A 72,089-nucleotide genomic window follows, 5' to 3' on the forward strand; every position below is an offset into this window, starting at 1 on the left:
GACACATCCAAATTTTTGGAAGAAAACAGAGGTGTTTTTTGCGAAGTGCCTACCTGTAGATTTTGGCCTCTAGCTCAGCCGGCACCTAGGGAAACCTACCAAACCTGTGCATTTCTGAAAACTAGAGACCTAGGGGAATCCAAGGAGGGGTGACTTGCGGGGCTCGGACCAGGTTCTGTTACCCAGAAACCTTTCCAAACCTCAAAATGTGGCTAAGAAAACACATGTTCCTCACATTTCGGTGACAGAAAGTTCTGGAATCTGAGAGGAGCCATAAATTTCCTTCCACCCAGCGTTCCCCCAAGTCTCCCGATAAAAATGGTACCTCACTTGTGTGGGTAGGCCTAGCGCCCGCAACAGAATATGCCCCAAAACACAACGTGGACACATCACAGAAAACAGAGCTGTTTTTTGCAAAGTGACTACCTGTAGATTTTGGCCTCTAGCTTAGTCAGCACCTAGGGAAACCTACCAAACCTGTGCATTTTTGAAAACTAGAGACCTAGGGGAATCCAAGATGGGGTGACTTGTGGGGCTCTGACTAGGTTCTGTTACCCAGAATCCTTTGCAAACCTCAAAATTTGGCTAAAAAAAACACATTTTCCTCACATTTCTGTGGCAGAAAGTTCTGGAATCTGAGAGGAGCCACAAATTTCCTTCCACCCAGCGTTCCCCCAAGTCTCCCGATAAAAATTATACCTCACTTGTGTGGGTAGGCCTAGCGCCCGCAACAGAATATGCCCCAAAACACAACGTGGACACATCACAGAAAACAGAGCTGTTTTTTGCAAAGTGATTACCTGTAGATTTTGGCCTCTAGCTCAGTCAGCACCTAGGGAAACCTTCCAAACCTGTGCATTTTTTAAACTAGAGACCTAGGGGAATCCAAGATGGGGTGACTTGTGGGGCTCTGACCAGGTTCTGTTACCCAGAATCCTTTGCAAACCTCAAAATGTGGCTAAAAAAACACATGTTCCTCACATTTCTGTGGCAGAAAGTTCTGGAATCTGAGAGGAGCCACAAATTTCCTTCCACCCAGCGTTCCCCCAAGTCTCCCGATAAAAATGATACCTCACTTGTGTGGGTAGGCCTAGCGCCCGCGACAGGGAACGCCCCAAAGCGCAATGTGGACACATCCAAATTTTTGGAAGAAAACAGAGGTGTTTTTTGCGAAGTGCCTACCTGTAGATTTTGGCCTCTAGCTCAGCCGGCACCTAGGGAAACCTACCAAACCTGTGCATTTCTGAAAACTAGAGACCTAGGGGAATCCAAGGAGGGGTGACTTGCGGGGCTCGGACCAGGTTCTGTTACCCAGAAACCTTTCCAAACCTCAAAATGTGGCTAAGAAAACACATGTTCCTCACATTTCGGTGACAGAAAGTTCTGGAATCTGAGAGGAGCCATAAATTTCCTTCCACCCAGCGTTCCCCCAAGTCTCCCGATAAAAATGGTACCTCACTTGTGTGGGTAGGCCTAGCGCCCGCAACAGAATATGCCCCAAAACACAACGTGGACACATCACAGAAAACAGAGCTGTTTTTTGCAAAGTGACTACCTGTAGATTTTGGCCTCTAGCTTAGTCAGCACCTAGGGAAACCTACCAAACCTGTGCATTTTTGAAAACTAGAGACCTAGGGGAATCCAAGATGGGGTGACTTGTGGGGCTCTGACTAGGTTCTGTTACCCAGAATCCTTTGCAAACCTCAAAATTTGGCTAAAAAAAACACATTTTCCTCACATTTCTGTGGCAGAAAGTTCTGGAATCTGAGAGGAGCCACAAATTTCCTTCCACCCAGCGTTCCCCCAAGTCTCCCGATAAAAATTATACCTCACTTGTGTGGGTAGGCCTAGCGCCCGCGACAGGGAACGCCCCAAAGCGCAACGTGGACACATCCAAATTTTTGGAAGAAAACAGAGGTGTTTTTTGCGAAGTGCCTACCTGTAGATTTTGGCCTCTAGCTCAGCCGGCACCTAGGGAAACCTACCAAACCTGTGCATTTCTGAAAACTAGAGAACTAGGGGAATCCAAGGAGGGGTGACTTGCGGGGCTCGGACCAGGTTCTGTTACCTAGAAACCTTTGCAAACCTCAAAATTTGGCTAAGAAAACACATGTTCCTCACATTTCGGTGACAGAAAGTTCTGGAATCTGAGAGGAGCCATAAATTTCCTTCCACCCAGCGTTCCCCCAAGTCTCCCAATAAAAATTGTACCTCACTTGTGTGGGTAGGCCTAGCGCCCGCAACAGAATATGCCCCAAAACACAACGTGGACACATCACAGAAAACAGAGCTGTTTTTTGCAAAGTGACTACCTGTAGATTTTGGCCTCTAGCTTAGTCAGCACCTAGGGAAACCTACCAAACCTGTGCATTTTTGAAAACTAGAGACCTAGGGGAATCCAAGATGGGGTGACTTGTGGGGCTCTGACTAGGTTCTGTTACCCAGAATCCTTTGCAAACCTCAAAATTTGGCTAAAAAAAACACATGTTCCTCACATTTCGGTGACAGAAAGTTCTGGAATCTGAGAGGAGCCATAAATTTCCTTCCACCCAGCGTTCCCCCAAGTCTCCCGATAAAAATTGTACCTCACTTGTGTGGGTAGGCCTAGCGCCCGCAACAGAATATGCCCCAAAACACAACGTGGACACATCACAGAAAACAGAGCTGTTTTTTGCAAAGTGACTACCTGTAGATTTTGGCCTCTAGCTTAGTCAGCACCTAGGGAAACCTACCAAACCTGTGCATTTTTGAAAACTAGAGACCTAGGGGAATCCAAGATGGGGTGACTTGTGGGGCTCTGACTAGGTTCTGTTACCCAGAATCCTTTGCAAACCTCAAAATTTGGCTAAAAAAAACACATTTTCCTCACATTTCGGTGACAGAAAGTTCTGGAACATGAGAGGAGCCACAAATTTCCTTCCACCCAGCGTTTCCCCAAGTCTCCCAATAAAAATGATACCTCACTTGTGTGGGTAGGCCTAGCGGCCGCGACAGGAGACGCCCCAAAACACAACGTTGACATATCCCATTTTTTTAAAGAAAACAGAGCTGTTTTTTGCAAAGTGCCTACCTGTAGATTTTGGCCTCTAGCTCAGCCGGCACCTAGGGAAACCTTCCAAACCTGTGCATTTTTTAAACTAGAGACCTAGGGGAATCCAAGATGGGGTGACTTGTGGGGCTCTGACCAGGTTCTGTTACCCAGAATCCTTTGCAAACCTCAAAATGTGGCTAAAAAAACACATGTTCCTCACATTTCTGTGGCAGAAAGTTCTGGAATCTGAGAGGAGCCACAAATTTCCTTCCACCCAGCGTTCCCCCAAGTCTCCCGATAAAAATGATACCTCACTTGTGTGGGTAGGCCTAGCGCCCGCGACAGGGAACGCCCCAAAGCGCAACGTGGACACATCCAAATTTTTGGAAGAAAACAGAGGTGTTTTTTGCGAAGTGCCTACCTGTAGATTTTGGCCTCTAGCTCAGCCGGCACCTAGGGAAACCTACCAAACCTGTGCATTTCTGAAAACTAGAGACCTAGGGGAATTCAAGGAGGGGTGACTTGCGGGGCTCGGACCAGGTTCTGTTACCCAGAAACCTTTCCAAACCTCAAAATGTGGCTAAGAAAACACATGTTCCTCACATTTCGGTGACAGAAAGTTCTGGAATCTGAGAGGAGCCATAAATTTCCTTCCACCCAGCGTTCCCCCAAGTCTCCCGATAAAAATGGTACCTCACTTGTGTGGGTAGGCCTAGCGCCCGCAACAGAATATGCCACAAAACACAACGTGGACACATCACAGAAAACAGAGCTGTTTTTTGCAAAGTGACTACCTGTAGATTTTGGCCTCTAGCTTAGTCAGCACCTAGGGAAACCTACCAAACCTGTGCATTTTTGAAAACTAGAGACCTAGGGGAATCCAAGATGGGGTGACTTGTGGGGCTCTGACTAGGTTCTGTTACCCAGAATCCTTTGCAAACCTCAAAATTTGGCTAAAAAAAACACATTTTCCTCACATTTCTGTGGCAGAAAGTTCTGGAATCTGAGAGGAGCCACAAATTTCCTTCCACCCAGCGTTCCCCCAAGTCTCCCGATAAAAATTATACCTCACTTGTGTGGGTAGGCCTAGCGCCCGCGACAGGGAACGCCCCAAAGCGCAACGTGGACACATCCAAATTTTTGGAAGAAAACAGAGGTGTTTTTTGCGAAGTGCCTACCTGTAGATTTTGGCCTCTAGCTCAGCCGGCACCTAGGGAAACCTACCAAACCTGTGCATTTCTGAAAACTAGAGAACTAGGGGAATCCAAGGAGGGGTGACTTGCGGGGCTCGGACCAGGTTCTGTTACCTAGAAACCTTTGCAAACCTCAAAATTTGGCTAAGAAAACACATGTTCCTCACATTTCGGTGACAGAAAGTTCTGGAATCTGAGAGGAGCCATAAATTTCCTTCCACCCAGCGTTCCCCCAAGTCTCCCGATAAAAATTGTACCTCACTTGTGTGGGTAGGCCTAGCGCCCGCAACAGAATATGCCCCAAAACACAACGTGGACACATCACAGAAAACAGAGCTGTTTTTTGCAAAGTGACTACCTGTAGATTTTGGCCTCTAGCTTAGTCAGCACCTAGGGAAACCTACCAAACCTGTGCAGTTTTGAAAACTAGAGACCTAGGGGAATCCAAGATGGGGTGACTTGTGGGGCTCTGACTAGGTTCTGTTACCCAGAATCCTTTGCAAACCTCAAAATGTGGCTAAAAAAAACACATTTTCCTCACATTTCGGTGACAGAAAGTTCTGGAATATGAGAGGAGCCACAAATTTCCTTCCACCCAGCGTTTCCCCAAGTCTCCCAATAAAAATGATACCTCACTTGTGTGGGTAGGCCTAGCGGCCGCGACAGGACACGCCCCAAAACACAACGTTGACATATCCCATTTTTTTAAAGAAAACAGAGCTGTTTTTTGCAAAGTGCCTACCTGTAGATTTTGGCCTCTAGCTCAGCCGGCACCTAGGGAAACCTTCCAAACCTGTGCATTTTTTAAACTAGAGACCTAGGGGAATCCAAGATGGGGTGACTTGTGGGGCTCTGACCAGGTTCTGTTACCCAGAATCCTTTGCAAACCTCAAAATTTGGCTAAAAAAACACATGTTCCTCACATTTCTGTGGCAGAAAGTTCTGGAATCTGAGAGGAGCCACAAATTTCCTTCCACCCAGCGTTCCCCCAAGTCTCCCGATAAAAATGATACCTCACTTGTGTGGGTAGGGCTAGCGCCCGCGACAGGGAACTCCCCAAAGCGCAACGTGGACACATCCAAATTTTTGGAAGAAAACAGAGGTGTTTTTTGCGAAGTGCCTACCTGTAGATTTTGGCCTCTAGCTCAGCCGGCACCTAGGGAAACCTACCAAACCTGTGCATTTCTGAAAACTAGAGACCTAGGGGAATCCAAGGAGGGGTGACTTGCGGGGCTCGGACCAGGTTCTGTTACCCAGAATCCTTTGCAAACCTCAAAATTTGGCTAAGAAAACACATGTTCCTCACATTTCGGTGACAGAAAGTTCTGGAATCTGAGAGGAGCCATAAATTTCCTTCCACCCAGCGTTCCCCCAAGTCTCCCGATAAAAATGGTACCTCACTTGTGTGGGTAGGCCTAGCGCCCGCAACAGAATATGCCCCAAAACACAACGTGGACACATCACAGAAAACAGAGCTGTTTTTTGCAAAGTGACTACCTGTAGATTTTGGCCTCTAGCTTAGTCAGCACCTAGGGAAACCTACCAAACCTGTGCATTTTTGAAAACTAGAGACCTAGGGGAATCCAAGATGGGGTGACTTGTGGGGCTCTGACTAGGTTCTGTTACCCAGAATCCTTTGCAAACCTCAAAATTTGGCTAAAAAAAACACATTTTCCTCACATTTCGGTGACAGAAAGTTCTGGAATATGAGAGGAGCCACAAATTTCCTTCCACCCAGCGTTTCCCCAAGTCTCCCGATAAAAATTATACCTCACTAGTGTGGGTGGGCCTAGCGGCCGCGACATGGAACGCCCCAAAACACAACGTTGACATATCCCATTTTTTGAAAGAAAACAGAGCTGTTTTTTGCAAAGTGCCTACCTGTAGATTTTGGCCTCTAGCTCAGCCGGCACCTAGGGAAACCTTCCAAACCTGTGCATTTTCTAAACTAGAGACCTAGGGGAATCCAAGATGGGGTGACTTGTGGGGCTCTGACCAGGTTCTGTTACCCAGAATCCTTTGCAAACCTCAAAATTTGCCTAAAAAAACACATGTTCCTCACATTTCTGTGGCAGAAAGTTCTGGAATCTGAGAGGAGCCACAAATTTCCTTCCACCCAGCGTTCCCCCAAGTCTCCCGATAAAAATGATACCTCACTTGTGTGGGTAGGCCTAGCGCCCGCGACAGGGAACGCCCCAAAGCGCAACGTGGACACATCCAAATTTTTGGAAGAAAACAGAGGTGTTTTTAGCGAAGTGCCTACCTGTAGATTTTGGCCTCTAGCTCAGCCGGCACCTAGGGAAACCTACCAAACCTGTGCATTTCTGAAAACTAGAGAACTAGGGGAATCCAAGGAGGGGTGACTTGCGGGGCTCGGACCAGGTTCTGTTACCCAGAAACCTTTGCAAACCTCAAAATTTGGCTAAGAAAACACATGTTCCTCACATTTCGGTGACAGAAAGTTCTGGAATCTGAGAGGAGCCATAAATTTCCTTCCACCCAGCGTTCCCCCAAGTCTCCCGATAAAAATGGTACCTCACTTGTGTGGGTAGGCCTAGCGCCCGCAACAGAATATGCCCCAAAACACAACGTGGACACATCACAGAAAACAGAGCTGTTTTTTGCAAAGTGACTACCTGTAGATTTTGGCCTCTAGCTTACTCAGCACCTAGGGAAACCTACCAAACCTGTGCATTTTTGAAAACTAGAGACTTAGGGGAATCCAAGATGGGGTGACTTTTGGGGCTCTGACTAGGTTCTGTTACCCAGAATCCTTTGCAAACCTCAAAATTTGGCTAAAAAAAACACATTTTCCTCACATTTCGGTGACAGAAAGTTCTGGAATATGAGAGGAGCCACAAATTTCCTTCCACCCAGCGTTTCCCCAAGTCTCCCAATAAAAATGATACCTCACTTGTGTGGGTAGGCCTAGCGCCCGCAACAGAATATGCCCCAAAACACAACGTGGACACATCACAGAAAACAGAGCTGTTTTTCGCAAAGTGACTACCTGTAGATTTTGGCCTCTAGCTCAGTCAGCACCTAGGGAAACCTACCAAACCTGTGCATTTCTGAAAACTAGAGACCTAGGGGAATCCAAGATGGGGTGACTTGTGGGGCTCTGACTAGGTTCTGTTACCCAGAATCCTTTGCAAACCTCAAAATTTGGCCACAAAAAATACATTTTCCTCACATTTCGGTGACAGAAAGTTCTGGAATATGAGAGGAGCCACAAATTTCCTTCCACCCAGCGTTTCCCCAAGTCTCCCAATAAAAATGATACCTCAATTGTGTGGGTAGGCCTAGCGGCCGCAACAGGAGACGCCCCAAAACACAACGTTGACATATCCAATTTTTTGAAAGAAAACATAGCTGTTTTTTGCAAAGTGCCTACCTGTAGATTTTGGCCTCTAGCTCAGCCGGCACCTAGGGAAACCTTCCAAACCTGTGCATTTTTTAAACTAGAGACCTAGGGGAATCCAAGATGGGGTGACTTGTGGGGCTCTGACCAGGTTCTGTTACCCAGAATCCTTTGCAAACCTCAAAATTTGGCTAAAAAAACACATGTTCCTCACATTTCTGTGGCAGAAAGTTCTGGAATCTGAGAGGAGCCACAAATTTCCTTCCACCCAGCGTTCCCCCAAGTCTCCCGATAAAAATGATACCTAACTTGTGTGGGTAGGCCTAGCGCCCGCGACAGGGAACGCCCCAAAGCGCAACGTGGACACATCCAAATTTTTGGAAGAAAACAGAGGTGTTTTTTGCGAAGTGCCTACCTGTAGATTTTGGCCTCTAGCTCAGCCGGCACCTAGGGAAACCTACCAAACCTGTGCATTTCTGAAAACTAGAGACCTAGGGGAATCCAAGGAGGGGTGACTTGCGGGGCTCGGACCAGGTTCTGTTACCCAGAAACCTTTGCAAACCTCAAAATTTGGCTAAAAAAACACATGTTCCTCACATTTCTGTGGCAGAAAGTTCTGGAATCTGAGAGGAGCCACAAATTTCCTTCCACCCAGCGTTCCCCCAAGTCTCCCGATAAAAATGGTACCTCACTTGTGTGGGTAGGCCTAGCGCCCGCAACAGAATATGCCCCAAAACACAACGTGGACACATCACAGAAAACAGAGCTGTTTTTTGCAAAGTGACTACCTGTAGATTTTGGCCTCTAGCTTAGTCAGCACCTAGGGAAACCTACCAAACCTGTGCATTTTTGAAAACTAGAGACCTAGGGGAATCCAAGATGGGGTGACTTGTGGGGCTCTGACTAGGTTCTGTTACCCAGAATCCTTTGCAAACCTCAAAATTTGGCTAAAAAAAACACATTTTCCTCACATTTCGGTGACAGAAAGTTCTGGAATATGAGAGGAGCCACAAATTTCCTTCCACCCAGCGTTTCCCCAAGTCTCCCAATAAAAATGATACCTCACTTGTGTGGGTAGGCCTAGCGGCCGCGACAGGAGACGCCCCGAAACACAACGTTGACATATCCCATTTTTTTAAAGAAAACAGAGCTGTTTTTTGCAAAGTGCCTACCTGTAGATTTTGGCCTCTAGCTCAGCCGGCACCTAGGGAAACCTTCCAAACCTGTGCATTTTTTAAACTAGAGACCTAGGGGAATCCAAGATGGGGTGACTTGTGGGGCTCTGACCAGGTTCTGTTACCCAGAATCCTTTGCAAACCTCAAAATTTGGCTAAAAAAACACATGTTCCTCACATTTCTGTGGCAGAAAGTTCTGGAATCTGAGAGGAGCCACAAATTTCCTTCCACCCAGCGTTCCCCCAAGTCTCCCGATAAAAATGATACCTCACTTGTGTGGGTAGGCCTAGCGCCCGCGACAGGGAACGCCCCAAAGCGCAACGTGGACACATCCAAATTTTTGGAAGAAAACAGAGGTGTTTTTTGCGAAGTGCCTACCTGTAGATTTTGGCCTCTAGCGCAGCCGGCACCTAGGGAAACCTACCAAACCTGTGCATTTCTGAAAACTAGAGACCTAGGGGAATCCAAGGAGTGGTGACTTGCGGGGCTCCGACCAGGTTCTGTTACCCAGAAACCTTTGCAAACCTCAAAATGTGGCTAAGAAAACACATGTTCCTCACATTTCGGTGACAGAAAGTTCTGGAATCTGAGAGGAGCCATAAATTTCCTTCCACCCAGCGTTCCCCCAAGTCTCCCGATAAAAATGGTACCTCACTTGTGTGGGTAGGCCTAGCGCCCGCAACAGAATATGCCCCAAAACACAACGTGGACACATCACAGAAAACAGAGCTGTTTTTTGCAAAGTGACTACCTGTAGATTTTGGCCTCTAGCTTAGTCAGCACCTAGGGAAATCTACCAAACCTGTGCATTTTTGAAAACTAGAGACCTAGGGGAATCCAAGATGGGGTGACTTGTGGGGCTCTGACTAGGTTCTGTTACCCAGAATCCTTTGCAAACCTCAAAATTTGGCTAAAAAAAACACATTTTCCTCACATTTCGGTGACAGAAAGTTCTGGAACATGAGAGGAGCCACAAATTTCCTTCCACCCAGCGTTTCCCCAAGTCTCCCAATAAAAATGATACCTCACTTGTGTGGGTAGGCCTAGCGGCCGCGACAAGAGATGCCCCAAAACACAACGTTGACATATCCCATTTTTTAAAAGAAAACAGAGCTGTTTTTTGCAAAGTGCCTACCTGTAGATTTTGGCCTCTAGCTCAGCCGGCACCTAGGGAAACCTTCCAAACCTGTGCATTTTTTAAACTAGAGACCTAGGGGAATCCAAGATGGGGTGACTTGTGGGGCTCTGACCAGGTTCTGTTACCCAGAATCCTTTGCAAACCTCAAAATTTGGCTAAAAAAACACATGTTCCTCACATTTCTGTGGCAGAAAGTTCTGGAATCTGAGAGGAGCCACAAATTTCCTTCCACCCAGCGTTCCCCCAAGTCTCCCGATAAAAATGATACCTCACTTGTGTGGGTAGGCCTAGCGCCCGCGACAGGGAACGCCCCAAAGCACAACGTGGACACATCCAAATTTTTGGAAGAAAACAGAGGTGTTTTTTGCGAAGTGCCTACCTGTAGATTTTGGCCTCTAGCTCAGCCGGCACCTAGGGAAACCTACCAAACCTGTGCATTTCTGAAAACTAGAGACCTAGGGGAATCCAAGGAGGGGTGACTTGCGGGGCTCGGACCAGGTTCTGTTACCCAGAAACCTTTCCAAACCTCAAAATGTGGCTAAGAAAACACATGTTCCTCACATTTCGGTGACAGAAAGTTCTGGAATCTGAGAGGAGCCATAAATTTCCTTCCACCCAGCGTTCCCCCAAGTCTCCCGATAAAAATGGTACCTCACTTGTGTGGGTAGGCCTAGCGCCCGCAACAGAATATGCCCCAAAACACAACGTGGACACATCACAGAAAACAGAGCTGTTTTTTGCAAAGTGACTACCTGTAGATTTTGGCCTCTAGCTTAGTCAGCACCTAGGGAAACCTACCAAACCTGTGCATTTTTGAAAACTAGAGACCTAGGGGAATCCAAGATGGGGTGACTTGTGGGGCTCTGACTAGGTTCTGTTACCCAGAATCCTTTGCAAACCTCAAAATTTTGCTAAAAAAAACACATTTTCCTCACATTTCTGTGGCAGAAAGTTCTGGAATCTGAGAGGAGCCACAAATTTCCTTCCACCCAGCGTTCCCCCAAGTCTCCCGATAAAAATTATACCTCACTTGTGTGGGTAGGCCTAGCGCCCGCGACAGGGAACGCCCCAAAGCGCAACGTGGACACATCCACATTTTTGGAAGAAAACAGAGGTGTTTTTTGCGAAGTGCCTACCTGTAGATTTTGGCCTCTAGCTCAGCCGGCACCTAGGGAAACCTACCAAACCTGTGCATTTCTGAAAACTAGAGACCTAGGGGAATCCAAGGAGGGGTGACTTGCGGGGCTCCGACCAGGTTCTGTTACCCAGAAACCTTTGCAAACCTCAAAATGTGGCTAAGAAAATACATGTTCCTCACATTTCGGTGACAGAAAGTTCTGGAATCTGAGAGGAGCCATAAATTTCCTTCCACCCAGCGTTCCCCCAAGTCTCCCGATAAAAATGGTACCTCACTTGTGTGGGTAGGCCTAGCGCCCGCAACAGAGTATGCCCCAAAACACAACGTGGACACATCACAGAAAACAGAGCTGTTTTTTGCAAAGTGACTACCTGTAGATTTTGGCCTCTAGCTTAGTCAGCACCTAGGGAAATCTACCAAACCTGTGCATTTTTGAAAACTGGAGACCTAGGGGAATCCAAGATGGGGTGACTTGTGGGGCTCTGACTAGGTTCTGTTACCCAGAATCCTTTGCAAACCTCAAAATTTGGCTAAAAAAAACACATTTTCCTCACATTTCGGTGACAGAAAGTTCTGGAACATGAGAGGAGCCACAAATTTCCTTCCACCCAGCGTTTCCCCAAGTCTCCCAATAAAAATGATACCTCACTTGTGTGGGTAGGCCTAGCGGCCGCGACAAGAGACGCCCCAAAACACAACGTTGACATATCCCATTTTTTTAAAGAAAACGGAGCTGTTTTTTGCAAAGTGCCTACCTGTAGATTTTGGCCTCTAGCTCAGCCGGCACCTATTGAAACCTTCCAAACCTGTGCATTTTTTAAACTAGAGACCTAGGGGAATCCAAGATGGGGTGACTTGTGGGGCTCTGACCAGGTTCTGTTACCCAGAATCCTTTGCAAACCTCAAAATGTGGCTAAAAAAACACATGTTCCTCACATTTCTGTGGCAGAAAGTTCTGGAATCTGAGAGGAGCCACAAATTTCCTTCCACCCAGCGTTCCCCCAAGTCTCCCGATAAAAATGATACCTCACTTGTGTGGGTAGGCCTAGCGCCCGCGACAGGGAACGCCCCAAAGCGCAACGTGGACACATCCAAATTTTTGGAAGAAAACAGAGGTGTTTTTTGCGAAGTGCCTACCTGTAGATTTTGGCCTCTAGCTCAGCCGGCACCTAGGGAAACCTACCAAACCTGTGCATTTCTGAAAACTAGAGACCTAGGGGAATCCAAGGAGGGGTGACTTGCGGGGCTCGGACCAGGTTCTGTTACCCAGAAACCTTTCCAAACCTCAAAATGTGGCTAAGAAAACACATGTTCCTCACATTTCGGTGACAGAAAGTTCTGGAATCTGAGAGGAGCCATAAATTTCCTTCCACCCAGCGTTCCCCCAAGTCTCCCGATAAAAATGGTACCTCACGTGTGTGAGTAGGCCTAGCGCCCGCAACAGAATATGCCCCAAAACACAACGTGGACACATCACAGAAAACAGAGCTGTTTTTTGCAAAGTGACTACCTGTAGATTTTGGCCTCTAGCTTAGTCAGCACCTAGGGAAACCTACCAAACCTGTGCATTTTTGAAAACTAGAGACCTAGGGGAATCCAAGATGGGGTGACTTGTGGGGCTCTGACTAGGTTCTGTTACCCAGAATCCTTTGCAAACCTCAAAATTTGGCTAAAAAAAACACATTTTCCTCACATTTCTGTGGCAGAAAGTTCTGGAATCTGAGAGGAGCCACAAATTTCCTTCCACCCAGCGTTCCCCCAAGTCTCCCGATAAAAATTATACCTCACTTGTGTGGGTAGGCCTAGCGCCCGCGACAGGGAACGCCCCAAAGCGCAACGTGGACACATCCAAATTTTTGGAAGAAAACAGAGGTGTTTTTTGCGAAGTGCCTACCTGTAGATTTTGGCCTCTAGCTCAGCCGGCACCTAGGGAAACCTACCAAACCTGTGCATTTCTGAAAACTAGAGAACTAGGGGAATCCAAGGAGGGGTGACTTGCGGGGCTCCGACCAGGTTCTGTTACCCAGAAACCTTTGCAAACCTCAAAATGTGGCTAAGAAAACACATGTTCCTCACATTTCGGTGACAGAAAGTTCTGGAATCTGAGAGGAGCCATAAATTTCCTTCCACCCAGCGTTCCCCCAAGTCTCCCGATAAAAATTGTACCTCACTTGTGTGGGTAGGCCTAGCGCCCGCAACAGAATATGCCCCAAAACACAACGTGGACACATCACAGAAAACAGAGCTGTTTTTTGCAAAGTGACTACCTGTAGATTTTGGCCTCTAGCTTAGTCAGCACCTAGGGAAATCTACCAAACCTGTGCATTTTTGAAAACTAGAGACCTAGGGGAATCCAAGATGGGGTGACTTGTGGGGCTCTGACTAGGTTCTGTTACCCAGAATCCTTTGCAAACCTCAAAATTTGGCAAAAAAAAACACATTTTCCTCACATTTCGGTGACAGAAAGTTCTGGAACATGAGAGGAGCCACAAATTTCCTTCCACCCAGCGTTTCCCCAAGTCTCCCAATAAAAATGATACCTCACTTGTGTGGGTAGGCCTAGCGGCCGCGACAAGAGACGCCCCAAAACACAACGTTGACATATCCCATTTTTTTAAAGAAAACAGAGCTGTTTTTTGCAAAGTGCCTACCTGTAGATTTTGGCCTCTAGCTCAGCCGGCACCTATTGAAACCTTCCAAACCTGTGCATTTTTTAAACTAGAGACCTAGGGGAATCCAAGATGGGGTGACTTGTGGGGCTCTGACCAGGTTCTGTTACCCAGAATCCTTTGCAAACCTCAAAATGTGGCTAAAAAAACACATGTTCCTCACATTTCTGTGGCAGAAAGTTCTGGAATCTGAGAGGAGCCACAAATTTCCTTCCACCCAGCGTTCCCCCAAGTCTCCCGATAAAAATGATACCTCACTTGTGTGGGTAGGCCTAGCGCCCGCGACAGGGAACGCCCCAAAGCGCAACGTGGACACATCCAAATTTTTGGAAGAAAACAGAGGTGTTTTTTGCGAAGTGCCTACCTGTAGATTTTGGCCTCTAGCTCAGCCGGCACCTAGGGAAACCTACCAAACCTGTGCATTTCTGAAAACTAGAGACCTAGGGGAATTCAAGGAGGGGTGACTTGCGGGGCTCGGACCAGGTTCTGTTACCCAGAAACCTTTCCAAACCTCAAAATGTGGCTAAGAAAACACATGTTCCTCACATTTCGGTGACAGAAAGTTCTGGAATCTGAGAGGAGCCATAAATTTCCTTCCACCCAGCGTTCCCCCAAGTCTCCCGATAAAAATGGTACCTCACGTGTGTGGGTAGGCCTAGCGCCCGCAACAGAATATGCCCCAAAACTCAACGTGGACACATCACAGAAAACAGAGCTGTTTTTTGCAAAGTGACTACCTGTAGATTTTGGCCTCTAGCTTAGTCAGCACCTAGGGAAACCTACCAAACCTGTGCATTTTTGAAAACTAGAGACCTAGGGGAATCCAAGATGGGGTGACTTGTGGGGCTCTGACTAGGTTCTGTTACCCAGAATCCTTTGCAAACCTCAAAATTTGGCTAAAAAAAACACATTTTCCTCACATTTCTGTGGCAGAAAGTTCTGGAATCTGAGAGGAGCCACAAATTTCCTTCCACCCAGCGTTCCCCCAAGTCTCCCGATAAAAATTATACCTCACTTGTGTGGGTAGGCCTAGCGCCCGCGACAGGGAACGCCCCAAAGCGCAACGTGGACACATCCAAATTTTTGGAAGAAAACAGAGGTGTTTTTTGCGAAGTGCCTACCTGTAGATTTTGGCCTCTAGCTCAGCCGGCACCTAGGGAAACCTACCAAACCTGTGCATTTCTGAAAACTAGAGAACTAGGGGAATCCAAGGAGGGGTGACTTGCGGGGCTCGGACCAGGTTCTGTTACCCAGAAACCTTTGCAAACCTCAAAATTTGGCTAAGAAAACACATGTTCCTCACATTTCGGTGACAGAAAGTTCTGGAATCTGAGAGGAGCCATAAATTTCCTTCCACCCAGCGTTCCCCCAAGTCTCCCGATAAAAATTGTACCTCACTTGTGTGGGTAGGCCTAGCGCCCGCAACAGAATATGCCCCAAAACACAACGTGGACACATCACAGAAAACAGAGCTGTTTTTTGCAAAGTGACTACCTGTAGATTTTGGCCTCTAGCTTAGTCAGCACCTAGGGAAACCTACCAAACCTGTGCATTTTTGAAAACTAGAGACCTAGGGGAATCCAAGATGGGGTGACTTGTGGGGCTCTGACTAGGTTCTGTTACCCAGAATCCTTTGCAAACCTCAAAATGTGGCAAAAAAAAACACATTTTCCTCACATTTCGGTGACAGAAAGTTCTGGAATATGAGAGGAGCCACAAATTTCCTTCCACCCAGCGTTTCCCCAAGTCTCCCAATAAAAATGATACCTCACTTGTGTGGGTAGGCCTAGCGGCCGCGACAGGACACGCCCCAAAACACAACGTTGACATATCCCATTTTTTTAAAGAAAACAGAGCTGTTTTTTGCAAAGTGCCTACCTGTAGATTTTGGCCTCTAGCTCAGCGGGCACCTAGGGAAACCTTCCAAACCTGTGCATTTTTTAAACTAGAGACCTAGGGGAATCCAAGATGGGGTGACTTGTGGGGCTCTGACCAGGTTCTGTTACCCAGAATCCTTTGCAAACCTCAAAATTTGGCTAAAAAAAAACACATGTTCCTCACATTTCTGTGGCAGAAAGTTCTGGAATCTGAGAGGAGCCACAAATTTCCTTCCACCCAGCGTTCCCCCAAGTCTCCCGATAAAAATGGTACCTCACTTGTGTGGGTAGGCCTAGCGCCCGCAACAGAATATGCCCCAAAACACAACGTGGACACATCACAGAAAACAGAGCTGTTTTTTGCAAAGTGACTACCTGTAGATTTTGGCCTCTAGCTTAGTCAGCACCTAGGGAAACCTACCAAACCTGTGCATTTTTGAAAACTAGAGACCTAGGGGAATCCAAGATGGGGTGACTTGTGGGGCTCTGACTAGGTTCTGTTACCCAGAATCCTTTGCAAACCTCAAAATTTGGCTAAAAAAAACACATTTTCCTCACATTTCGGTGACAGAAAGTTCTGGAATATGAGAGGAGCCACAAATTTCCTTCCACCCAGCGTTTCCCCAAGTCTCCCAATAAAAATGATACCTCACTTGTGTGGGTAGGCCTAGCGGCCGCGACAGGAGACGCCCCGAAACACAACGTTGACATATCCCATTTTTTTAAAGAAAACAGAGCTGTTTTTTGCAAAGTGCCTACCTGTAGATTTTGGCCTCTAGCTCAGCCGGCACCTAGGGAAACCTTCCAAACCTGTGCATTTTTTAAACTAGAGACCTAGGGGAATCCAAGATGGGGTGACTTGTGGGGCTCTGACCAGGTTCTGTTACCCAGAATCCTTTGCAAACCTCAAAATTTGGCTAAAAAAACACATGTTCCTCACATTTCGGTGACAGAAAGTTCTGGAATCTGAGAGGAGCCATAAATTTCCTTCCACCCAGCGTTCCCCCAAGTCTCCCTATAAAAATGGTACCTCACTTGTGTGGGTAGGCCTAGCGCCCGCAACAGAATATGCCCCAAAACACAACGTGGACACATCACAGAAAACAGAGCTGTTTTTTGCAAAGTGACTACCTGTAGATTTTGGCCTCTAGCTTAGTCAGCACCTAGGGAAACCTACCAAACCTGTGCATTTTTGAAAACTAGAGACCTAGGGGAATCCAAGATGGGGTGACTTGTGGGGCTCTGACTAGGTTCTGTTACCCAGAATCCTTTGCAAACCTCAAAATTTGGCTAAAAAAAACACATTTTCCTCACATTTCTGTGGCAGAAAGTTCTGGAATCTGAGAGGAGCCACAAATTTCCTTCCACCCAGCGTTCCCCCAAGTCTCCCGATAAAAATTATACCTCACTTGTGTGGGTAGGCCTAGCGCCCGCGACAGGGAACGCCCCAAAGCGCAACGTGGACACATCCAAATTTTTGGAAGAAAACAGAGGTGTTTTTTGCGAAGTGCCTACCTGTAGATTTTGGCCTCTAGCTCAGCCGGCACCTAGGGAAACCTACCAAACCTGTGCATTTCTGAAAACTAGAGACCTAGGGGAATCCAAGGAGGGGTGACTTGCGGGGCTCCGACCAGGTTCTGTTACCCAGAAACCTTTGCAAACCTCAAAATGTGGCTAAGAAAATACATGTTCCTCACATTTCGGTGACAGAAAGTTCTGGAATCTGAGAGGAGCCATAAATTTCCTTCCACCCAGCGTTCCCCCAAGTCTCCCGATAAAAATGGTACCTCACTTGTGTGGGTAGGCCTAGCGCCCGCAACAGAATATGCCCCAAAACACAACGTGGACACATCACAGAAAACAGAGCTGTTTTTTGCAAAGTGACTACCTGTAGATTTTGGCCTCTAGCTTAGTCAGCACCTAGGGAAATCTACCAAACCTGTGCATTTTTGAAAACTAGAGACCTAGGGGAATCCAAGATGGGGTGACTTGTGGGGCTCTGACCAGGTTCTGTTACCCAGAATCCTTTGCAAACCTCAAAATGTGGCTAAAAAAACACATGTTCCTCACATTTCTGTGGCAGAAAGTTCTGGAATCTGAGAGGAGCCACAAATTTCCTTCCACCCAGCGTTCCCCCAAGTCTCCCGATAAAAATGATACCTCACTTGTGTGGGTAGGCCTAGCGCCCGCGACAGGGAACGCCCCAAAGCGCAACGTGGACACATCCAAATTTTTGGAAGAAAACAGAGGTGTTTTTTGCGAAGTGCCTACCTGTAGATTTTGGCCTCTAGCTCAGCCGGCACCTAGGGAAACCTACCAAACCTGTGCATTTCTGAAAACTAGAGACCAAGGGGAATCCAAGGAGGGGTGACTTGCGGGGCTCGGACCAGGTTCTGTTACCCAGAAACCTTTCCAAACCTCAAAATGTGGCTAAGAAAACACATGTTCCTCACATTTCGGTGACAGAAAGTTCTGGAATCTGAGAGGAGCCATAAATTTCCTTCCACCCAGCGTTCCCCCAAGTCTCCCGATAAAAATGGTACCTCACGTGTGTGGGTAGGCCTAGCGCCCGCAACAGAATATGCCCCAAAACACAACGTGGACACATCACAGAAAACAGAGCTGTTTTTTGCAAAGTGACTACCTGTAGATTTTGGCCTCTAGCTTAGTCAGCACCTAGGGAAACCTACCAAACCTGTGCATTTTTGAAAACTAGAGACCTAGGGGAATCCAAGATGGGGTGACTTGTGGGGCTCTGACTAGGTTCTGTTACCCAGAATCCTTTGCAAACCTCAAAATTTGGCTAAAAAAAACACATTTTCCTCACATTTCTGTGGCAGAAAGTTCTGGAATCTGAGAGGAGCCACAAATTTCCTTCCACCCAGCGTTCCCCCAAGTCTCCCGATAAAAATTATACCTCACTTGTGTGGGTAGGCCTAGCGCCCGCGACAGGGAACGCCCCAAAGCGCAACGTGGACACATCCAAATTTTTGGAAGAAAACAGAGGTGTTTTTTGCGAAGTGCCTACCTGTAGATTTTGGCCTCTAGCTCAGCCGGCACCTAGGGAAACCTACCAAACCTGTGCATTTCTGAAAACTAGAGAACTAGGGGAATCCAAGGAGGGGTGACTTGCGGGGCTCGGACCAGGTTCTGTTACCCAGAAACCTTTGCAAACCTCAAAATTTGGCTAAGAAAACACATGTTCCTCACATTTCGGTGACAGAAAGTTCTGGAATCTGAGAGGAGCCATAAATTTCCTTCCACCCAGCGTTCCCCCAAGTCTCCCGATAAAAATTGTACCTCACTTGTGTGGGTAGGCCTAGCGCCCGCAACAGAATATGCCCCAAAACACAACGTGGACACATCACAGAAAACAGAGCTGTTTTTTGCAAAGTGACTACCTGTAGATTTTGGCCTCTAGCTTAGTCAGCACCTAGGGAAACCTACCAAACCTGTGCATTTTTGAAAACTAGAGACCTAGGGGAATCCAAGATGGGGTGACTTGTGGGGCTCTGACTAGGTTCTGTTACCCAGAATCCTTTGCAAACCTCAAAATGTGGCAAAAAAAAACACATTTTCCTCACATTTCGGTGACAGAAAGTTCTGGAATATGAGAGGAGCCACAAATTTCCTTCCACCCAGCGTTTCCCCAAGTCTCCCAATAAAAATGATACCTCACTTGTGTGGGTAGGCCTAGCGGCCGCGACAGGACACGCCCCAAAACACAACGTTGACATATCCCATTTTTTTAAAGAAAACAGAGCTGTTTTTTGCAAAGTGCCTACCTGTAGATTTTGGCCTCTAGCTCAGCCGGCACCTAGGGAAACCTTCCAAACCTGTGCATTTTCTAAACTAGAGACCTAGGGGAATCCAAGATGGGGTGACTTGTGGGGCTCTGACCAGGTTCTGTTACCCAGAATCCTTTGCAAACCTCAAAATTTGGCTAAAAAAACACATGTTCCTCACATTTCTGTGGCAGAAAGTTCTGGAATCTGAGAGGAGCCACAAATTTCCTTCCACCCAGCGTTCCCCCAAGTCTCCCGATAAAAATGATACCTCACTTGTGTGGGTAGGCCTAGCGCCCGCGACAGGGAACGCCCCAAAGCGCAACGTGGACACATCCAAATTTTTGGAAGAAAACAGAGGTGTTTTTAGCGAAGTGCCTACCTGTAGATTTTGGCCTCTAGCTCAGCCGGCACCTAGGGAAACCTACCAAACCTGTGCATTTCTGAAAACTAGAGAACTAGGGGAATCCAAGGAGGGGTGACTTGCGGGGCTCGGACCAGGTTCTGTTACCCAGAAACCTTTGCAAACCTCAAAATTTGGCTAAGAAAACACATGTTCCTCACATTTCGGTGACAGAAAGTTCTGGAATCTGAGAGGAGCCATAAATTTCCTTCCACCCAGCGTTCCCCCAAGTCTCCCGATAAAAATGGTACCTCACTTGTGTGGGTAGGCCTAGCGCCCGCAACAGAATATGCCCCAAAACACAACGTGGACACATCACAGAAAACAGAGCTGTTTTTTGCAAAGTGACTACCTGTAGATTTTGGCCTCTAGCTTACTCAGCACCTAGGGAAACCTACCAAACCTGTGCATTTTTGAAAACTAGAGACTTAGGGGAATCCAAGATGGGGTGACTTTTGGGGCTCTGACTAGGTTCTGTTACCCAGAATCCTTTGCAAACCTCAAAATTTGGCTAAAAAAAACACATTTTCCTCACATTTCGGTGACAGAAAGTTCTGGAATATGAGAGGAGCCACAAATTTCCTTCCACCCAGCGTTTCCCCAAGTCTCCCAATAAAAATGATACCTCACTTGTGTGGGTAGGCCTAGCGCCCGCAACAGAATATGCCCCAAAACACAACGTGGACACATCACAGAAAACAGAGCTGTTTTTCGCAAAGTGACTACCTGTAGATTTTGTTCTCTAGCTCAGTCAGCACCTAGGGAAACCTACCAAACCTGTGCATTTCTGAAAACTAGAGACCTAGGGGAATCCAAGATGGGGTGACTTGTGGGGCTCTGACTAGGTTCTGTTACCCAGAATCCTTTGCAAACCTCAAAATTTGGCTAAAAAAAACACATTTTCCTCACATTTCGGTGACAGAAAGTTCTGGAATATGAGAGGAGCCACAAATTTCCTTCCACCCAGCGTTTCCCCAAGTCTCCCAATAAAAATGATACCTCAATTCTGTGGGTAGGCCTAGCGGCCGCAACAGGATTCGCCCCAAAACACAACGTTGACATATCCAATTTTTTGAAAGAAAACATAGCTGTTTTTTGCAAAGTGCCTACCTGTAGATTTTGGCCTCTAGCTCAGCCGGCACCTAGGGAAACCTTCCAAACCTGTGCATTTTTTAAACTAGAGACCTAGGGGAATCCAAGATGGGGTGACTTGTGGGGCTCTGACCAGGTTCTGTTACCCAGAATCCTTTGCAAACCTCAAAATTTGGCTAAAAAAACACATGTTCCTCACATTTCTGTGGCAGAAAGTTCTGGAATCTGAGAGGAGCCACAAATTTCCTTCCACCCAGCATTCCCCCAAGTCTCCCGATAAAAATGATACCTAACTTGTGTGGGTAGGCCTAGCGCCCGCGACAGGGAACGCCCCAAAGCGCAACGTGGACACATCCAAATTTTTGGAAGAAAACAGAGGTGTTTTTTGCGAAGTGCCTACCTGTAGATTTTGGCCTCTAGCTCAGCCGGCACCTAGGGAAACCTACCAAACCTGTGCATTTCTGAAAACTAGAGACCTAGGGGAATCCAAGGAGGGGTGACTTGCGAGGCTCGGACCAGGTTCTGTTACCCAGAAACCTTTGCAAACCTCAAAATTTGGCTAAAAAAACACATGTTCCTCACATTTCTGTGGCAGAAAGTTCTGGAATCTGAGAGGAGCCACAAATTTCCTTCCACCCAGCGTTCCCCCAAGTCTCCCGATAAAAATGGTACCTCACTTGTGTGGGTAGGCCTAGCGCCCGCAACAGAATATGCCCCAAAACACAACGTGGACACATCACAGAAAACAGAGCTGTTTTTTGCAAAGTGACTACCTGTAGATTTTGGCCTCTAGCTTAGTCAGCACCTAGGGAAACCTACCAAACCTGTGCATTTTTTAAAACTAGAGACCTAGGGGAATCCAAGATGGGGTGACTTGTGGGGCTCTGACTAGGTTCTGTTACCCAGAATCCTTTGCAAACCTCAAAATTTGGCTAAAAAAAACACATTTTCCTCACATTTCGGTGACAGAAAGTTCTGGAATATGAGAGGAGCCACTAATTTCCTTCCACCCAGCGTTTCCCCAAGTCTCCCAATAAAAATGATACCTCACTTGTGTGGGTAGGCCTAGCGGCCGCGACAGGAGACGCCCCAAAACACAACGTTGACATATCCCATTTTTTTAAAGAAAACAGAGCTGTTTTTTGCAAAGTGCCTACCTGTAGATTTTGGCCTCTAGCTCAGCCGGCACCTAGGGAAACCTTCCAAACCTGTGCATTTTTTAAACTAGAGACCTAGGGGAATCCAAGATGGGGTGACTTGTGGGGCTCTGACCAGGTTCTGTTACCCAGAATCCTTTGCAAACCTCAAAATTTGGCTAAACAAACACATGTTCCTCACATTTCTGTGGCAGAAAGTTCTGGAATCTGAGAGGAGCCACAAATTTCCTTCCACCCAGCGTTCCCCCAAGTCTCCCGATAAAAATGATACCTCACTTGTGTGGGTAGGCCTAGCGCCCGCGACAGGGAACGCCCCAAAGCGCAACGTGGACACATCCAAATTTTTGGAAGAAAACAGAGGTGTTTTTTGCGAAGTGCCTACCTGTAGATTTTGGCCTCTAGCTCAGCCGGCACCTAGGGAAACCTACCAAACCTGTGCATTTCTGAAAACTAGAGACCTAGGGGAATCCAAGGAGGGGTGACTTGCGGGGCTCCGACCAGGTTCTGTTACCCAGAAACCTTTGCAAACCTCAAAATGTGGCTAAGAAAACACATGTTCCTCACATTTCGGTGACAGAAAGTTCTGGAATCTGAGAGGAGCCATAAATTTCCTTCCACCCAGCGTTCCCCCAAGTCTCCCGATAAAAATGGTACCTCACTTGTGTGGGTAGGCCTAGCGCCCGCAACAGAATATGCCCCAAAACACAACGTGGACACATCACAGAAAACAGAGCTGTTTTTTGCAAAGTGACTACCTGTAGATTTTGGCCTCTAGCTTAGTCAGCACCTAGGGAAATCTACCAAACCTGTGCATTTTTGAAAACTAGAGACCTAGGGGAATCCAAGATGGGGTGACTTGTGGGGCTCTGACTAGGTTCTGTTACCCAGAATCCTTTGCAAACCTCAAAATTTTGCTAAAAAAAACACATTTTCCTCACATTTCGGTGACAGAAAGTTCTGGAACATGAGAGGAGCCACAAATTTCCTTCCACCCAGCGTTTCCCCAAGTCTCCCAATAAAAATGATACCTCACTTGTGTGGGTAGGCCTAGCGGCCGCGACAAGAGACGCCCCAAAACACAACGTTGACATATCCCATTTTTTTAAAGAAAACAGAGCTGTTTTTTGCAAAGTGCCTACCTGTAGATTTTGGCCTCTAGCTCAGCCGGCACCTAGGGAAACCTTCCAAACCTGTGCATTTTTTAAACTAGAGACCTAGGGGAATCCAAGATGGGGTGACCTGTGGGGCTCTGACCAGGTTCTGTTACCCAGAATCCTTTGCAAACCTCAAAATTTGGCTAAAAAAACACATGTTCCTCACATTTCTGTGGCAGAAAGTTCTGGAATCTGAGAGGAGCCACAAATTTCCTTCCACCCAGCGTTCCCCCAAGTCTCCCGATAAAAATGATACCTCACTTGTGTGGGTAGGCCTAGCGCCCGCGACAGGGAACGCCCCAAAGTGCAACGTGGACACATCCAAATTTTTGGAAGAAAACAGAGGTGTTTTTTGCGAAGTGCCTACCTGTAGATTTTGGCCTCTAGCTCAGCCGGCACCTAGGGAAACCTACCAACCCTGTGCATTTCTGAAAACTAGAGACCTAGGGGAATCCAAGGAGGGGTGACTTGCGGGGCTCGGACCAGGTTCTGTTACCCAGAATCCTTTGCAAACCTCAAAATTTGGCTAAGAAAACACATGTTCCTCACATTTCGGTGACAGAAAGTTCTGGAATCTGAGAGGAGCCATAAATTTCCTTCCACCCAGCGTTCCCCCAAGTCTCCCGATAAAAATGGTACCTCACTTGTGTGGGTAGGCCTAGCGCCCGCAACAGAATATGCCCCAAAACACAACGTGGACACATCACAGAAAACAGAGCTGTTTTTTGCAAAGTGACTACCTGTAGATTTTGGCCTCTAGCTTAGTCAGCACCTAGGGAAACCTACCAAACCTGTGCATTTTTGAAAACTAGAGACCTAGGGGAATCCAAGATGGGGTGACTTGTGGGGCTCTGACTAGGTTCTGTTACCCAGAATCCTTTGCAAACCTCAAAATTTGGCTAAAAAAAACACATTTTCCTCACATTTCGGTGACAGAAAGTTCTGGAATATGAGAGGAGCCACAAATTTCCTTCCACCCAGCGTTTCCCCAAGTCTCCCGATAAAAATTATACCTCACTAGTGTGGGTGGGCCTAGCGGCCGCGACAGGAAACGCCCCAAAACACAACGTTGACATATCCCATTTTTTGAAAGAAAACAGAGCTGTTTTTTGCAAAGTGCCTACCTGTAGATTTTGGCCTCTAGCTCAGCCGGCACCTAGGGAAACCTTCCAAACCTGTGCATTTTCTAAACTAGAGACCTAGGGGAATCCAAGATGGGGTGACTTGTGGGGCTCTGACCAGGTTCTGTTACCCAGAATCCTTTGCAAACCTCAAAATTTGGCTAAAAAAACACATGTTCCTCACATTTCTGTGGCAGAAAGTTCTGGAATCTGAGAGGAGCCACAAATTTCCTTCCACCCAGCGTTCCCCCAAGTCTCCCGATAAAAATGATACCTCACTTGTGTGGGTAGGCCTAGCGCCCGCGACAGGGAACGCCCCAAAGCGCAACGTGGACACATCCAAATTTTTGGAAGAAAACAGAGGTGTTTTTAGCGAAGTGCCTACCTGTAGATTTTGGCCTCTATCTCAGCCGGCACCTAGGGAAACCTACCAAACCTGTGCATTTCTGAAAACTAGAGAACTAGGGGAATCCAAGGAGGGGTGACTTGCGGGGCTCGGACCAGGTTCTGTTACCCAGAAACCTTTGCAAACCTCAAAATTTGGCTAAGAAAACACATGTTCCTCACATTTCGGTGACAGAAAGTTCTGGAATCTGAGAGGAGCCATAAATTTCCTTCCACCCAGCGTTCCCCCAAGTCTCCCGATAAAAATGGTACCTCACTTGTGTGGGTAGGCCTAGCGCCCGCAACAGAATATGCCCCAAAACACAACGTGGACACATCACAGAAAACAGAGCTGTTTTTTGCAAAGTGACTACCTGTAGATTTTGGCCTCTAGCTTACTCAGCACCTAGGGAAACCTACCAAACCTGTGCATTTTTGAAAACTAGAGACTTAGGGGAATCCAAGATGGGGTGACTTTTGGGGCTCTGACTAGGTTCTGTTACCCAGAATCCTTTGCAAACCTCAAAATTTGGCTAAAAAAAACACATTTTCCTCACATTTCGGTGACAGAAAGTTCTGGAATATGAGAGGAGCCACAAATTTCCTTCCACCCAGCGTTTCCCCAAGTCTCCCAATAAAAATGATACCTCACTTGTGTGGGTAGGCCTAGCGCCCGCAACAGAATATGCCCCAAAACACAACGTGGACACATCACAGAAAACAGAGCTGTTTTTCGCAAAGTGACTACCTGTAGATTTTGGCCTCTAGCTCAGTCAGCACCTAGGGAAACCTACCAAACCTGTGCATTTCTGAAAACTAGAGACCTAGGGGAATCCAAGATGGGGTGACTTGTGGGGCTCTGACTAGGTTCTGTTACCCAGAATCCTTTGCAAACCTCAAAATTTGGCTAAAAAAAACATTTTTTTCCTCACATTTCGGTGACAGAAAGTTCTGGAATATGAGAGGAGCCACAAATTTCCTTCCACCCAGCGTTTCCCCAAGTCTCCCAATAAAAATGATACCTCAATTCTGTGGGTAGGCCTAGCGGCCGCAACAGGAGACGCCCCAAAACACAACGTTGACATATCCAATTTTTTGAAAGAAAACATAGCTGTTTTTTGCAAAGTGCCTACCTGTAGATTTTGGCCTCTAGCTCAGCCGGCACCTAGGGAAACCTTCCAAACCTGTGCATTTTTTAAACTAGAGACCTAGGGGAATCCAAGATGGGGTGACTTGTGGGGCTCTGACCAGGTTCTGTTACCCAGAATCCTTTGCAAACCTCAAAATTTGGCTAAAAAAACACATGTTCCTCACATTTCTGTGGCAGAAAGTTCTGGAATCTGAGAGGAGCCACAAATTTCCTTCCACCCAGCATTCCCCCAAGTCTCCCGATAAAAATGATACCTAACTTGTGTGGGTAGGCCTAGCGCCCGCGACAGGGAACGCCCCAAAGCGCAACGTGGACACATCCAAATTTTTGGAAGAAAACAGAGGTGTTTTTTGCGAAGTGCCTACCTGTAGATTTTGGCCTCTAGCTCAGCCGGCACCTAGGGAAACCTACCAAACCTGTGCATTTCTGAAAACTAGAGACCTAGGGGAATCCAAGGAGGGGTGACTTGCGGGGCTCGGACCAGGTTCTGTTACCCAGAAACCTTTGCAAACCTCAAAATTTGGCTAAAAAAACACATGTTCCTCACATTTCTGTGGCAGAAAGTTCTGGAATCTGAGAGGAGCCACAAATTTCCTTCCACCCAGCGTTCCCCCAAGTCTCCCGATAAAAATGGTACCTCACTTGTGTGGGTAGGCCTAGCGCCCGCAACAGAATATGCCCCAAAACACAACGTGGACACATCACAGAAAACAGAGCTGTTTTTTGCAAAGTGACTACCTGTAGATTTTGGCCTCTAGCTTAGTCAGCACCTAGGGAAACCTATCAAACCTGTGCATTTTTGAAAACTAGAGACCTAGGGGAATCCAAGATGGGGTGACTTGTGGGGCTCTGACTAGGTTCTGTTACCCAGAATCCTTTGCAAACCTCAAAATTTGGCTAAAAAAAACACATTTTCCTCACATTTCGGTGACAGAAAGTTCTGGAATATGAGAGGAGCCACAAATTTCCTTCCACCCAGCGTTTCCCCGAGTCTCCCAATAAAAATTATACCTCACTTGTGTGGGTATGCCTAGCGGCCGCGACAGGAAACGCCCCAAAACACAACGTTGACATATCCCATTTTTTTAAAGAAAACAGAGCTGTTTTTTGCAAAGTGCCTACCTGTAGATTTTGGCCTCTAGCTCAGCCGGCACCTAGGGAAACCTTCCAAACCTGTGCATTTTTTAAACTAGAGACCTAGGGGAATCCAAGATGGGGTGACTTGTGGGGCTCTGACCAGGTTCTGTTACCCAGAATCCTTTGCAAACCTCAAAATTTGGCTAAAAAAACACATGTTCCTCACATTTCTGTGGCAGAAAGTTCTGGAATCTGAGAGGAGCCACAAATTTCCTTCCACCCAGCGTTCCCCCAAGTCTCCCGATAAAAATGATACCTCACTTGTGTGGGTAGGCCTAGCGCCCGCGACAGGGAACGCCCCAAAGCGCAACGTGGACACATCCAAATTTTTGGAAGAAAACAGAGGTGTTTTTTGCGAAGTGCCTACCTGTAGATTTTGGCCTCTAGCTCAGCCGGCACCTAGGGAAACCTACCAAACCTGTGCATTTCTGAAAACTAGAGACCTAGGGGAATCCAAGGAGGGGTGACTTGCGGGGCTCCGACCAGGTTCTGTTACCCAGAAACCTTTGCAAACCTCAAAATGTGGCTAAGAAAACACATGTTCCTCACATTTCGGTGACAGAAAGTTCTGGAATCTGAGAGGAGCCATAAATTTCCTTCCACCCAGCGTTCCCCCAAGTCTCCCGATAAAAATGGTACCTCACTTGTGTGGGTAGGCCTAGCGCCCGCAACAGAATATGCCCCAAAACACAACGTGGACACATCACAGAAAACAGAGCTGTTTTTTGCAAAGTGACTACCTGTAGATTTTGGCCTCTAGCTTAGTCAGCACCTAGGGAAATCTACCAAACCTGTGCATTTTTGAAAACTAGAGACCTAGGGGAATCCAAGATGGGGTGACTTGTGGGGCTCTGACTAGGTTCTGTTACCCAGAATCCTTTGCAAACCTCAAAATTTCGCTAAAAAAAACACATTTTCCTCACATTTCGGTGACAGAAAGTTCTGGAACATGAGAGGAGCCACAAATTTCCTTCCACCCAGCGTTTCCCCAAGTCTCCCAATAAAAATGATACCTCACTTGTGTGGGTAGGCCTAGCGGCCGCGACAAGAGACGCCCCAAAACACAACGTTGACATATCCCATTTTTTTAAAGAAAACAGAGCTGTTTTTTGCAAAGTGCCTACCTGTAGATTTTGGCCTCTAGCTCAGCCGGCACCTAGGGAAACCTTCCAAACCTGTGCATTTTTTAAACTAGAGACCTAGGGGAATCCAAGATGGGGTGACTTGTGGGGCTCTGACCAGGTTCTGTTTCCCAGAATCCTTTGCAAACCTCAAAATTTGGCTAAAAAAACACATGTTCCTCACATTTCTGTGGCAGAAAGTTCTGGAATCTGAGAGGAGCCACAAATTTCCTTCCACCCAGCGTTCCCCCAAGTCTCCCGATAAAAATGATACCTCACTTGTGTGGGTAGGCCTAGCGCCCGCGACAGGGAACGCCCCAAAGTGCAACGTGGACACATCCAAATTTTTGGAAGAAAACAGAGGTGTTTTTTGCGAAGTGCCTACCTGTAGATTTTGGCCTCTAGCTCAGCCGGCACCTAGGGAAACCTACCAAACCTGTGCATTTCTGAAAACTAGAGACCTAGGGGAATCCAAGGAGGGGTGACTTGCGGGGCTCGGACCAGGTTCTGTTACCCAGAAACCTTTCCAAACCTCAAAATGTGGCTAAGAAAACACATGTTCCTCACATTTCGGTGACAGAAAGTTCTGGAATCTGAGAGGAGCCATAAATTTCCTTCCACCCAGCGTTCCCCCAAGTCTCCCGATAAAAATGGTACCTCACTTGTGTGGGTAGGCCTAGCGCCCGCAACAGAATATGCCCCAAAACACAACGTGGACACATCACAGAAAACAGAGCTGTTTTTTGCAAAGTGACTACCTGTAGATTTTGGCCTCTAGCTTAGTCAGCACCTAGGGAAACCTACCAAACCTGTGCATTTTTGAAAACTAGAGACCTAGGGGAATCCAAGATGGGGTGACTTGTGGGGCTCTGACTAGGTTCTGTTACCCAGAATCCTTTGCAAACCTCAAAATTTGGCTAAAAAAAACACATTTTCCTCACATTTCTGTGGCAGAAAGTTCTGGAATCTGAGAGGAGCCACAAATTTCCTTCCACCCAGCGTTCCCCCAAGTCTCCCGATAAAAATTATACCTCACTTGTGTGGGTAGGCCTAGCGCCCGCAACAGAATATGCCCCAAAACACAACGTGGACACATCACAGAAAACAGAGCTGTTTTTTGCAAAGTGACTACCTGTAGATTTTGGCCTCTAGCTTAGTCAGCACCTAGGGAAACCTACCAAACCTGTGCATTTTTGAAAACTAGAGACCTAGGGGAATCCAAGATGGGGTGACTTGTGGGGCTCTGACTAGGTTCTGTTCCCCAGAATCCTTTGCAAACCTCAAAATTTCGCTAAAAAAAACACATTTTCCTCACATTTCGGTGACAGAAAGTTCTGGAACATGAGAGGAGCCACAAATTTCCTTCCACCCAGCGTTTCCCCAAGTCTCCCAATAAAAATGATACCTCACTTGTGTGGGTAGGCCTAGCGGCCGCGACAAGAGACGCCCCAAAACACAACGTTGACATATCCCATTTTTTTAAAGAAAACAGAGCTGTTTTTTGCAAAGTGACTACCTGTAGATTTTGGCCTCTAGCTTAGTCAGCACCTAGGGAAACCTATCAAACCTGTGCATTTTTGAAAACTAGAGACCTAGGGGAATCCAAGATGGGGTGACTTGTGGGGCTCTGACTAGGTTCTGTTACCCAGAATCCTTTGCAAACCTCAAAATTTGGCTAAAAAAAACACATTTTCCTCACATTTCGGTGACAGAAAGTTCTGGAATATGAGAGGAGCCACAAATTTCCTTCCACCCAGCGTTTCCCCGAGTCTCCCAATAAAAATTATACCTCACTTGTGTGGGTATGCCTAGCGGCCGCGACAGGAGACGCCCCAAAACACAACGTTGACATATCCCATTTTTTTAAAGAAAACAGAGCTGTTTTTTGCAAAGTGCCTACCTGTAGATTTTGGCCTCTAGCTCAGCCGGCACCTAGGGAAACCTTCCAAACCTGTGCATTTTTTAAACTAGAGACCTAGGGGAATCCAAGATGGGGTGACTTGTGGGGCTCTGACCAGGTTCTGTTACCCAGAATCCTTTGCAAACCTCAAAATTTGGCTAAAAAAACACATGTTCCTCACATTTCTGTGGCAGAAAGTTCTGGAATCTGAGAGGAGCCACAAATTTCCTTCCACCCAGCGTTCCCCCAAGTCTCCCGATAAAAATGATACCTCACTTGTGTGGGTAGGCCTAGCGCCCGCGACAGGGAACGCCCCAAAGCGCAACGTGGACACATCCAAATTTTTGGAAGAAAACAGAGGTGTTTTTTGCGAAGTGCCTACCTGTAGATTTTGGCCTCTAGCTCAGCCGGCACCTAGGGAAACCTACCAAACCTGTGCATTTCTGAAAACTAGAGACCTAGGGGAATCCAAGGAGGGGTGACTTGCGGGGCTCCGACCAGGTTCTGTTACCCAGAAACCTTTGCAAACCTCAAAATGTGGCTAAGAAAACACATGTTCCTCACATTTCGGTGACAGAAAGTTCTGGAATCTGAGAGGAGCCATAAATTTCCTTCCACCCAGCGTTCCCCCAAGTCTCCCGATAAAAATGGTACCTCACTTGTGTGGGTAGGCCTAGCGCCCGCAACAGAATATGCCCCAAAACACAACGTGGACACATCACAGAAAACAGAGCTGTTTTTTGCAAAGTGACTACCTGTAGATTTTGGCCTCTAGCTTAGTCAGCACCTAGGGAAATCTACCAAACCTGTGCATTTTTGAAAACTAGAGACCTAGGGGAATCCAAGATGGGGTGACTTGTGGGGCTCTGACTAGGTTCTGTTACCCAGAATCCTTTGCAAACCTCAAAATTTCGCTAAAAAAAACACATTTTCCTCACATTTCGGTGACAGAAAGTTCTGGAACATGAGAGGAGCCACAAATTTCCTTCCACCCAGCGTTTCCCCAAGTCTCCCAATAAAAATGATACCTCACTTGTGTGGGTAGGCCTAGCGGCCGCGACAAGAGACGCCCCAAAACACAACGTTGACATATCCCATTTTTTTAAAGAAAACAGAGCTGTTTTTTGCAAAGTGCCTACCTGTAGATTTTGGCCTCTAGCTCAGCCGGCACCTAGGGAAACCTTCCAAACCTGTGCATTTTTTAAACTAGAGACCTAGGGGAATCCAAGATGGGGTGACTTGTGGGGCTCTGACCAGGTTCTGTTTCCCAGAATCCTTTGCAAACCTCAAAATTTGGCTAAAAAAACACATGTTCCTCACATTTCTGTGGCAGAAAGTTCTGGAATCTGAGAGGAGCCACAAATTTCCTTCCACCCAGCGTTCCCCCAAGTCTCCCGATAAAAATGATACCTCACTTGTGTGGGTAGGCCTAGCGCCCGCGACAGGGAACGCCCCAAAGTGCAACGTGGACACATCCAAATTTTTGGAAGAAAACAGAGGTGTTTTTTGCGAAGTGCCTACCTGTAGATTTTGGCCTCTAGCTCAGCCGGCACCTAGGGAAACCTACCAAACCTGTGCATTTCTGAAAACTAGAGACCTAGGGGAATCCAAGGAGGGGTGACTTGCGGGGCTCGGACCAGGTTCTGTTACCCAGAAACCTTTCCAAACCTCAAAATGTGGCTAAGAAAACACATGTTCCTCACATTTCGGTGACAGAAAGTTCTGGAATCTGAGAGGAGCCATAAATTTCCTTCCACCCAGCGTTCCCCCAAGTCTCCCGATAAAAATGGTACCTCACTTGTGTGGGTAGGCCTAGCGCCCGCAACAGAATATGCCCCAAAACAGAACGTGGACACATCACAGAAAACAGAGCTGTTTTTTGCAAAGTGACTACCTGTAGATTTTGGCCTCTAGCTTAGTCAGCACCTAGGGAAACCTACCAAACCTGTGCATTTTTGAAAACTAGAGACCTAGGGGAATCCAAGATGGGGTCACTTGTGGGGCTCTGACTAGGTTCTGTTTCCCAGAATCCTTTGCAAACCTCAAAATTTGGCTAAAAAAAACACATTTTCCTCACATTTCTGTGGCAGAACGTTCTGGAATCTGAGAGGAGCCACAAATTTCCTTCCACCCAGCGTTCCCCCAAGTCTCCCGATAAAAATTATACCTCACTTGTGTGGGTAGGCCTAGCGCCCGCGACAGAGAACGCCCCAAAGCGCAACGTGGACACATCCAAATTTTTGGAAGAAAACAGAGGTGTTTTTTGCGAAGTGCCTACCTGTAGATTTTGGCCTCTAGCTCAGCCGGCACCTAGGGAAACCTACCAAACCTGTGCATTTCTGAAAACTAGAGACCTAGGGGAATCCAAGGAGGGGTGACTTGCGGGGCTCCGACCAGGTTCTGTTACCCAGAAACCTTTGCAAACCTCAAAATGTGGCTAAGAAAACACATGTTCCTCACATTTCGGTGACAGAAAGTTCTGGAATCTGAGAGGAGCCATAAATTTCCTTCCACCCAGCGTTCCCCCAAGTCTCCCGATAAAAATGGTACCTCACTTGTGTGGGTAGGCCTAGCGCCCGCAACAGAATATGCCCCAAAACACAACGTGGACACATCACAGAAAACAGAGCTGTTTTTTGCAAAGTGACTACCTGTAGATTTTGGCCTCTAGCGTAGTCAGCACCTAGGGAAATCTACCAAACCTGTGCAATTTTGAAAACTAGAGACCTAGGGGAATCCAAGATGGGGTGACTTGTGGGGCTCTGACTAGGTTCTGTTACCCAGAATCCTTTGCAAACCTCAAAATTTCGCTAAAAAAAACACATTTTCCTCACATTTCGGTGACAGAAAGTTCTGGAACATGAGAGGAGCCACAAATTTCCTTCCATCCAGCGTTTCCCCAAGTCTCCCAATAAAAATGATACCTCACTTGTGTGGGTAGGCCTAGCGGCCGCGACAAGACACGCCCCAAAACACAACGTTGACATATCCCATTTTTTAAAGAAAACAGAGCTGTTTTTTGCAAAGTGCCTACCTGTAGATTTTGGCCTCTAGCTCAGCCGGCACCTAGGGAAACCTTCCAAACCTGTGCATTTTTTAAACTAGAGACCTAGGGGAATCCAAGATGGGGTGACTTGTGGGGCTCTGACCAGGTTCTGTTACCCAGAATCCTTTGCAAACCTCAAAATTTGGCTAAAAAAACACATGTTCCTCACATTTCTGTGGCAGAAAGTTCTGGAATCTGAGAGGAGCCACAAATTTCCTTCCACCCAGCGTTCCCCCAAGTCTCCCGATAAAAATGATACCTCACTTGTGTGGGTAGGCCTAGTGCCCGCGACAGGGAACGCCCCAAAGTGCAACGGGGACACATCCAAATTTTTGGAAGAAAACAGAGGTGTTTTTTGCGAAGTGCCTACCTGTAGATTTTGGCCTCTAGCTCAGCCGGCACCTAGGGAAACCTACCAAACCTGTGCATTTCTGAAAACTAGAGACCTAGGGGAATCCAAGGAGGGGTGACTTGCGGGGCTCGGACCAGGTTCTGTTACCCAGAAACCTTTCCAAACCTCAAAATGTGGCTAAGAAAACACATGTTCCTCACATTTCGGTGACAGAAAGTTCTGGAATCTGAGAGGAGCCATAAATTTCCTTCCACCCAGCGTTCCCCCAAGTCTCCCGATAAAAATGGTACCTCACTTGTGTGGGTAGGCCTAGCGCCCGCAACAGAATATGCCCCAAAACACAACGTGGACAAATCACAGAAAACAGAGCTGTTTTTTGCAAAGTGACTACCTGTAGATTTTGGCCTCTAGCTTAGTCAGCACCTAGGGAAACCTACCAAACCTGTGCATTTTTGAAAACTAGAGACCTAGGGGAATCCAAGATGGGGTGACTTGTGGGGCTCTGACTAGGTTCTGTTACCCAGAATCCTTTGCAAACCTCAAAATTTGGCTAAAAAAAACACATTTTCCTCACATTTCTGTGGCAGAAAGTTCTGGAATCTGAGAGGAGCCACAAATTTCCTTCCACCCAGCGTTCCCCCAAGTCTCCCGATAAAAATTATACCTCACTTGTGTGGATAGGCCTAGCGCCCGCGACAGGGAACGCCCCAAAGCGCAACGTGGACACATCCAAATTTTTGGAAGAAAACAGAGGTGTTTTTTGCGAAGTGCCTACCTGTAGATTTTGGCCTCTAGCTCAGCCGGCACCTAGGGAAACCTACCAAACCTGTGCATTTCTGAAAACTAGAGAACTAGGGGAATCCAAGGAGGGGTGACTTGCGGGGCTCGGACCAGGTTCTGTTACCCAGAAACCTTTGCAAACCTCAAAATTTGGCTAAGAAAACACATGTTCCTCACATTTCGGTGACAGAAAGTTCTGGAATCTGAGAGGAGCCATAAATTTCCTTCCACCCAGCGTTCCCCCAAGTCTCCCGATAAAAATTGTACCTCACTTGTGTGGGTAGGCCTAGCGCCCGCAACAGAATATGCCCCAAAACACAACGTGGACACATCACAGAAAACAGAGCTGTTTTTTGCAAAGTGACTACCTGTAGATTTTGGCCTCTAGCTTAGTCAGCACCTAGGGAAACCTACCAAACCTGTGCATTTTTGAAAACTAGAGACCTAGGGGAATCCAAGATGGGGTGACTTGTGGGGCTCTGACTAGGTTCTGTTACCCAGAATCCTTTGCAAACCTCAAAATGTGGCTAAAAAAAACCCATTTTCCTCACATTTCGGTGACAGAAAGTTCTGGAATATGAGAGGAGCCACAAATTTCCTTCCACCCAGCGTTTCCCCAAGTCTCCCAATAAAAATGATACCTCACTTGTGTGGGTAGGCCTAGCGGCCGCGACAGGACACGCCCCAAAACACAACGTTGACATATCCCATTTTTTTAAAGAAAACAGAGCTGTTTTTTGCAAAGTGCCTACCTGTAGATTTTGGCCTCTAGCTCAGCCGGCACCTAGGGAAACCTTCCAAACCTGTGCATTTTTTAAACTAGAGACCTAGGGGAATCCAAGATGGGGTGACTTGTGGGGCTCTGACCAGGTTCTGTTACCCAGAATCCTTTGCAAACCTCAAAATTTGGCTAAAAAAACACATGTTCCTCACATTTCTGTGGCAGAAAGTTCTGGAATCTGAGAGGAGCCACAAATTTCCTTCCACCCAGCGTTCCCCCAAGTCTCCCGATAAAAATGATACCTCACTTGTGTGGGTAGGCCTAGCGCCCGCGACAGGGAACGCCCCAAAGCGCAACGTGGACACATCCACATTTTTGGAAGAAAACAGAGGTGTTTTTTGCGAAGTGCCTACCTGTAGATTTTGGCCTCTAGCTCAGCCGGCACCTTGGGAAACCTACCAAACCTGTGCATTTCTGAAAACTAGAGACCTAGGGGAATCCAAGGAGGGGTGACTTGCGGGGCTCGGACCAGGTTCTGTTACCCAGAATCCTTTGCAAACCTCAAAATTTGGCTAAGAAAACACATGTTCCTCACAGTTCGGTGACAGAAAGTTCTGGAATCTGAGAGGAGCCATGAATTTCCTTCCACCCAGCGTTCCCCCAAGTCTCCCGATAAAAATGGTACCTCACTTGTGTGGGTAGGCCTAGCGCCCGCAACAGAATATGCCCCAAAACACAACGTGGACACATCACAGAAAACAGAGCTGTTTTTTGCAAAGTGACTACCTGTAGATTTTGGCCTCTAGCTTAGTCAGCACCTAGGGAAACCTACCAAACCTGTGCATTTTTGAAAACTAGAGACCTAGGGGAATCCAAGATGGGGTGACTTGTGGGGCTCTGACTAGGTTCTGTTACCCAGAATCCTTTGCAAACCTCAAAATTTGGCTAAAAAAAACACATTTTCCTCACATTTCGGTGACAGAAAGTTCTGGAATATGAGAGGAGCCACAAATTTCCTTCCACCCAGCGTTTCCCCAAGTCTCCCGATAAAAATTATACCTCACTTGTGTGGGTGGGCCTAGCGGCCGCGACAGGAAACGCCTCAAAACACAACGTTGACATATCCCATTTTTTGAAAGAAAACAGAGCTGTTTTTTGCAAAGTGCCTACCTGTAGATTTTGGCCTCTAGCTCAGCCGGCACCTAGGGAAACCTTCCAAACCTGTGCATTTTTTAAACTAGAGACCTAGGGGAATCCAAGATGGGGTGACTTGTGGGGCTCTGACCAGGTTCTGTTACCCAGAATCCTTTGCAAACCTCAAAATTTGGCTAAAAAAACACATGTTCCTCACATTTCTGTGGCAGAAAGTTCTGGAATCTGAGAGGAGCCACAAATTTCCTTCCACCCAGCGTTCCCCCAAGTCTCCCGATAAAAATGATACCTCACTTGTGTGGGTAGGCCTAGCGCCCGCGACAGGGAACGCCCCAAAGCGCAACGTGGACACATCCAAATTTTTGGAAGAAAACAGAGGTGTTTTTAGCGAAGTGCCTACCTGTAGATTTTGGCCTCTAGCTCAGCCGGCACCTAGGGAAACCTACCAAACCTGTGCATTTCTGAAAACTAGAGAACTAGGGGAATCCAAGGAGGGGTGACTTGCGGGGCTCGGACCAGGTTCTGTTACCCAGAAACCTTTGCAAACCTCAAAATTTGGCTAAGAAAACACATGTTCCTCACATTTCGGTGACAGAAAGTTCTGGAATCTGAGAGGAGCCATAAATTTCCTTGCACCCAGCGTTCCCCCAAGTCTCCCGATAAAAATGGTACCTCACTTGTGTGGGTAGGCCTAGCGCCCGCAACAGAATATGCCCCAAAACACAACGTGGACACATCACAGAAAACAGAGCTGTTTTTTGCAAAGTGACTACCTGTAGATTTTGGCCTCTAGCTTAGTCAGCACCTAGGGAAACCTACCAAACCTGTGCATTTTTTAAAACTAGAGACTTAGGGGAATCCAAGATGGGGTGACTTTTGGGGCTCTGAATAGGTTCTGTTACCCAGAATCCTTTGCAAACCTCAAAATTTGGCTAAAAAAAACACATTTTCCTCACATTTCGGTGACAGAAAGTTCTGGAATATGAGAGGAGCCACAAATTTCCTTCCACCCAGCGTTTCCCCAAGTCTCCCAATAAAAATGATACCTCACTTGTGTGGGTAGGCCTAGCGCCCGCAACAGAATATGCCCCAAAACACAACGTGGACACATCACAGAAAACAGAGCTGTTTTTCGCAAAGTGACTACCTGTAGATTTTGGCCTCTAGCTCAGTCAGCACCTAGGGAAACCTACCAAACCTGTGCATTTCTGAAAACTAGAGACCTAGGGGAATCCAAGATGGGGTGACTTGTGGGGCTCTGACTAGGTTCTGTTACCCAGAATCCTTTGCAAACCTCAAAATTTGGCTAAAAAAAACACATTTTCCTCACATTTCGGTGACAGAAAGTTCTGGAATATGAGAGGAGCCACAAATTTCCTTCCACCCAGCGTTTCCCCAAGTCTCCCAATAAAAATGATACCTCAATTGTGTGGGTAGGCCTAGCGGCCGCGACAGGACACGCCCCAAAACACAACGTTGACATATCCAATTTTTTGAAAGAAAACATAGCTGTTTTTTGCAAAGTGCCTACCTGTAGATTTTGGCCTCTAGCTCAGCCGGCACCTAGGGAAACCTTCCAAACCTGTGCATTTTTTAAACTAGAGACCTAGGGGAATCCAAGATGGGGTGACTTGTGGGGCTCTAACCAGGTTCTGTTACCCAGAATCCTTTGCAAACCTCAAAATTTGGCTAAAAAAACACATGTTCCTCACATTTCTGTGGCAGAAAGTTCTGGAATCTGAGAGGAGCCACAAATTTCCTTCCACCCAGCATTCCCCCAAGTCTCCCGATAAAAATGATACCTAACTTGTGTGGGTAGGCCTAGCGCCCGCGACAGGGAACGCCCCAAAGCGCAACGTGGACACATCCAAATTTTTGGAAGAAAACAGAGGTGTTTTTTGCGAAGTGCCTACCTGTAGATTTTGGCCTCTAGCTCAGCCGGCACCTAGGGAAACCTACCAAACCTGTGCATTTCTGAAAACTAGAGACCTAGGGGAATCCAAGGAGGGGTGACTTGCGGGGCTCGGACCAGGTTCTGTTACCCAGAAACCTTTGCAAACCTCAAAATTTGGCTAAGAAAACACATGTTCCTCACATTTCGGTGACAGAAAGTTCTGGAATCTGAGTGGAGCCATAAATTTCCTTCCACCCAGCGTTCCCCCAAGTCTCCCGATAAAAATGGTACCTCACTTGTGTGGGTAGGCCTAGCGCCCGCAACAGAATATGCCCCAAAACACAACGTGGACACATCACAGAAAACAGAGCTGTTTTTTGCAAAGTGACTACCTGTAGATTTTGGCCTCTAGCTTAGTCAGCACCTAGGGAAACCTACCAAACCTGTGCATTTTTGAAAACTAGAGACCTAGGGGAATCCAAGATGGGGTGACTTGTGGGGCTCTGACTAGGTTCTGTTACCCAGAATCCTTTGCAAACCTCAAAATTTGGCTAAAAAAACCACATTTTCCTCACATTTCGGTGACAGAAAGTTCTGGAATATGAGAGGAGACACAAATTTCCTTCCACCCAGCGTTTCCCCAAGTCTCCCAATAAAAATGATACCTCACTTGTGTGGGTAGGCCTATCGGCCGCGCAGGAGACACCCCAAAACACAACATTGACATATCCAATTTTTTGAAAGAAAACAGAGCTGTTTTTTGCAAAGTGCCTACCTGTAGATTTTGGCCTCTAGCTCAGCCGGCACCTAGGGAAACCTTCCAAACCTGTGCATTTTTTAAACTAGAGACCTAGGGTAATCCAAGATGGGGTGACTTGTGGGGCTCTGACCAGGTTCTGTTACCCAGAATCCTTTGCAAACCTCAAAATTTGGCTAAAAAAACACATGTTCCTCACATTTCTGTGGCAGAAAGTTCTGGAATCTGAGAGGAGCCACAAATTTCCTTCCACCCAGCGTTCCCCCAAGTCTCCGATAAAAATTATACCTCACTTGTGTGGGTAGGCCTAGCGCCCGCAACAGAATATGCCCCAAAACACAACGTGGACACATCACAGAAAACAGAGCTGTTTTTTGCAAAGTGACTACCTGTAGATTTTGGCCTCTAGCTTAGTCAGCACCTAGGGAAACCTACCAAACCTGTGCATTTTTGAAAACTAGAGACCTAGGGGAATCCAAGATGGGGTGACTTGTGGGGCTCTGACTAGGTTCTGTTACCCAGAATCCTTTGCAAACCTCAAAATTTGGCTAGAAAAAACACATTTTCCTCACATTTCTGTGGCAGAAAGTTCTGGAATCTGAGAGGAGCCACAAATTTCCTTCCACCCAGCGTTCCCCCAAGTCTCTCGATAAAAATTATACCTCACTTGTGTGGGTAGGCCTAGCGCCCGCGACAGGGAACGCCCCAAAGCGCAACGTGGACACATTCAAATTTTTGGAAGAAAACAGAGGTGTTTTTTGCGAAGTGCCTACCTGTAGATTTTGGCCTCAAGCTCAGCCGGCACCTAGGGAAACCTACCAAACCTGTGCATTTCTGAAAACTAGAGACCTAGGGGAATCCAAGGAGGGGTGACTTGCGGGGCTCGGACCAGGTTCTTTTACCCAGAAACCTTTCCAAACCTCAAAATGTGGCTAAGAAAACACATGTTCCTCACATTTCGGTGACAGAAAGTTCTGGAATCTGAGAGGAGCCATAAATTTCCTTCCACCCAGCGTTCCCCCAAGTCTCCCGATAAAAATGGTACCTCACTTGTGTGGGTAGGCCTAGCGCCCGCAACAGAATATGCCCCAAAACACAACGTGGACACATCACAGAAAACAGAGCTGTTTTTTGCAAAGTGACTACCTGTAGATTTTGGCCTCTAGCTTAGTCAGCACCTAGGGAAACCTACCAAACCTGTGCATTTTTGAAAACTAGAGACCTAGGGGAATCCAAGATGGGGTGACTTGTGGGGCTCTGACTAGGTTCTGTTTCCCAGAATCCTTTGCAAACCTCAAAATTTGGCTAAAAAAAACACATTTTCCTCACATTTCTGTGGCAGAAAGTTCTGGAATCTGAGAGGAGCCACAAATTTCCTTCCACCCAGCGTTCCCCCAAGTCTCCCGATAAAAATTATACCTCACTTGTGTGGGTAGGCCTAGCGCCCGCGACAGGGAACGCCCCAAAGCGCAACGTGGACACATCCAAATTTTTGGAAGAAAACAGAGGTGTTTTTTGCGAAGTGCCTACCTGTAGATTTTGGCCTCTAGCTCAGCCGGCACCTAGGGAAACCTACCAAACCTGTGCATTTCTGAAAACTAGAGACCTAGGGGAATCCAAGGAGGGGTGACTTGCGGGGCTCCGACCAGGTTCTTTTACCCAGAAACCTTTGCAAACCTCAAAATGTGGCTAAGAAAACACATGTTCCTCACATTTCGGTGACAGAAAGTTCTGGAATCTGAGAGGAGCCATAAATTTCCTTCCACCCAGCGTTCCCCCAAGTCTCCCGATAAAAATGGTACCTCACTTGTGTGGGTAGGCCTAGCGCCCGCAACAGAATATGCCCCAAAACACAACGTGGACACATCACAGAAAACAGAGCTGTTTTTTGCAAAGTGACTACCTGTAGATTTTGGCCTCTAGCGTAGTCAGCACCTAGGGAAATCTACCAAACCTGTGCATTTTTGAAAACTAGAGACCTAGGGGAATCCAAGATGGGGTGACTTGTGGGGCTCTGACTAGGTTCTGTTACCCAGAATCCTTTGCAAACCTCAAAATTTCGCTAAAAAAAACACATTTTCCTCACATTTCGGTGACAGAAAGTTCTGGAACATGAGAGGAGCCACAAATTTCCTTCCACCCAGCGTTTCCCCAAGTCTCCCAATAAAAATGATACCTCACTTGTGTGGGTAGGCCTAGCGGCCGCGACAAGAGACGCCCCAAAACACAACGTTGACATATCCCATTTTTTTAAAGAAAACAGAGCTGTTTTTTGCAAAGTGCCTACCTGTAGATTTTGGCCTCTAGCTCAGCCGGCACCTAGGGAAACCTTCCAAACCTGTGCATTTTTTAAACTAGAGACCTAGGGGAATCCAAGATGGGGTGACTTGTGGGGCTCTGACCAGGTTCTGTTACCCAGAATCCTTTGCAAACCTCAAAATTTGGCTAAAAAAACACATGTTCCTCACATTTCTGTGGCAGAAAGTTCTGGAATCTGAGAGGAGCCACAAATTTCCTTCCACCCAGCGTTCCCCCAAGTCTCCCGATAAAAATGATACCTCACTTGTGTGGGTAGGCCTAGTGCCCGCAACAGGGAACGCCCCAAAGTGCAACGTGGACACATCCAAATTTTTGGAAGAAAACAGAGGTGTTTTTTGCGAAGTGCCTACCTGTAGATTTTGGCCTCTAGCTCAGCCGGCACCTAGGGAAACCTACCAAACCTGTGCATTTCTGAAAACTAGAGACCTAGGGGAATCCAAGGAGGGGTGACTTGCGGGGCTCGGACCAGGTTCTGTTACCCAGAAACCTTTCCAAACCTCAAAATGTGGCTAAGAAAACACATGTTCCTCACATTTCGGTGACAGAAAGTTCTGGAATCTGAGAGGAGCCATAAATTTCCTTCCACCCAGCGTTCCCCCAAGTCTCCCGATAAAAATGGTACCTCACTTGTGTGGGTAGGCCTAGCGCCCGCAACAGAATATGCCCCAAAACACAACGTGGACACATCACAGAAAACAGAGCTGTTTTTTGCAAAGTGACTACCTGTAGATTTTGGCCTCTAGGTTAGTCAGCACCTAGGGAAACCTACCAAACCTGTGCATTTTTGAAAACTAGAGACCTAGGGGAATCCAAGATGGGGTGACTTGTGGGGCTCTGACTAGGTTCTGTTACCCAGAATCCTTTGCAAACCTCAAAATTTGGCTAAAAAAAACACATTTTCCTCACATTTCTGTGGCAGAAAGTTCTGGAATCTGAGAGGAGCCACAAATTTCCTTCCACCCAGCGTTCCCCCAAGTCTCCCGATAAAAATTATACCTCACTTGTGTGGGTAGGCCTAGCGCCCGCGACAGGGAACGCCCCAAAGCGCAACGTGGACACATCCAAATTTTTGGAAGAAAACAGAGGTGTTTTTTGCGAAGTGCCTACCTGTAGATTTTGGCCTCTAGCTCAGCCGGCACCTAGGGAAACCTACCAAACCTGTGCATTTCTGAAAACTAGAGAACTAGGGGAATCCAAGGAGGGGTGACTTGCGGGGCTCGGACCAGGTTCTGTTACCCAGAAACCTTTGCAAACCTCAAAATTTGGCTAAGAAAACACATGTTCCTCACATTTCGGTGACAGAAAGTTCTGGAATCTGAGAGGAGCCATAAATTTCCTTCCACCCAGCGTTCCCCCAAGTCTCCCGATAAAAATTGTACCTCACTTGTGTGGGTAGGCCTAGCGCCCGCAACAGAATATGCCCCAAAACACAACGTGGACACATCACAGAAAACAGAGCTGTTTTTTGCAAAGTGACTACCTGTAGATTTTGGCCTCTAGCTTAGTCAGCACCTAGGGAAACCTACCAAACCTGTGCATTTTTGAAAACTAGAGACCTAGGGGAATCCAAGATGGGGTGACTTGTGGGGCTCTGACTAGGTTCTGTTACCCAGAATCCTTTGCAAACCTCAAAATGAGGCTAAAAAAAACACATTTTCCTAACATTTCGGTGACAGAAAGTTCTGGAATATGAGAGGAGCCACAAATTTCCTTCCACCCAGCGTTTCCCCAAGTCTCCCAATAAAAATGATACCTCACTTGTGTGGGTAGGCCTAGCGGCCGCGACAGGACACGCCCCAAAACACAACGTTGACATATCCCATTTTTTTAAAGAAAACAGAGCTGTTTTTTGCAAAGTGCCTACCTGTAGATTTTGGCCTCTAGCTCAGCCGGCACCTAGGGAAACCTTCCAAACCTGTGCATTTTTTAAACTAGAGACCTAGGGGAATCCAAGATGGGGTGACTTGTGGGGCTCTGACCAGGTTCTGTTACCCAGAATCCTTTGCAAACCTCAAAATTTGGCTAAAAAAACACATGTTCCTCACATTTCTGTGGCAGAAAGTTCTGGAATCTGAGAGGAGCCACAAATTTCCTTCCACCCAGCGTTCCCCCAAGTCTCCCGATAAAAATGATACCTCACTTGTGTGGGTAGACCTAGCGCCCGCGACAGGGAACGCCCCAAAGCGCAACGTGGACACATCCAAATTTTTGGAAGAAAACAGAGGTGTTTTTTGCGAAGTGCCTACCTGTAGATTTTGGCCTCTAGCTCAGCCGGCACCTAGGGAAACCTACCAAACCTGTGCATTTCTGAAAACTAGAGACCTAGGGGAATCCAAGGAGGGGTGACTTGCGGGGCTCGGACCAGGTTCTGTTACCCAGAATCCTTTGCAAACCTCAAAATTTGGCTAAGAAAACACATGTTCCTCACATTTCGGTGACAGAAAGTTCTGGAATCTGAGAGGAGCCATAAATTTCCTTCCACCCAGCGTTCCCCCAAGTCTCCCGATAAAAATGGTACCTCACTTGTGTGGGTAGGCCTAGCGCCCGCAACAGAATATGCCCCAAAACACAACGTGGACACATCACAGAAAACAGAGCTGTTTTTTGCAAAGTGACTACCTGTAGATTTTGGCCTCTAGCTTAGTCAGCACCTAGGGAAACCTTCCAAACCTGTGCATTTTTTAAACTAGAGACCTAGGGGAATCCAAGATGGGGTGACTTGTGGGGCTCTGACCAGGTTCTGTTACCCAGAATCCTTTGCAAACCTCAAAATTTGGCTCAATAACACATGTTCCTCACATTTCTGTGGCAGAAAGTTCTGGAATCTGAGAGGAGCCACAAATTTCCTTCCACCCAGCGTTCCCCCAAGTCTCCCGATAAAAATTATACCTCACTTGTGTGGGTAGGCCTAGCGCCCGCGACAGGGAACGCCCCAAAGCGCAACGTGGACACATCCAAATTTTTGGAAGAAAACAGAGGTGTTTTTTGCGAAGTGCCTACCTGTAGATTTTGGCCTCTAGCTCAGCCGGCACCTAGGGAAACCTACCAAACCTGTGCATTTCTGAAAACTAGAGACCTAGGGGAATCCAAGGAGGGGTGACTTGCGGGGCTCGGACCAGGTTCTGTTACCCAGAAACCTTTCCAAACCTCAAAATGTGGCTAAGAAAACACATGTTCCTCACATTTCGGTGACAGAAAGTTCTGGAATCTGAGAGGAGCCATAAATTTCCTTCCACCCAGCGTTCCCCCAAGTCTCCCGATAAAAATGGTACCTCACTTGTGTGGGTAGGCCTAGCGCCCGCAACAGAATATGCCCCAAAACACAACGTGGACACATCACAGAAAACAGAGCTGTTTTTTGCAAAGTGACTACCTGTAGATTTTGGCCTCTAGCGTAGTCAGCACCTAGGGAAATCTACCAAACCTGTGCATTTTTGAAAACTAGAGACCTAGGGGAATCCAAGATGGGGTGACTTGTGGGGCTCTGACTAGGTTCTGTTACCCAGAATCCTTTGCAAACCTCAAAATTTCGCTAAAAAAAACACATTTTCCTCACATTTCGGTGACAGAAAGTTCTGGAACATGAGAGGAGCCACAAATTTCCTTCCACCCAGCGTTTCCCCAAGTCTCCCAATAAAAATGATACCTCACTTGTGTGGGTAGGCCTAGCGGCCGCGACAAGAGACGCCCCAAAACACAACGTTGACATATCCCATTTTTTTAAAGAAAACAGAGCTGTTTTTTGCAAAGTGCCTACCTGTAGATTTTGGCCTCTAGCTCAGCCGGCACCTAGGGAAACCTTCCAAACCTGTGCATTTTTTAAACTAGAGACCTAGGGGAATCCAAGATGGGGTGACTTGTGGGGCTCTGACCAGGTTCTGTTACCCAGAATCCTTTGCAAACCTCAAAATTTGGCTAAAAAAACACATGTTCCTCACATTTCTGTGGCAGAAAGTTCTGGAATCTGAGAGGAGCCACAAATTTCCTTCCACCCAGCGTTCCCCCAAGTCTCCCGATAAAAATGATACCTCACTTGTGTGGGTAGGCCTAGTGCCCGCAACAGGGAACGCCCCAAAGTGCAACGTGGACACATCCAAATTTTTGGAAGAAAACAGAGGTGTTTTTTGCGAAGTGCCTACCTGTAGATTTTGGCCTCTAGCTCAGCCGGCACCTAGGGAAACCTACCAAACCTGTGCATTTCTGAAAACTAGAGACCTAGGGGAATCCAAGGAGGGGTGACTTGCGGGGCTCGGACCAGGTTCTGTTACCCAGAAACCTTTCCAAACCTCAAAATGTGGCTAAGAAAACACATGTTCCTCACATTTCGGTGACAGAAAGTTCTGGAATCTGAGAGGAGCCATAAATTTCCTTCCACCCAGCGTTCCCCCAAGTCTCCCGATAAAAATGGTACCTCACTTGTGTGGGTAGGCCTAGCGCCCGCAACAGAATATGCCCCAAAACACAACGTGGACACATCACAGAAAACAGAGCTGTTTTTTGCAAAGTGACTACCTGTAGATTTTGGCCTCTAGGTTAGTCAGCACCTAGGGAAACCTACCAAACCTGTGCATTTTTGAAAACTAGAGACCTAGGGGAATCCAAGATGGGGTGACTTGTGGGGCTCTGACTAGGTTCTGTTACCCAGAATCCTTTGCAAACCTCAAAATTTGGCTAAAAAAAACACATTTTCCTCACATTTCTGTGGCAGAAAGTTCTGGAATCTGAGAGGAGCCACAAATTTCCTTCCACCCAGCGTTCCCCCAAGTCTCCCGATAAAAATTATACCTCACTTGTGTGGGTAGGCCTAGCGCCCGCGACAGGGAACGCCCCAAAGCGCAACGTGGACACATCCAAATTTTTGGAAGAAAACAGAGGTGTTTTTTGCGAAGTGCCTACCTGTAGATTTTGGCCTCTAGCTCAGCCGGCACCTAGGGAAACCTACCAAACCTGTGCATTTCTGAAAACTAGAGAACTAGGGGAATCCAAGGAGGGGTGACTTGCGGGGCTCGGACCAGGTTCTGTTACCCAGAAACCTTTGCAAACCTCAAAATTTGGCTAAGAAAACACATGTTCCTCACATTTCGGTGACAGAAAGTTCTGGAATCTGAGAGGAGCCATAAATTTCCTTCCACCCAGCGTTCCCCCAAGTCTCCCGATAAAAATTGTACCTCACTTGTGTGGGTAGGCCTAGCGCCCGCAACAGAACATGCCCCAAAACACAACGTGGACACATCACAGAAAACAGAGCTGTTTTTTGCAAAGTGACTACCTGTAGATTTTGGCCTCTAGCTTAGTCAGCACCTAGGGAAACCTACCAAACCTGTGCATTTTTGAAAACTAGAGACCTAGGGGAATCCAAGATGGGGTGACTTGTGGGGCTCTGACTAGGTTCTGTTACCCAGAATCCTTTGCAAACCTCAAAATGAGGCTAAAAAAAACACATTTTCCTAACATTTCGGTGACAGAAAGTTCTGGAATATGAGAGGAGCCACAAATTTCCTTCCACCCAGCGTTTCCCCAAGTCTCCCAATAAAAATGATACCTCACTTGTGTGGGTAGGCCTAGCGGCCGCGACAGGACACGCCCCAAAACACAACGTTGACATATCCCATTTTTTTAAAGAAAACAGAGCTGTTTTTTGCAAAGTGCCTACCTGTAGATTTTGGCCTCTAGCTCAGCCGGCACCTAGGGAAACCTTCCAAACCTGTGCATTTTTTAAACTAGAGACCTAGGGGAATCCAAGATGGGGTGACTTGTGGGGCTCTGACCAGGTTCTGTTACCCAGAATCCTTTGCAAACCTCAAAATTTGGCTAAAAAAACACATGTTCCTCACATTTCTGTGGCAGAAAGTTCTGGAATCTGAGAGGAGCCACAAATTTCCTTCCACCCAGCGTTCCCCCAAGTCTCCCGATAAAAATGATACCTCACTTGTGTGGGTAGGCCTAGCGCCCGCGACAGGGAACGCCCCAAAGCGCAACGTGGACACATCCAAATTTTTGGAAGAAAACAGAGGTGTTTTTTGCGAAGTGCCTACCTGTAGATTTTGGCCTCTAGCTCAGCCGGCACCTAGGGAAACCTACCAAACCTGTGCATTTCTGAAAACTAGAGACCTAGGGGAATCCAAGGAGGGGTGACTTGCGGGGCTCGGACCAGGTTCTGTTACCCAGAATCCTTTGCAAACCTCAAAATTTGGCTAAGAAAACACATGTTCCTCACATTTCGGTGACAGAAAGTTCTGGAATCTGAGAGGAGCCATAAATTTCCTTCCACCCAGCGTTCCCCCAAGTCTCCCGATAAAAATGGTACCTCACTTGTGTGGGTAGGCCTAGCGCCCGCAACAGAATATGCCCCAAAACACAACGTGGACACATCACAGAAAACAGAGCTGTTTTTTGCAAAGTGACTACCTGTAGATTTTGGCCTCTAGCTTAGTCAGCACCTAGGGAAACCTTCCAAACCTGTGCATTTTTTAAACTAGAGACCTAGGGGAATCCAAGATGGGGTGACTTGTGGGGCTCTGACCAGGTTCTGTTACCCAGAATCCTTTGCAAACCTCAAAATTTGGCTCAATAACACATGTTCCTCACATTTCTGTGGCAGAAAGTTCTGGAATCTGAGAGGAGCCACAAATTTCCTTCCACCCAGCGTTCCCCCAAGTCTCCCGATAAAAATTATACCTCACTTGTGTGGGTAGGCCTAGCGCCCGCGACAGGGAACGCCCCAAAGCGCAACGTGGACACATCCAAATTTTTGGAAGAAAACAGAGGTGTTTTTTGCGAAGTGCCTACCTGTAGATTTTGGCCTCTAGCTCAGCCGGCACCTAGGGAAACCTACCAAACCTGTGCATTTCTGAAAACTAGAGACCTAGGGGAATCCAAGGAGGGGTGACTTGCGGGGCTCGGACCAGGTTCTGTTACCCAGAAACCTTTCCAAACCTCAAAATGTGGCTAAGAAAACACATGTTCCTCACATTTCGGTGACAGAAAGTTCTGGAATCTGAGAGGAGCCATAAATTTCCTTCCACCCAGCGTTCCCCCAAGTCTCCCGATAAAAATGGTACCTCACTTGTGTGGGTAGGCCTAGCGCCCGCAACAGAATATGCCCCAAAACACAACGTGGACACATCACAGAAAACAGAGCTGTTTTTTGCAAAGTGACTACCTGTAGATTTTGGCCTCTAGCTTAGTCAGCACCTAGGGAAACCTACCAAACCTGTGCATTTTTGAAAACTAGAGACCTAGGGGAATCCAAGATGGGGTGACTTGTGGGGCTCTGACTAGGTTCTGTTACCCAGAATCCTTTGCAAACCTCAAAATGAGGCTAAAAAAAACACATTTTCCTCACATTTCGGTGACAGAAAGTTCTGGAATATGAGAGGAGCCACAAATTTCCTTCCACCCAGCGTTTCCCCAAGTCTCCCAATAAAAATGATACCTCACTTGTGTGGGCAGGCCTAGCGGCCGCGACAGGACACGCCCCAAAACACAACGTTGACATATCCCATTTTTTTAAAGAAAACAGAGCTGTTTTTTGCAAAGTGCCTACCTGTAGATTTTGGCCTCTAGCTCAGCCGGCACCTAGGGAAACCTTCCAAACCTGTGCATTTTTTAAACTAGAGACCTAGGGGAATCCAAGATGGGGTGACTTGTGGGGCTCTGACCAGGTTCTGTTACCCAGAATCCTTTGCAAACCTCAAAATTTGGCTAAAAAAACACATGTTCCTCACATTTCTGTGGCAGAAAGTTCTGGAATCTGAGAGGAGCCACAAATTTCCTTCCACCCAGCGTTCCCCCAAGTCTCCCGATAAAAATGATACCTCACTTGTGTGGGTAGGCCTAGCGCCCGCGACAGGGAACGCCCCAAAGCGCAACGTGGACACATCCAAATTTTTGGAAGAAAACAGAGGTGTTTTTTGCGAAGTGCCTACCTGTAGATTTTGGCCTCTAGCTCAGCCGGCACCTAGGGAAACCTACCAAACCTGTGCATTTCTGAAAACTAGAGACCTAGGGGAATCCAAGGAGGGGTGACTTGCGGGGCTCGGACCAGGTTCTGTTACCCAGAATCCTTTGCAAACCTCAAAATTTGGCTAAGAAAACACATGTTCCTCACATTTCGGTGACAGAAAGTTCTGGAATCTGAGAGGAGCCATAAATTTCCTTCCACCCAGCGTTCCCCCAAGTCTCCCGATAAAAATGGTACCTCACTTGTGTGGGTAGGCCTAGCGCCCGCAACAGAATATGCCCCAAAACACAACGTGGACACATCACAGAAAACAGAGCTGTTTTTTGCAAAGTGACTACCTGTAGATTTTGGCCTCTAGCTTAGTCAGCACCTAGGGAAACCTTCCAAACCTGTGCATTTTTTAAACTAGAGACCTAGGGGAATCCAAGATGGGGTGACTTGTGGGGCTCTGACCAGGTTCTGTTACCCAGAATCCTTTGCAAACCTCAAAATTTGGCTCAATAACACATGTTCCTCACATTTCTGTGGCAGAAAGTTCTGGAATCTGAGAGGAGCCACAAATTTCCTTCCACCCAGCGTTCCCCCAAGTCTCCCGATAAAAATTATACCTCACTTGTGTGGGTAGGCCTAGCGCCCGCGACAGGGAACGCCCCAAAGCGCAACGTGGACACATCCAAATTTTTGGAAGAAAACAGAGGTGTTTTTTGCGAAGTGCCTACCTGTAGATTTTGGCCTCTAGCTCAGCCGGCACCTAGGGAAACCTACCAAACCTGTGCATTTCTGAAAACTAGAGAACTAGGGGAATCCAAGGAGGGGTGACTTGCGGGGCTCGGACCAGGTTCTGTTACCCAGAAACCTTTGCAAACCTCAAAATTTGGCTAAGAAAACACATGTTCCTCACATTTCGGTGACAGAAAGTTCTGGAATCTGAGAGGAGCCATAAATTTCCTTCCACCCAGCGTTCCCCCAAGTCTCCCGATAAAAATTGTACCTCACTTGTGTGGGTAGGCCTAGCGCCCGCAACAGAATATGCCCCAAAACACAACGTGGACACATCACAGAAAACAGAGCTGTTTTTTGCAAAGTGACTACCTGTAGATTTTGGCCTCTAGCTTAGTCAGCACCTAGGGAAACCTACCAAACCTGTGCATTTTTGAAAACTAGAGACCTAGGGGAATCCAAGATGGGGTGACTTGTGGGGCTCTGACTAGGTTCTGTTACCCAGAATCCTTTGCAAACCTCAAAATGAGGCTAAAAAAAACACATTTTCCTCACATTTCGGTGACAGAAAGTTCTGGAATATGAGAGGAGCCACAAATTTCCTTCCACCCAGCGTTTCCCCAAGTCTCCCAATAAAAATGATACCTCACTTGTGTGGGTAGGCCTAGCGGCCGCGACAGGACACGCCCCAAAACACAACGTTGACATATCCCATTTTTTTAAAGAAAACAGAGCTGTTTTTTGCAAAGTGCCTACCTGTAGATTTTGGCCTCTAGCTCAGCCGGCACCTAGGGAAACCTTCCAAACCTGTGCATTTTTTAAACTAGAGACCTAGGGGAATCCAAGATGGGGTGACTTGTGGGGCTCTGACCAGGTTCTGTTACCCAGAATCCTTTGCAAACCTCAAAATTTGGCTAAAAAAACACATGTTCCTCACATTTCTGTGGCAGAAAGTTCTGGAATCTGAGAGGAGCCACAAATTTCCTTCCACCCAGCGTTCCCCCAAGTCTCCCGATAAAAATGATACCTCACTTGTGTGGGTAGGCCTAGCGCCCGCGACAGGGAACGCCCCAAAGCGCAACGTGGACACATCCAAATTTTTGGAAGAAAACAGAGGTGTTTTTTGCGAACTGCCTACCTGTAGATTTTGGCCTCTAGCTCAGCCGGCACCTAGGGAAACCTACCAAACCTGTGCATTTCTGAAAACTAGAGACCTAGGGGAATCCAAGGAGGGGTGACTTGCGGGGCTCGGACCAGGTTCTGTTACCCAGAATCCTTTGCAAACCTCAAAATTTGGCTAAGAAAACACATGTTCCTCACATTTCGGTGACAGAAAGTTCTGGAATCTGAGAGGAGCCATAAATTTCCTTCCACCCAGCGTTCCCCCAAGTCTCCCGATAAAAATGGTACCTCACTTGTGTGGGTAGGCCTAGCGCCCGCAACAGAATATGCCCCAAAACACAACGTGGACACATCACAGAAAACAGAGCTGTTTTTTGCAAAGTGACTACCTGTAGATTTTGGCCTCTAGCTTAGTCAGCACCTAGGGAAACCTTCCAAACCTGTGCATTTTTTAAACTAGAGACCTAGGGGAATCCAAGATGGGGTGACTTGTGGGGCTCTGACCAGGTTCTGTTACCCAGAATCCTTTGCAAACCTCAAAATTTGGCTCAATAACACATGTTCCTCACATTTCTGTGGCAGAAAGTTCTGGAATCTGAGAGGAGCCACAAATTTCCTTCCACCCAGCGTTCCCCCAAGTCTCCCGATAAAAATTATACCTCACTTGTGTGGGTAGGCCTAGCGCCCGCGACAGGGAACGCCCCAAAGCGCAACGTGGACACATCCAAATTTTTGGAAGAAAACAGAGGTGTTTTTTGCGAAGTGCCTACCTGTAGATTTTGGCCTCTAGCTCAGCCGGCACCTAGGGAAACCTACCAAACCTGTGCATTTCTGAAAACTAGAGAACTAGGGGAATCCAAGGAGGGGTGACTTGCGGGGCTCGGACCAGGTTCTGTTACCCAGAAACCTTTGCAAACCTCAAAATTTGGCTAAGAAAACACATGTTCCTCACATTTCGGTGACAGAAAGTTCTGGAATCTGAGAGGAGCCATAAATTTCCTTCCACCCAGCGTTCCCCCAAGTCTCCCGATAAAAATTGTACCTCACTTGTGTGGGTAGGCCTAGCGCCCGCAACAGAATATGCCCCAAAACACAACGTGGACACATCACAGAAAACAGAGCTGTTTTTTGCAAAGTGACTACCTGTAGATTTTGGCCTCTAGCTTAGTCAGCACCTAGGGAAACCTACCAAACCTGTGCATTTTTGAAAACTAGAGACCTAGGGGAATCCAAGATGGGGTGACTTGTGGGGCTCTGACTAGGTTCTGTTACCCAGAATCCTTTGCAAACCTCAAAATGAGGCCTAAAAAAACACATTTTCCTCACATTTCGGTGACAGAAAGTTCTGGAATATGAGAGGAGCCACAAATTTCCTTCCACCCAGCGTTTCCCCAAGTCTCCCAATAAAAATGATACCTCACTTGTGTGGGTAGGCCTAGCGGCCGCGACAGGACACGCCCCAAAACACAACGTTGACATATCCCATTTTTTTAAAGAAAACAGAGCTGTTTTTTGCAAAGTGCCTACCTGTAGATTTTGGCCTCTAGCTCAGCCGGCACCTAGGGAAACCTTCCAAACCTGTGCATTTTTTAAACTAGAGACCTAGGGGAATCCAAGATGGGGTGACTTGTGGGGCTCTGACCAGGTTCTGTTACCCAGAATCCTTTGCAAACCTCAAAATTTGGCTAAAAAAACACATGTTCCTCACATTTCTGTGGCAGAAAGTTCTGGAATCTGAGAGGAGCCACAAATTTCCTTCCACCCAGCGTTCCCCCAAGTCTCCCGATAAAAATGATACCTCACTTGTGTGGGTAGGCCTAGCGCCCGCGACAGGGAACGCCCCAAAGCGCAACGTGGACACATCCAAATTTTTGGAAGAAAACAGAGGTGTTTTTTGCGAAGTGCCTACCTGTAGATTTTGGCCTCTAGCTCAGCCGGCACCTAGGGAAACCTACCAAACCTGTGCATTTCTGAAAACTAGAGACCTAGGGGAATCCAAGGAGGGGTGACTTGCGGGGCTCGGACCAGGTTCTGTTACCCAGAATCCTTTGCAAACCTCAAAATTTGGCTAAGAAAACACATGTTCCTCACATTTCGGTGACAGAAAGTTCTGGAATCTGAGAGGAGCCATAAATTTCCTTCCACCCAGCGTTCCCCCAAGTCTCCCGATAAAAATGGTACCTCACTTGTGTGGGTAGGCCTAGCGCCCGCAACAGAATATGCCCCAAAACACAACGTGGACACATCACAGAAAACAGAGCTGTTTTTTGCAAAGTGACTACCTGTAGATTTTGGCCTCTAGCTTAGTCAGCACCTAGGGAAACCTACCAAACCTGTGCATTTTTGAAAACTAGAGACCTAGGGGAATCCAAGATGGGGTGACTTGTGGGGCTCTGACTAGGTTCTGTTACCCAGAATCCTTTGCAAACCTCAAAATTTGGCTAAAAAAAACACATTTTCCTCACATTTCGGTGACAGAAAGTTCTGGAATATGAGAGGAGCCACAAATTTCCTTCCACCCAGCGTTTCCCCAAGTCTCCCGATAAAAATTATACCTCACTTGTGTGGGTGGGCCTAGCGGCCGCGACAGGAAACGCCCCAAAACACAACGTTGACATATCCCATTTTTTGAAAGAAAACAGAGCTGTTTTTTGCAAAGTGCCTACCTGTAGATTTTGGCCTCTAGCTCAGCCGGCACCTAGGGAAACCTTCCAAACCTGTGCATTTTTTAAACTAGAGACCTAGGGGAATCCAAGATGGGGTGACTTGTGGGGCTCTGACCAGGTTCTGTTACCCAGAATCCTTTGCAAACCTAAAAATTTGGCTAAAAAAACACATGTTCCTCACATTTCTGTGGCAGAAAGTTCTGGAATCTGAGAGGAGCCACAAATTTCCTTCCACCCAGCGTTCCCCCAAGTCTCCCGATAAAAATGATACCTCACTTGTGTGGGTAGGCCTAGCGCCCGCGACAGGGAACGCCCCAAAGCGCAACGTGGACACATCCAAATTTTTGGAAGAAAACAGAGGTGTTTTTAGCGAAGTGCCTACCTGTAGATTTTGGCCTCTAGCTCAGCCGGCACCTAGGGAAACCTACCAAACCTGTGCATTTCTGAAAACTAGAGAACTAGGGGAATCCAAGGAGGGGTGACTTGCGGGGCTCGGACCAGGTTCTGTTACCCAGAAACCTTTGCAAACCTCAAAATTTGGCTAAGAAAACACATGTTCCTCACATTTCGGTGACAGAAAGTTCTGGAATCTGAGAGGAGCCATAAATTTCCTTCCACCCAGCGTTCCCCCAAGTCTCCCGATAAAAATGGTACTTCACTTGTGTGGGTAGGCCTAGCGCCCGCAACAGAATATGCCCCAAAACACAACATGGACACATCACAGAAAACAGAGCTGTTTTTTGCAAAGTGACTACCTGTAGATTTTGGCCTCTAGCCTAGTCAGCACCTAGGGAAACCTACCAAACCTGTGCATTTTTGAAAACTAGAGACTTAGGGGAATCCAAGATGGGGTGACTTTTGGGGCTCTGACTAGGTTCTGTTACCCAGAATCCTTTGCAAACCTCAAAATTTGGCTAAAAAAAACACATTTTCCTCACATTTCGGTGACAGAAAGTTCTGGAATATGAGAGGAGCCACAAATTTCCTTCCACCCAGCGTTTCCCCAAGTCTCCCAATAAAAATGATACCTCACTTGTGTGGGTAGGCCTAGCGCCCGCAACAGAATATGCCCCAAAACACAACATGGACACATCACAGAAAACAGAGCTGTTTTTTGCAAAGTGACTACCTGTAGATTTTGGCCTCTAGCTTAGTCAGCACCTAGGGAAACCTACCAAACCTGTGCATTTTTGAAAACTAGAGACTTAGGGGAATCCAAGATGGGGTGACTTTTGGGGCTCTGACTAGGTTCTGTTACCCAGAATCCTTTGCAAACCTCAAAATTTGGCTAAAAAAAACACATTTTCCTCACATTTCGGTGACAGAAAGTTCTGGAATATGAGAGGAGCCACAAATTTCCTTCCACCCAGCGTTTCCCCAAGTCTCCCAATAAAAATGATACCTCACTTGTGTGGGTAGGCCTAGCGCCCGCAACAGAATATGCCCCAAAACACAACGTGGACACATCACAGAAAACAGAGCTGTTTTTCGCAAAGTGACTACCTGTAGATTTTGGCCTCTAGCTCAGTCAGCACCTAGGGAAACCTACCAAACCTGTGCATTTCTGAAAACTAGAGACCTAGGGGAATCCAAGATGGGGTGACTTGTGGGGCTCTGACTAGGTTCTGTTACCCAGAATCCTTTGCAAACCTCAAAATTTGGCTAAAAAAAACACATTTTCCTCACATTTCGGTGACAGAAAGTTCTGGAATATGAGAGGAGCCACAAATTTCCTTCCACCCAGCGTTTCCCCAAGTCTCCCAATAAAAATGATACCTCAATTGTGTGGGGAGGCCTAGCGGCCGCGACAGGAGACGCCCCAAAACACAACGTTGACATATCCAATTTTTTGAAAGAAAACATAGCTGTTTTTTGCAAAGTGCCTACCTGTAGATTTTGGCCTCTAGCTCAGCCGGCACCTAGGGAAACCTTCCAAACCTGTGCATTTTTTAAACTAGAGACCTAGGGGAATCCAAGATGGGGTGACTTGTGGGGCTCTGACCAGGTTCTGTTACCCAGAATCCTTTGCAAACCTCAAAATTTGGCTAAAAAAACACATGTTCCTCACATTTCTGTGGCAGAAAGTTCTGGAATCTGAGAGGAGCCACAAATTTCCTTCCACCCAGCATTCCCCCAAGTCTCCCGATAAAAATGATACCTAACTTGTGTGGGTAGGCCTAGCGCCCGCGACAGGGAACGCCCCAAAGCGCAACGTGGACACATCCAAATTTTTGGAAGAAAACAGAGGTGTTTTTTGCGAAGTGCCTACCTGTAGATTTTGGCCTCTAGCTCAGCCGGCACCTAGGGAAACCTACCAAACCTGTGCATTTCTGAAAACTAGAGACCTAGGGGAATCCAAGGAGGGGTGACTTGCGGGGCTCGGACCAGGTTCTGTTACCCAGAAACCTTTGCAAACCTCAAAATTTGGCTAAGAAAACACATGTTCCTCACATTTTGGTGACAGAAAGTTCTGGAATCTGAGAGGAGCCATAAATTTCCTTCCACCCAGCGTTCCCCCAAGTCTCCCGATAAAAATGGTACCTCACTTGTGTGGGTAGGCCTAGCGCCCGCAACAGAATATGCCCCAAAACACAACGTGGACACATCACAGAAAACAGAGCTGTTTTTTGCAAAGTGACTACCTGTAGATTTTGGCCTCTAGCTTAGTCAGCACCTAGGGAAACCTACCAAACCTGTGCATTTTTGAAAACTAGAGACCTAGGGGAATCCAAGATGGGGTGACTTGTGGGGCTCTGACTAGGTTCTGTTACCCAGAATCCTTTGCAAACCTCAAAATTTGGCTAAAAAAAACACATTTTCCTCACATTTTGGTGACAGAAAGTTCTGGAATATGAGAGGAGACACAAATTTCCTTCCACCCAGCGTTTCCCCAAGTCTCCCAATAAAAATGATACCTCACTTGTGTGGGTAGGCCTATCGGCCGCGCAGGAGACACCCCAAAACACAACGTTGACATATCCAATTTTTTGAAAGAAAACAGAGCTGTTTTTTGCAAAGTGCCTACCTGTAGATTTTGGCCTCTAGCTCAGCCGGCACCTAGGGAAACCTTCCAAACCTGTGCATTTTTGAAACTAGAGACCTAGGGGAATCCAAGATGGGGTGACTTGTGGGGCTCTGACCAGGTTCTGTTACCCAGAATCCTTTGCAAACCTCAAAATTTGGCTAAAAAAACACATGTTCCTCACATTTCTGTGGCAGAAAGTTCTGGAATCTGAGAGGAGCCACAAATTTCCTTCCACCCAGCGTTCCCCCAAGTCTCCCGATAAAAATGATACCTCACTTGTGTGGGTAGGCCTAGCGCCCGCGACAGGGAACGCCCCAAAGCGCAACGTGGACACATCCAAATTTTTGGAAGAAAACAGAGGTGTTTTTTGCGAAGTGCCTACCTGTAGATTTTGGCCTCTAGCTCAGCCGGCACCTAGGGAAACCTACCAAACCTGTGCATTTCTAAAAACTAGAGACCTAGGGGCATCGAAGGAGGGGTGACTTGCGGGGCTCGGACCAGGTTCTGTTACCCAGAATCCTTTGCAAACCTCAAAATTTGGCTAAGAAAACACATGTTCCTCATATTTCGGTGACAGAAAGTTCTGGAATCTGAGAGGAGCCATAAATTTCCTTCCACCCAGCGTTCCCCCAAGTCTCCCGATAAAAATGGTACCTCACTTGTGTGGGTAGGCCTAGCGCCCGCAACAGAATATGCCCCAAAACACAACGTGGACACATCACAGAAAACAGAGCTGTTTTTTGCAAAGTGACTACCTGTAGATTTTAGCCTCTAGCTTAGTCAGCACCTAGGGAAACCTACCAAACCTGTGCATTTTTGAAAACTAGAGACCTAGGGGAATCCAAGATGGGGTGACTTGTGGGGCTCTGACTAGGTTCTGTTACCCAGAATCCTTTGCAAACCTCAAAATTTGGATTAAAAAAACACATTTTCCTCACATTTCGGTGACAGAAAGTTCTGGAATATGAGAGGAGCCACAAATTTCCTTCCACCCAGCGTTTCCCCAAGTCTCCCAATAAAAATGATACCTCACTTGTGTGGGTAGGCGTATCGGCCGCGCAGGAGACACCCCAAAACACAACGTTGACATATCCCATTTTTTGAAAGAAAACAGAGCTGTTTTTTGCAAAGTGCCTACCTGTAGATTTTGGCCTCTAGCTCAGCCGGCACCTAGGGAAACCTACCAAACCTGTGCATTTTTGAAACTAGAGACCTAGGGGAATCCAAGATGGGGTGACTTGTGGGGCTCTGACCTGGTTCTGTTACCCAGAATCCTTTGCAAACCTCAAAATTTGGATAAAAAAACACATGTTCCTCACATTTCTGTGGCAGAAAGTTCTGGAATCTGAGAGGAGCCACAAATTTCCTTCCACCCAGCGTTCCCCCAAGTCTCCCGATAAAAATGATACCTCACTTGTGTGGGTAGGCCTAGCGCCCGCGACAGGGAACGCCCCAAAGCGCAACGTGGACACATCCAAATTTTTGGAAGAAAACAGAGGTGTTTTTTGCGAAGTGCCTACCTGTAGATTTTGGCCTCTAGCTCAGCCGGCACCTAGGGAAACCTACCAAACCTGTGCATTTTTTAAAACTAGAGACCTAGGGGAATCCAAGATGGGGTGACTTGTGGGGTTCTGACTAGGTTCTGTTACCCAGAATCCTTTGCAAACCTCAACATTTGGCTAAAAAAAACACATTTTCCTCACATTTCGGTGACAGAAAGTTCTGGAATATGAGAGGAGCCACAAATTTCCTTCCACTCAGCGTTTCCCCAAGTCTCCCAATAAAAATGATACATCACTTGTGTGGGTAGGCCTAGCAGCCGCGACAGGAGACGCCCCAAAACACAACGTTGACATATCCCATTTTTTGAAAGAAAACAGAGCTGTTTTTTGCAAAGTGCCTACCTGTAGATTTTGGCCTCTAGCTCAGCCGGCACCTAGGGAAACCTTCCAAACCTGTGCATTTTTTAAACTAGAGACCTAGGGGAATCCAAGATGGGGTGACTTGTGGGGCTCTGACTAGGTTCTGTTACCCAGAATCCTTTGCGAACCTCAAAATTTGGCTAAAAAAAACACATTTTCCTCACATTTCGGTGACAGAAAGTTCTGGAATATGAGAGGAGACACAAATTTCCTTCCACCCAGCGTTTCCCCAAGTCTCCCAATAAAAATGATACCTCACTTGTGTGGGTAGGCCTATCGGCCGCGCAGGAGACGCCCCAAAGCGCAACGTGGACACATCCAAATTTTTGGAAGAAAACAGAGGTGTTTTTTGCGAAGTGCCTACCTGTAGATTTTGGCCTCTAGCTCAGCCGGCACCTAGGGAAACCTACCAAACCTGTGCATTTCTAAAAACTAGAGACCTAGGGGCATCGAAGGAGGGGTGACTTGCGGGGCTCGGACCAGGTTCTGTTACCCAGAATCCTTTGCAAACCTCAAAATTTGGCTAAGAAAACACATGTTCCTCATATTTCGGTGACAGAAAGTTCTGGAATCTGAGAGGAGCCATAAATTTCCTTCCACCCAGCGTTCCCCCAAGTCTCCCGATAAAAATGGTACCTCACTTGTGTGGGTAGGCCTAGCGCCCGCAACAGAATATGCCCCAAAACACAACGTGGACACATCACAGAAAACAGAGCTGTTTTTTGCAAAGTGACTACCTGTAGATTTTAGCCTCTAGCTTAGTCAGCACCTAGGGAAACCTACCAAACCTGTGCATTTTTGAAAACTAGAGACCTAGGGGAATCCAAGATGGGGTGACTTGTGGGGCTCTGACTAGGTTCTGTTACCCAGAATCCTTTGCAAACCTCAAAATTTGGATTAAAAAAACACATTTTCCTCACATTTCGGTGACAGAAAGTTCTGGAATATGAGAGGAGCCACAAATTTCCTTCCACCCAGCGTTTCCCCAAGTCTCCCAATAAAAATGATACCTCACTTGTGTGGGTAGGCGTATCGGCCGCGCAGGAGACACCCCAAAACACAACGTTGACATATCCCATTTTTTGAAAGAAAACAGAGCTGTTTTTTGCAAAGTGCCTACCTGTAGATTTTGGCCTCTAGCTCAGCCGGCACCTAGGGAAACCTACCAAACCTGTGCATTTTTGAAACTAGAGACCTAGGGGAATCCAAGATGGGGTGACTTGTGGGGCTCTGACCTGGTTCTGTTACCCAGAATCCTTTGCAAACCTCAAAATTTGGATAAAAAAACACATGTTCCTCACATTTCTGTGGCAGAAAGTTCTGGAATCTGAGAGGAGCCACAAATTTCCTTCCACCCAGCGTTCCCCCAAGTCTCCCGATAAAAATGATACCTCACTTGTGTGGGTAGGCCTAGCGCCCGCGACAGGGAACGCCCCAAAGCGCAACGTGGACACATCCAAATTTTTGGAAGAAAACAGAGGTGTTTTTTGCGAAGTGCCTACCTGTAGATTTTGGCCTCTAGCTCAGCCGGCACCTAGGGAAACCTACCAAACCTGTGCATTTTTTAAAACTAGAGACCTAGGGGAATCCAAGATGGGGTGACTTGTGGGGTTCTGACTAGGTTCTGTTACCCAGAATCCTTTGCAAACCTCAACATTTGGCTAAAAAAAACACATTTTCCTCACATTTCGGTGACAGAAAGTTCTGGAATATGAGAGGAGCCACAAATTTCCTTCCACTCAGCGTTTCCCCAAGTCTCCCAATAAAAATGATACATCACTTGTGTGGGTAGGCCTAGCAGCCGCGACAGGAGACGCCCCAAAACACAACGTTGACATATCCCATTTTTTTAAAGAAAACAGAGCTGTTTTTTGCAAAGTGCCTACCTGTAGATTTTGGCCTCTAGCTCAGCCGGCACCTAGGGAAACCTTCCAAACCTGTGCATTTTTTAAACTAGAGACCTAGGGGAATCCAAGATGGGGTGACTTGTGGGGCTCTGACTAGGTTCTGTTACCCAGAATCCTTTGCGAACCTCAAAATTTGGCTAAAAAAAACACATTTTCCTCACATTTCGGTGACAGAAAGTTCTGGAATATGAGAGGAGACACAAATTTCCTTCCACCCAGCGTTTCCCCAAGTCTCCCAATAAAAATGATACCTCACTTGTGTGGGTAGGCCTATCGGCCGCGCAGGAGACACCCCAAAACACAACGTTGACATATCCAATTTTTTGAAAGAAAACAGAGCTGTTTTTTGCAAAGTGCCTACCTGTAGATTTTGGCCTCTAGCTCAGCCGGCACCTAGGGAAACCTTCCAAACCTGTGCATTTTTGAAACTAGAGACCTAGGGGAATCCAAGATGGGGTGACTTGTGGGGCTCTGACCAGGTTCTGTTACCCAGAATCCTTTGCAAACCTCAAAATTTGGATAAAAAAACACATGTTCCTCACATTTCTGTGGCAGAAAGTTCTGGAGTCTGAGAGGAGCCACAAATTTCCTTCCACCCAGCGTTCCCCCAAGTCTCCCGATAAAAATGATACCTCACTTGTGTGGGTAGGCCTAGCGCCCGCGACAGGGAACGCCCCAAAGCGCAACATGGACACATCCAAATTTTTGGAAGAAAACAGAGGTGTTTTTTGCGAAGTGCCTACCTGTAGATTTTGGCCTCTAGCTCAGCCGGCACCTAGGGAAACCTACCAAACCTGTGCATTTCTAAAAACTAGAGACCTAGGGGAATCGAAGGAGGGGTGACTTGCGGGGCTCGGACCAGGTTCTGTTACCAAGAATCCTTTGCAAACCTCAAAATTTGGCTAAGAAAACACATGTTCCTCATATTTCGGTGACAGAAAGTTCTGGAATCTGAGAGGAGCCATAAATTTCCTTCCACCCAGCGTTCCCCCAAGTCTCCCGATAAAAATGGTCCCTCACTTGTGTGGGTAGGCCTAGCGCCCGCAACAGAATATGCCCCAAAACACAACGTGGACACATCACAGAAAACAGAGCTGTTTTTTGCAAAGTGACTACCTGTAGATTTTGGCCTCTAGCTTAGTCAGCACCTAGGGAAACCTACCAAACCTGTGCATTTTTGAAAACTAGAGACCTAGGGGAATCCAAGATGGGGTGACTTGTGGGGCTCTGACTAGTTTCTGTTACCCAGAATCCTTTGCAAACCTCAAAATTTGGCTAAAAAAAACACATTTTCCTCACATTTCGGTGACAGAAAGTTCTGGAATATGAGAGGAGCCACAAATTTCCCTCCACCCAGCGTTTCCCCAAGTCTCCCAATAAAAATGATACCTCACTTGTGTGGGTAGGCGTATCGGCCGCGCAGGAGACACCCCAAAACACAACGTTGACATATCCCATTTTTTGAAAGAAAACAGAGCTGTTTTTTGCAAAGTGCCTACCTGTAGATTTTGGCCTCTAGCTCAGCCGGCACCTAGGGAAACCTACCAAACCTGTGCATTTTTGAAACTAGAGACCTAGGGGAATCCAAGATGGGGTGACTTGTGGGGCTCTGACCAGGTTCTGTTACCCAGAATCCTTTGCAAACCTCAAAATTTGGATAAAAAAACACATGTTCCTCACATTTCTGTGGCAGAAAGTTCTGGAATCTGAGAGGAGCCACAAATTTCCTTCCACCCAGCGTTCCCCCAAGTCTCCCGATAAAAATGATACCTCACTTGTGTGGGTAGGCCTAGCGCCCGCGACAGGGAACGCCCCAAAGCGCAACGTGGACACATCCAAATTTTTGGAAGAAAACAGAGGTGTTTTTTGCGAAGTGCCTACCTGTAGATTTTGGCCTCTAGCTCAGCCGGCACCTAGGGAAACCTACCAAACCTGTGCATTTCTGAAAACTAGAGACCTAGGGGAATCCAAGGAGGGGTGACTTGCGGGGCTTGGACCAGGTTCTGTTACCCAGAATCCTTTGCAAACCTCAAAATTTGGCTAAGAAAACACATGTTCCTCACATTTCGGTGACAGAAAGTTCTGGAATCTGAGAGGAGCCATAAATGTCCTTCCTCCCAGCGTTCCCCCAAGTCTCCCGATAAAAATGGTACCTCACTTGTGTGGGTAGGCCTAGCGCCCGCAACAGAATATGCCCCAAAACACAACGTGGACACATCACAGAAAACAGAGCTGTTTTTTGCAAAGTGACTACCTGTAGATTTTGGCCTCTAGCTTAGTCAGCACCTAGGGAAACCTACCAAACCTGTGCATTTTTGAAAACTAGAGACCTAGGGGAATCCAAGATGGGGTGACTTGTGGGGCTCTGACTAGGTTCTGTTACCCAGAATCCTTTGCAAACCTCAAAATTTGGCTAAAAAAAACACATTTTCCTCACATTTCGGTGACAGAAAGTTCTGGAATATGAGAGGAGCCACAAATTTCCTTCCACCCAGCGTTTCCCCAAGTCTCCCAATAAAAATGATACCTCACTTGTGTGGGTAGGCCTAGCGGCCGCGACAGGAAACGCCCCAAAACACAACGTTGACATATCCCATTTTTTGAAAGAAAACAGAGCTGTTTTTTGCAAAGTGCCTACCTGTAGATTTTGGCCTCTAGCTCAGCCGGCACCTAGGGAAACCTACCAAACCTGTGCATTTTTTAAACTAGAGACCTAGGGGAATCCAAGATGGGGTGACTTGTGGAGCTCTGACCAGGTTCTGTTACCCAGAATCCTTTGCAAACCTCAAAATTTGGATAAAAAAACACATGTTCCTCACATTTATGTGGCAGAAAGTTCTGGAATCTGAGAGGAGCCACAAATTTCCTTCCACCCAGCGTTCCCCCAAGTCTCCCGATAAAAATGATACCTCACTTGTGTGGGTAGGCCTAGCGCCCGCGACAGGGAACGCCCCAAAGCGCAACGTGGACACATCCAAATTTTTGGAAGAAAACTGAGGTGTTTTTTGCGAAGTGCCTACCTGTAGATTTTGGCCTCTAGCTCAGCCGGCACCTAGGGAAACCTACCAAACCTGTGCATTTCTGAAAACTAGAGACCTAGGGGAATCCAAGGAGGGGTGACTTGCGGGGCTCGGACCAGGTTCTGTTACCCAGAATCCTTTGCAAACCTCAAAATTTGGCTAAGAAAACACATGTTCCTCACATTTCGGTGACAGAAAGTTCTGGAATCTGAGAGGAGCCATAAATTTCCTTCCACCCAGCGTTCCCCCAAGTCTCCCGATAAAAATGGTACCTCACTTGTGTGGGTAGGCCTAGCACCCGCAACAAAATATGCCCCAAAACACAACGTGGACACATCACAGAAAACAGAGCTGTTTTTTTGCAAAGTGACTACCTGTAGATTTTGGCCTCTAGCTTAGTCAGCACCTAGGGAAACCTACCAAACCTGTGCATTTTTGAAAACTAGAGACCTAGGGGAATCCAAGATGGGGTGACTTGTGGGGCTCTGACTAGGTTCTGTTACCCAGAATCCTTTGCAAACCTCAAAATTTGGCTAAAAAAAACACATTTTCCTCACATTTCGGTGACAGAAAGTTCTGGAATATGAGAGGAGCCACAAATTTCCTTCCACCCAGCGTTTCCCAAAGTCTCCCAATAAAAATGATACCTCACTTGTGTGGGTAGGCCTAGCGCCCGCAACAGAATATGCCCCAAAACACAACGTGGAGACATCACAGAAAACAGAGCTGTTTTTCGCAAAGTGACTACCTGTAGATTTTGGCCTCTAGCTCAGTCACCACCTAGGGAAACCTACCAAACCTGTGCATTTTTGAAAACTAGAGACCTAGGGGAATCCAAGATGGGGTGACTTGTGGGGCTCTGACTAGGTTCTGTTACCCAGAATCCTTTGCAAACCTCAAAATTTGGCTAAAAAAACCACATTTTCCTCACATTTCGGTGACAGAAAGTTCTGGAATATGAGAGGAGCCACAAATTTCCTTCCACCCAGCGTTTCCCCAAGTCTCCCAATAAAAATGATACCTCACTTGTGTGGGTAGGCCTATCGGCCGCGCAGGAGACACCCCAAAACACAACGTTGACATATCCCATTTTTTGAAAGAAAACAGAGCTGTTTTTTGCAAAGTGCCTACCTGTAGATTTTGGCCTCTAGCTCAGCCGGCACCTAGGGAAACCTACCAAACCTGTGCATTTCTGAAAACTAGAGACCTAGGGGAATCCAAGGAGGGGTGACTTGCGGGGCTTGGACCAGGTTCTGTTACCCAGAATCCTTTGCAAACCTCAAAATTTGGCTAAGAAAACACATGTTCCTCACATTTCGGTGACAGAAAGTTCTGGAATCTGAGAGGAGCCATAAATGTCCTTCCTCCCAGCGTTCCCCCAAGTCTCCCGATAAAAATGGTACCTCACTTGTGTGGGTAGGCCTAGCGCCCGCAACAGAATATGCCCCAAAACACAACGTGGACACATCACAGAAAACAGAGCTGTTTTTTGCAAAGTGACTACCTGTAGATTTTGGCCTCTAGCTTAGTCAGCACCTAGGGAAACCTACCAAACCTGTGCATTTTTGAAAACTAGAGACCTAGGGGAATCCAAGATGGGGTGACTTGTGGGGCTCTGACTAGGTTCTGTTACCCAGAATCCTTTGCAAACCTCAAAATTTGGCTAAAAAAAACACATTTTCCTCACATTTCGGTGACAGAAAGTTCTGGAATATGAGAGGAGCCACAAATTTCCTTCCACCCAGCGTTTCCCCAAGTCTCCCAATAAAAATGATACCTCACTTGTGTGGGTAGGCCTAGCGGCCGCGACAGGAAACGCCCCAAAACACAACGTTGACATATCCCATTTTTTGAAAGAAAACAGAGCTGTTTTTTGCAAAGTGCCTACCTGTAGATTTTGGCCTCTAGCTCAGCCGGCACCTAGGGAAACCTACCAAACCTGTGCATTTTTTAAACTAGAGACCTAGGGGAATCCAAGATGGGGTGACTTGTGGAGCTCTGACCAGGTTCTGTTACCCAGAATCCTTTGCAAACCTCAAAATTTGGATAAAAAAACACATGTTCCTCACATTTATGTGGCAGAAAGTTCTGGAATCTGAGAGGAGCCACAAATTTCCTTCCACCCAGCGTTCCCCCAAGTCTCCCGATAAAAATGATACCTCACTTGTGTGGGTAGGCCTAGCGCCCGCGACAGGGAACACCCCAAAGCGCAACGTGGACACATCCAAATTTTTGGAAGAAAACTGAGGTGTTTTTTGCGAAGTGCCTACCTGTAGATTTTGGCCTCTAGCTCAGCCGGCACCTAGGGAAACCTACCAAACCTGTGCATTTCTGAAAACTAGAGACCTAGGGGAATCCAAGGAGGGGTGACTTGCGGGGCTCGGACCAGGTTCTGTTACCCAGAATCCTTTGCAAACCTCAAAATTTGGCTAAGAAAACACATGTTCCTCACATTTCGGTGACAGAAAGTTCTGGAATCTGAGAGGAGCCATAAATTTCCTTCCACCCAGCGTTCCCCCAAGTCTCCCGATAAAAATGGTACCTCACTTGTGTGGGTAGGCCTAGCACCCGCAACAAAATATGCCCCAAAACACAACGTGGACACATCACAGAAAACAGAGCTGTTTTTTTGCAAAGTGACTACCTGTAGATTTTGGCCTCTAGCTTAGTCAGCACCTAGGGAAACCTACCAAACCTGTGCATTTTTGAAAACTAGAGACCTAGGGGAATCCAAGATGGGGTGACTTGTGGGGCTCTGACTAGGTTCTGTTACCCAGAATCCTTTGCAAACCTCAAAATTTGGCTAAAAAAAACACATTTTCCTCACATTTCGGTGACAGAAAGTTCTGGAATATGAGAGGAGCCACAAATTTCCTTCCACCCAGCGTTTCCCAAAGTCTCCCAATAAAAATGATACCTCACTTGTGTGGGTAGGCCTAGCGCCCGCAACAGAATATGCCCCAAAACACAACGTGGAGACATCACAGAAAACAGAGCTGTTTTTCGCAAAGTGACTACCTGTAGATTTTGGCCTCTAGCTCAGTCACCACCTAGGGAAACCTACCAAACCTGTGCATTTTTGAAAACTAGAGACCTAGGGGAATCCAAGATGGGGTGACTTGTGGGGCTCTGACTAGGTTCTGTTACCCAGAATCCTTTGCAAACCTCAAAATTTGGCTAAAAAAACCACATTTTCCTCACATTTCGGTGACAGAAAGTTCTGGAATATGAGAGGAGCCACAAATTTCCTTCCACCCAGCGTTTCCCCAAGTCTCCCAATAAAAATTATACCTCACTTGTGTGGGTAGGCCTAGCGGCCGCGACAGGACACGCCCCAAAACACAACGTTGACATATCCCATTTTTTTAAAGAAAATAGAGCTGTTTTTTGCAAAGTGCCTACCTGTAGATTTTGGCCTCTAGCTCAGCCGGCACCTAGGGAAACCTACCAAACCTGTGAATTTTTTAAACAAGAGACCTAGGGGAATCCAAGATGGGGTGACTTGTGGGGCTCTGACCAGGTTCTGTTACCCAGAATCCTTTGCAAACCTCAAAATTTGGCTAAAAAAACACATGTTCCTCACATTTCTGTGGCAGAAAGTTCTGGAATCTGAGAGGAGCCACAAATTTCCTTCCACCCAGCGTTCCCCCAAGTCTCCCGATAAAAATGATACCTCACTTGTGTGGGTAGGCCTAGCGCCCGCGACAGGGAACGCCCCAAAGCGCAACGTGGACACATCCAAATTTTTGGAAGAAAACAGAGGTGTTTTTTGCGAAGTGTCTACCTGTAGATTTTGGCCTCCAGCTCAGCCGGCACCTAGGGAAACCTACCAAACCTGTGCATTTCCGAAAACTAGAGAACTAGGGGAATCCAAGGAGGGGTGACTTGCGGGGCTCGGACCAGGTTCTGTTACCCAGAAACCTTTGCAAACCTCAAAATTTGGCTAAGAAAACACATGTTCCTCACATTTCGGTGACAGAAAGTTCTGGAATCTGAGAGGAGCCATAAATTTCCTTCCACCCAGCGTTCCCCCAAGTCTCCCGATAAAAATGGTACCTCACTTGTGTGGGTAGGCCTAGCGCCCGCAACAGAATATGCCCCAAAACACAACGTGGACACATCACAGAAAACAGAGCTGTTTTTTGCAAAGTGACTACCTGTAGATTTTGGCCTCTAGCTTAGTCAGCACGTAGGGAAACCTACAAACCTGTGCATTTTTGAAAACTAGAGACCTAGGGGAATCCAAGATGGGGTGACTTGTGGGGCTCTGACTAGGTTCTGTTACCCAGAATCCTTTGCAAACCTCAAAATTTGGCTAAAAAAACACATTTTCCTCACATTTCGGTGACAGAAAGTTCTGGAATATGAGATGAGCCACAAATTTCCTTCCACCCAGCGTTTCCCCAAGTCTCCCAATAAAAATGATACCTCACTTGTGTGGGTAGGCCTATCGGCCGCGCAGGAGACACCCCAAAACACAACGTTGACATATCCCATTTTTTGAAAGAAAACAGAGCTGTTTTTTGCAAAGTGCCTACCTGTAGATTTTGGCCTCTAGCTCAGCCGGCACCTAGGGAAACCTACCAAACCTGTGCATTTTTGAAACTAGAGACCTAGGGGAATCCAAGATGGGGTGACTTGTGGAGCTCTGACCAGGTTCTGTTACCCAGAATCCTTTGCAAACCTCAAAATTTGGATAAAAAAACACATGTTCCTCACATTTATGTGGCAGAAAGTTCTGGAATCTGAGAGGAGCCACAAATTTCCTTCCACCCAGCGTTCCCCCAACTCTCCCGATAAAAATGGTACCTCACTTGTGTGGGTAGGCCTAGCACCCGCAACAAAATATGCCCCAAAACACAACGTGGACACATCACAGAAAACAGAGCTGTTTTTTGCAAAGTGACTACCTGTAGATTTTGGCCTCTAGCTTAGTCAGCACCTAGGGAAACCTACCAAACCTGTGCATTTTTGAAAACTAGAGACCTAGGGGAATCCAAGATGGGGTGACTTGTGGGGCTCTGACTAGGTTCTGTTACCCAGAATCCTTTGCAAACCTCAAAATTTGGCTAAAAAAAACACATTTTCCTCACATTTCGGTGACAGAAAGTTCTGGAATATGAGAGGAGCCACAAATTTCCTTCCACCCAGCGTTTCCCCAAGTCTCCCAATAAAAATGATACCTCACTTGTGTGGGTAGGCCTAGCGCCCGCAACAGAATATGCCCCAAAACACAACGTGGACACATCACAGAAAACAGAGCTGTTTTTCGCAAAGTGACTACCTGTAGATTTTGGCCTCTAGCTCAGTCAGCACCTAGGGAAACCTACCAAACCTGTACATTTTTGAAAACTAGAGACGTAGGGGAATCCAAGATGGGGTGACTTGTGGGGCTCTGACTAGGTTCTGTTACCCAGAATCCTTTGCAAACCTCAAAATTTGGCTAAAAAAACACATTTTCCTCACATTTCGGTGACAGAAAGTTCTGGAATATGAGAGGAGCCACAAATTTCCTTCCACCCAGCGTTTCCCCAAGTCTCCCAATAAAAATTATACCTCACTTGTGTGGGTAGGCCTAGCGGCCGCGACAGGAGACGCCCCAAAACACAACGTTGACATATCCAATTTTTTGAAAGAAAACAGAGCTGTTTTTTGCAAAGTGCCTACCTGTAGATTTTGGCCTCTAGCTCAGCCGGCACCTAGGGAAACCTTCCAAACCTGTGCATTTTTTAAACTAGAGACCTAGGGGAATCCAAGATGGGGTGACTTGTGGGGCTCTGACCAGGTTCTGTTACCCAGAATCCTTTGCAAACCTCAAAATTTGGCTCAAAAACACATGTTCCTCACATTTCTGTGGCAGAAAGTTCTGGAATCTGAGAGGAGCCATAAATTTCCTTCCACCCAGCGTTCCCCCAAGTCTCCCGATAAAAATGATACCTCACTTGTGTGGATAGGCCTAGCGCCCGCGACAGGGAACGCCCCAAAGCGCAACGTGGACACATCCAAATTTTTGGAAGAAAACAGAGGTGTTTTTTGCGAAGTGCCTACCTGTAGATTTTGGCCTCTAGCTCAGCCCGCACCTAAGGAAACCTACCAAACCTGTGCATTTCTGAAAACTAGAGACCTAGGGGAATCCAAGGAGGGGTGACTTGCGGGGCTCGGACCAGGTTCTGTTACCCAAAAGCCTTTGCAAACCTCAAAATTTGGCTAAGAAAACACATGTTCCTCACATTTCGGTGACAGAAAGTTCTGGAATCTGAGAGGAGCCATAAATTTCCTTCCACCCAGCGTTCCCCCAAGTCTCCCAATAAAAATGGTACCTCACTTGTGTGGGTAGGCCTAGCGCCCGCAACAGAATATGCCCCAAAACACAACGTGGACACATCACAGAAAACAGAGCTGTTTTTTGCAAAGTGACTACCTGTAGATTTGGCCTCTAGCTTAGTCAGCACCTAGGGAAACCTACCAAACCTGTGCATTTTTGAAAAATAGAGACCTAGGGGAATCCAAGATGGGGTGACTTGTGGGGCTCTGACCAGGTTCTGTTACCCAGAATCCTTTGCAAACCTCAAAATTTGGCTAAAAAAACACATTTTCCTCACATTTCGGTGACAGAAAGTTCTGGAATATGAGAGGAGCCACAAATTTCCTTCCACCCAGCGTTTCCCCAAGTCTCCCAATAAAAATGATACCTCACTTGTGTGGGTAGGCCTAGCGCCCGCAACAGAATATGCCCCAAAACACAACGTGGACACATCACAGAAAACAGAGCTATTTTTCGCAAAGTTACTACCTGTAGATTTTGGCCTCTAGCTCAGTCAGCACCTAGGGAAACCTACCAAACCTGTGCATTTTTGAAAACTAGAGACCTAGGGGAATCCAAGATGGGGTGACTTGTGAGGCTCTGACTAGGTTCTGTTACCCAGAATCCTTTGCAAACCTCAAAATTTGGCTAAAAAAAACACATTTTCCTCACATTTCGGTGACAGAAAGTTCTGGAATATGAGAGGAGCCACATATTTCCTTCCACCCAGCGTTTCCCCAAGTCTCCCAATAAAAATGATACCTCACTTGTGTGGGTAGGCCTAGCGGCCGCGACAGGACACGCCCCAAAACACAACGTTGACATATCCAATTTTTTTAAAGAAAACAGAGCTGTTTTTTGCAAAGTGCCTACCTGTAGATTTTGGCCTCTAGCTCAGCCGGCACCTAGGGAAACCTTCCAAACCTGTGCATTTTTTAAACGAGAGACCTAGGGGAATCCAAGATGGGGTGACTTGTGGGGCTCTGACCAGGTTCTGTTACCCAGAATCCTTTGCAAACCTCAAAATTTGGCTAAAAAAACACATGTTCCTCACATTTCTGTGGCAGAAAGTTCTGGAATCTGAGAGGAGCCACAAATTTCCTTCCACCCAGCGTTCCCCCAAGTCTCCCGATAAAAATGATACCTCACTTGTGTGGGTAGGCCTAGCGCCCGCGACAGGGAACGCCCCAAAGCACAACGTGGACACATCCAAATTTTTGGAAGAAAACAGAGGTGTTTTTTGCGAAGTGCCTACCTGTAGATTTTGGCCTCTAGCTCAGCCGGCACCTAGGGAAACCTACCAAACCTGTGCATTTCTGAAAGCTAGAGACCTAGGGGAATCCAAGGAGGGGTGACTTGCGGGGCTCGGACCAGGTTCTGTTACCCAGAAACCTTTGCAAACCTCAAAATTTGGCTAATAAAACACATGTTCCTCACATTTCGGTGACTGAAAGTTCTGGAATCTGAGAGGAGCCATAAATTTCCTTCCACCCAGCGTTCCCCCAAGTCTCCCGATAAAAATGGTACCTCACTTGTGTGGGTAGGCCTAGCGCCCGCAACAGAATATGCCCCAAAACACAAAGTGGACACATCACAGAAAACAGAGCTGTTTTTTGCAAAGTGACTACCTGTAGATTTTGGCCTCTAGCTTAGTCAGCACCTAGGGAAACCTACCAAACCTGTGCATTTTTGAAAACTAGAGACCTAGGGGAATCCAAGATGGGGTGACTTGTGGGGCTCTGACTAGGTTCTGTTACCCAGAATCCTTTGCAAACCTCAAAATTTGGCTAAAAAAAACACATTTTCCTCACATTTCGGTGACAGAAAGTTCTGGAATATGAGAGGAGCCACAAATTTCCTTCCACCCAGCGTTTACCCAAGTCTCCCAATAAAAATGATACCTCACTTGTGTGGGTAGGCCTATCGGCCGCGCAGGAGACACCCCAAAACACAACGTTGACATATCCCATTTTTTGAAAGAAAACAGAGCTGTTTTTTGCAAAGTGCCTACCTGTAGATTTTGGCCTCTAGCTCAGCCGGCACCTAGGGAAACCTACCAAACCTGTGCATTTTTGAAACTAGAGACCTAGGGGAATCCAAGATGGGGTGACTTGTGGAGCTCTGACCAGGTTCTGTTACCCAGAATCCTTTGCAAACCTCAAAATTTCGATAAAAAAACACATGTTCCTCACATTTCTGTGGCATAAAGTTCTGGAATCTGAGAGGAGCCACAAATTTCCTTCCACCCAGCGTTCCCCCAAGTCTCCCGATAAAAATGATACCTCACTTGTGTGGGTAGGCCTAGCGCCCGCGACAGGGAACGCCCCAAAGCGCAACGTGGACACATCCACATTTTTGGAAGAAAACAGAGGTGTTTTTTGCGAAGTGCCTACCTGTAGATTTTGGCCTCTAGCTCAGCCGGCACCTAGGGA

Source organism: Pleurodeles waltl, chromosome 5 (genome assembly GCF_031143425.1).
Source record: "Pleurodeles waltl isolate 20211129_DDA chromosome 5, aPleWal1.hap1.20221129, whole genome shotgun sequence".
Lineage (NCBI taxonomy): Eukaryota > Metazoa > Chordata > Amphibia > Caudata > Salamandridae > Pleurodeles > Pleurodeles waltl.